At 37.2% G+C, this 72,089-nt stretch overlaps 2 protein-coding genes and 2 pseudogenes across 2 annotated transcripts; 1 reads left to right on the top strand and 3 right to left on the bottom strand.

The window, feature by feature from the left end:
• Positions 1-24,954: 24,954 nt before the first annotated feature.
• Positions 24,955-25,905, bottom strand: LOC101114185 (olfactory receptor 6C3-like). The gene has a single exon (XM_027965959.1). It carries the CDS (start codon positions 25,903-25,905, stop codon positions 24,955-24,957), a length of 951 nt encoding a protein of 316 aa, XP_027821760.1.
• A 10,287-nt stretch (positions 25,906-36,192) lies between these two features.
• LOC114113788 (olfactory receptor 6C1-like) lies at positions 36,193-46,026 on the top strand (annotated as a pseudogene).
• Positions 46,027-53,429: 7,403 nt separating this feature from the next.
• Positions 53,430-54,386, bottom strand: LOC114113787 (olfactory receptor 6C3-like). The gene has a single exon (XM_027965958.1). The coding sequence runs from the start codon at positions 54,384-54,386 to the stop codon at positions 53,430-53,432; it is 957 nt and encodes a 318-aa protein (XP_027821759.1).
• A 16,522-nt stretch (positions 54,387-70,908) lies between these two features.
• Positions 70,909-71,861, bottom strand: LOC105613935 (olfactory receptor 6C6-like; annotated as a pseudogene).
• Between the last annotated feature and the right edge of the window lie 228 nt (positions 71,862-72,089).

The raw sequence follows: 72,089 nt of genomic DNA, 5'->3' as shown, positions 1-72,089 counted from the left end.
CAATATATATATATATATATATATATATATATATATATGTATCCTAAAATTATGTGGAATTCATATAGATCTAATATGCCCTGATAAAAATGTGGTCAATTATAATTCTAGTTATCATATTAGTGTTGCATATCACAGCAGTGGCCAGGCTACTTTGTCAATTGCAATTTAATCAGATTTTTAACATGCCTTCTATGATTTCACTGTGATGCCTTTGCAAGAATACTGCTATTTCAAGATTTATTGAAAAGACTTTTCTAAGATTAACCAATAAAAACTTTTGTTTGTTTTGTTATCTAATAAACTGGTAACAGGCTGGAATTTAGCTTATTCTCTATGCTAAGAGAACAAAGATTTCTTAGAATGAAGCTTTCAATAACAGATTATGAATTTCTTTACCTTTAAGTATTTTCTTTGTTTTTAAAATCTTTTGTTACTTTGGTAAAGTAAATAAGAATTATTAAAGATTATGGTACCTGTAAAAGCTCATTCTGCTTCTACAAAAAATAACCCTTCATTGTTAGACTTTTGCTATTCTGATATCCTTAAAACATGGCAATATTCTACTCCTAAATCAGAGAATTAAAAATGGGTTGATGATAGCTGTATATCAAAGAGTCAGGGCTATGGGAAATCCAAGACGGCTGCTTGGATTTTTCAGACTCCCTGACAAACCTCATTTTTATTTGATAGGTTAAAGCCTTCCCTGGCTACAGGTTTAATGCCCTCACAATGACAAAAACATTATATTTCACTTAATATTAAGTTATAGTTTTGTTGATTAAGGTCTGTGTTTACTATGACTCACTTCTGAGATAGTTCCTTGCTGTTATGTTATCATGCTAAAAGGTTTAATTAAGTTATTTAAAAGGACACTCTAAGTTTGTTTCTAAAACTTATCTCAATAACCAACCTTTCGAAGTACAACCAGGAGAGTCACACCTGTCTATAGTCATTTAACCAAGTCAGATGACGTGGGGAATGCTGGGCTATACCTAATGAAAGTTCTTGACTTAAATTCTTGCTGGTGACCTTATTAACATCTGCTAGCTGTACTATTTTCTATGCCTCTTGTTTCAGAATATTGCTTCTTATGTTAATAAATGTGTGACTGAGCCTGTGATAAAATGCTGAAAAAAAGTTCCATGATATCAATGATTGTAATAATGTAACTCTAGATATGGGAAGAAGCAACAAGAGGGAATATTTTCCTGGACCAAGAGGCTAGTAAGACAGGTATGGTCCAGAGACTTTTGCTGCTCACAAGGCCTGGTCCAATAACAGCACACTGAGTGGCCTATCAATAGAATCTTCTCTGGAACTGGAATGAGCCTTCCCGGCACTGCAGAGCACAATGGGCATGAAACATACCCAAAGCATGGTCAAATATGTGGACCCTGCTGACTGGGAGTTGGCACTTGCCAGCTGCCTCTACAAAGATTACATCATGACCACTGCAAGCTGCTCACCTTCAACATCCCTGAAAGGAGCTCAGGATGGAGATCAGAAACAAGGCACTCTGTGCTCTGGGAAAAGCCCAGAAGAACTGGCCTTCAGATAGTCAGAGGCTTTCAGGTAAAGATTTTATGAGCCCAAATTCTTGCATCTTCTTGTACCTCGAGAAACACTAATGTCATGAACCAATGTCTGGCCCTGGCTCTCCTGGCTAGCCCCTGAGCAGCTTTTCTACTTCTTTTAATCTTTGGGCCATGTACCTTTAACTTTTTGTTAAGTTTGTTTCTTCTAGAATACAACAAATCTCCAAGTGGTAGTACAACAAGAATACCTTCTGACCAAGCCAAAGACAATGCTGAAAGAAATCACCTTATCATTCCATGGACTCTCATCTCCCTCCATAAATGCACTCTGACAAAGAAGCAGGCAAAGGGAACCCAGGGCCCCATGACACCCCTGTACAGTCTGAAGAAGCCAGAATGGACATCGCTCCTCTTGTCCTGAGACTGGGTTCCCAAATGCCTAAGAAGGGAAATAGGTAGATAGTTAGACATGAACAGGGTATCAACAGGGGCCAAAGAATTGGCCCTAAAAATAAAGGAAGGGAGGAATGTGGTGACCCAAGGACTAAAAAGCAGGTAAAACCAAGGAGGGTCTTGTGATGCAGGAATGGAAAAACCAGACACATATGGTCCTTCCCTCCCCAATGTTGTAACTTTTAATGGATTTCAGGTCCTCCTGAGCAAAATAACCTGTCTCCCCTCCTACCCCACACAGGGAAGGTATTTGCCTTACTGTTCCCCACCCAGTATACGTGCCTCATCCAATCAGCAAATGACCTGCAATACACCTATCCCATTCCTTGTACTCGTACCCTGGGTATAAAACTGGACTAAAGACTGTTTAATGTCACTCCCTTGAGCTGGCCCACTGTTCTAACAGCGTCTTCCATTCTTTTTTTTTTTTTTTTAATCTTTCATTGAAGAGTAATCGCTTTATAGAATTTTGCTGTTTCTGTCAAAGCTCAGCATGAATCAGCCATGCTGCTGCTGCTAAGTCTCTTCAGTCATGTCCGACTCTGTGCTACCCCACAGACAGCAGCCCACCAGGCTCCACCATCCTTGACATTCTCCAGGCAAGAACACTGGAGTGGGTTGCCATTTCCTTCTCCAATGCATGAAAGTGAAAAGTCAAAGTGAATCAGCCATAGGTATACATATATCCTCTCCCTTTTGAACCTCCCTCCCATCTCCTTTCCAATCCCACCCCTGTTGATGCAGAGCCCCTGTTTGAGTTTCCTAAGCCATTCAGCAAATTCCCATTGACTATCTATTTTACATATGGTAATGTAAGTTTCCATGTTACTCTTTCCATACATCTCACCCTCTCCTCCCCTCTCCCCATGTGACTAAGTCTGTTGCTTCTCAGCCTTTTGGCTAAGATCAAGTAGTATCTCTTATTATCAGCATCTCCCACTCTAATAAACTTTATTTCCCTCTCATTCTATATGTCTGGAAATTCTTTTCCAACATGTGCATGGACCACGACAGTATCTTCTATATTTGTGTTTGGAAATTCCTTGGTAGGCTGCTTAAAGTTTGGGTCATACCTATTTTGATCCTGTAGTGTCCCTAGTGCTCCTATAGTACCTAAAGATAGAAGAATCTCAATAAATATTTGTTGAATGAATAACAGTGATTGAGTCAGTAGATGAAATTTATTTAATTTTCTGTCCTTTCTAAAATTAAATTAAAAGGAATTTGAGTTGTAAATTCTTGTAAAATTCCTAGATTTTACACTTTCAGTAATTCCTGAAACACAGACCATCAATCAGATGAAAACAGGACCTCTGGTAGATCTTTCTCAACAATTAGTACAATTATTATGGGAAAATAACCTGAAAAGCTTTTTTTGGAAGAGTTTGAACAGGGACATCCCTGGTTGCTCAGAGGTTAAAGCGTCTGCCTGCAATGTGGGAGACCTGGGTTTGATCCCTGGGTCGGGAAGACCCCTTGGAGAAGGAAATGGCAACCCATTCCAGTATTCTTGCCTGGAGAATCCCATGGATGGAGGAGCCTGGTGGGCTACAGTCCACAGGGTTGCAAAGAGTCAGACACGACTGAGCAACTTAACTAACTAACTAATCTTAAATATCTCATAACTTTCATGGGAATTCACTGAGTATGATATTTTGTCTCATTCTTCTTTTTATTGTGCTCTATTTTATTTTTTAATTTTTTGTATATTTAATAGCACAGAGAGCAACTTTAGAGAGACATTTTATCACATGAGAAAGGAAAATGTAATGTGTACACATAAGATTCATTCATCACAGTATTTTAGTCAGCAAGGGGAAAAAGGTCTATTCTTCAGAGAAATGATGATTCAGGATATTCAGGAGATCTCTTCCAAAATCCTGTACATTTAGATATCTTCACATAGATAGTAAGCAAAATAATCCATATGCTTCTGCCCTAGTTCTCATGCTTTTCTATCTGTTTGGATGTTATCTGCCAAGTTTTCTGTTTCAGTAGTGGTATAAATGTTGATAACATGTTTATAATCCTTAGTGTAGTTTCCTCTTGGCCCTGTTGTCACATTTGATTCACTGGAGTATTCCTCATGAGTCTTGGCCATATGGTGGATAAAGCAACATTTGCCTCATGCAGGTTAAAATTCATATAGAAATCACATCCAGAAAGGACCACAGTAACTCCGTATCTTGCTTCCCTTCATTCACTGTGTTTGCTCCCATGGCTTCCATGTAAAATGTATCAAGGAAATTTATCTATAGAAATAAGGTAATTCCAAATGTGTTGAGATAGAGTATTCTTAGAAATGCTCGATATCTTATCCTAAAATTGAAACAGTTACCAAGTTTTTAAAGTAGCTTCAGTCACTTGAAGTGATGCTTTTGTACAAAAAGAGGTAAGACTGTAAAGTAAAAGCCAATGACAACTTTTTCTTAGCATTGATTTATACATTCTTAGCTTAACTTTTCATTACATTGAGATGAATAACTTGGAGTTGCCTTTCCTTTCTGTAAATATCAAGGGTTATGAAGAATGAGCACATTAATACTTTCTGTTTGTCTTACTAATTATTTATTCATTGTTAGAAAATTACTCTTTGAGTTTGGTCCTCCTCGTTGAATATACGTTTGATAAATAACACATGCTTCAGTTCAAGCAGAAAGAATTTAGAATACCAATTTGACCATTTACCAGCTATATGATTTTGTTTAATATTTAGCTCTCATTGTTAGCTTATTCAAACATTACACAACACTATTGTAATGAGTCTGTTAGATAACTACATAAATCTTAGCATTGTCTCTCAAATGAGTTTCCTCAAAAATGGTTATTGTTTTCTATATTGAGATCATCTTCCTCAAAGGTAATAATTGATTTTATTTTTAGGAATAATGATAAAAGTAGTATTTACTCTGGGAATACATGCTTTAAAGTTTTTATATAATTTCACTTTTCTTTTAATTAAATTAGCCTTCATAATAATTCCATGAAATATTATAGTCATGTTCATAGTGGAAAAGAAACCTATAACTCAGAGAGTTAAGTTTTAATAATTTCCCTTGGAATGCAAATCTCTAATAGTCTCACATATTTTTAACTAAAATTAAGTCTTGATGCCATATTTTTATAAGAATTTATTTCCTCTTTAAGTTAAAAATTATCTTCAGACATAGATAATAGTTAAAGCTGAGACAATTAGGAGAGAAGCAACATTTCTAGGAAAATATACAGATTTTGAGAGTGAGTTAGGTCTTTACAGTTTTTCCTTCATTATTCCTACTCATACTTATTGATGCTTTGATTTGATTTCCTTTTCCGTTAAGAAAGAAACAAGGACTTTTTTTTAATTAGAAAACTGAGAGAAACGGGATTCTGAATTAATTGTAGGACTAGTCAAAGGCAGTCATAAAGTAATAATCTGAAAATAATCTAAATCGACTCATAAGTTTTGTTTTGTTTTTCCATACAGTCATGATGATGTTCTTCTATGGTATTAGATGTCAGCAAACACAATCAGGAGTGGAACAAATCATTCTAAAAAAGATTAAGGTTGTTATGCTGTTGCTGCTGCTGCTAAGTCGCTTCAGTCTGTGCGACCCCATGGACGGCAGGCTTCCCCATCCCTGGGTTTCTCCAGACAAGAACATTGGAGTGGGTTGCCATTTCCTTCTCCCATGCAGGAAAGTGAAAGTGAAATTGAAGTCGCTCAGTCGTGTCCGACTTGTAGCGACCCGATAGACAGCAGCCCACTAGGCTCCTCCTCTGTCCATGGGATTTTCCAGGCAAGAGTACTGGAGTGGGGTGCCATTACCTTTTCCAAGGGTTGTTATAAAACACAGTATTACCCAAGATATCAAATTTAATAAATATTCTGTTCTCTTCTGTGACAAATTATTCTAGCTTATAAACCTAACCCCAAGATAAAGATCCTCAAGTGAAAGGAAAAGATAAGGAAGTGGAATACTGTGTAGTATGCAAAGGGTGCCTACTGCCTTGAGAATATATGTATTCATAGAGTTACTTATGATTTCCTTAGGAGTCTTAAAGTTATGAAAAGAAAATTTAGTACACATAGAGAATGTCAGAAGCTAATTTGTTTACAATTATATTGTGGAATTTAGAGAGCTTCCCACTCGTGTCTCACAATTTACATAAAATAAGGGATGCAATTTTTAATAGATATTTAAATATTGTCACTTTTTTAAATTGGCGAATTTGGGGAATGCTAGTGATCTTTTCTCAAAGAAGCCATGCTTACAATTTACAATGGAATAGCATACATATGTGTCCTGAAAATCACTTCCAGTTATCTTATTTAACACAATGGCCAGCATTTGTTTGTCATATAGGTTAATTTTCACTTTCAATGAGCCACATGCCTGTTTCGACAATGAGATCCAAGACACCGCTGCTAAGTCACTTGTCGTGTATTGACTCTTTGAGACCCCTATGGACTGTAGCCTGCCAGACTCCTTTGTACATGGGAATTCTCCAGACAGGAATACTGGAGTGGATTGCCATGCCCTCCTCCAGGGGATCTTCCCAACCTAGAGATGGACCCCATATCTCTTATGTCTCCTGAACTGGCAGGCATGTAGTTTACCACAAATGCCACCTGGGAAGCCCTTATCCAAGACACTGCTGCTGCTGCTGCTAAGTGGCTGCAGTCGTGTCCGACTCTTCGGGACCCCATAGATGGCAGCCCACTAGGCTCCCCCGTCCCTGGGATTCTCTAGGCAAGAACACTCGAGTGGGTTGCTATTTCCTTCTCCAATCCAAGACACTATAATTAATTAAGAAGAAAGGGACAGAAAGGAATATGTAAGTTATCCTAAGACCCATGGGACTAAGGGAAAAAAGTATGAATGAGTTGTAAGGAAAAAGAAGTCTGAAATGATGTTTTAGAAATTTGGATATATTCTTCACTACTTTACCAAAAACATCCCAGGAATGGTTAACACCTCACGTTCCAGAAGTGGTTTACAGATCAGAGTCATACACAGTTGTTAATTACAGACGATTGTTGTTAACTGAGAACAATGACTTATATTTGTGAATATGTATCGAATTCTGGGTTGCCTGAATTTATTGAGGGAACTCAGCTTCTTTTTAACGTAAATACATTATTATTACTGTTAATTGGAATGACAAAATAAAGGTTTTCATTGCTATTTCATGTTTATACTAATACTTGGACAAAATAGAGATTCTATTAAGGGAATATTAATGTAGAATCTTCTCAGGTGGCATAGTTGGGAAATAATCTGTTTGCCAATGCAAGATTTGCAAGCGACTTGGGTTCAATACTTGGATGCGGAAGATCCCCTGAAGTAGAAAATGGTACCCCTACTTCAGTATTCTTGCCTGGAAAATTCTATGGGCAGAGGAGCCTGGTGGGCTACAGTCAATGGGGCTGCAAAGTGTTGGACAAGGCTGAGAAACAGAAATGGAGGGAGAATACTAATAGCATTTAGATGGCAGAAATTTTGAAGAAAAAATATTCTCTGGAAAGTAATATTTGTTTTCAGATATTTATACACTTTGGTTGAGAGCTTAGCTGAGGAGCCAATGGATCAAAGCTACCATCTGTGGGATTATGACTGAACACCTCTAAGTCAGAATCCTGCCCATGCAGAATGACACAGCAGCATCATAGGAGCCTTGATTGGCCTTGGATAGCTGGTCCACCAACACCCTTGCTGGCAGGCCTCCACTGGGGTCCCTAAGGGAGCACCTCCCTGTGCTTTGGGACCAGGGTCAGGTGCAGAGAGCCCTTCTTCCTGGGACACTGGGTACAGCCAGAAAGGTAGTCACCCCTTCAACCATCATGGCACCCCAATGTGTAGGGAACCTGGTGCTAAACCATTCATAGATGACCTAATTCTGGTTTGGGATTTCCTATGTAGCAGAGCAGCTCCGTTGCTGTTATCTACTGAAAGCTTCAATAATTTGCCGGTTGATGCCAATAGCTGACTCATTGGGAAAGACTATGATGCTGGGAAAGATTGAGGGCAGAAAGAGAAGAGGATGTCAGAGGCATGGCATCACCATGGCATCGCCATGGCATGATGACATGGATGGCATGGGTGGCACCACCAATGCAATATACATGAACTTGAGCAAACTCTGGGAGATGGTGAGGGTCAGGGAAGCTTGGTGTGCTGCAGTCCACGGGGTCACAATGAGTCAGACACGACTTGGTGACTGAACAACAGCACATTTTGGTTTCCTCAACTCAATACAGATCCAATCTACTAAACGTCCACTCTGCCTACTCTCTTGACTGTCTAATATATGAGAAGACTGCTAAAGCAAACCCATTGTCTGGATTCCTTTATTCCATTATCTGGGGCTTAAGAAGAGGAGTATGAGGTTGGGAGGTTAATATGAGTCTGAGTGGAAACTTAGAAATCTGTCACTTTGTTAAAGATTTCATTCCAATGACTTTTATTTTGGAGACATATCCACTGGGTGACTTTTTCCTGACACATTTAGGTTTTCTATATTACAGTAGAGAATAGCAATTCAAGGAACCAGCTGACACAAACTAGGATAGGATGATTTTATGGGGCTTGAAAAAAGACAAAAAGTCTTTCCCAACAGGAGGAAATTCTCTAAGAGTGGGGGACTGGGGCATTTTACAAGTCAACAGGTAGAAGTTATTTTACTGTATTTCCTAGGTTTTAGAAAGATCTTGGTTATAATCCCTGCTTTTTCAATTCAGGTATGTTATTTGGATAAGATTTTTAAAAATTATTTCTACTCTGATTCCAACCTGTAAATTAGGGATTTTATAAAGATATATTCTATGTGAAACACACATGCTGGCATATGGTAAAACTTCCTTTAAAGTAAGTTGCCAGTGTTTTATAGTTTTCTACATATAGGTCTTTAGTTTCTTTGAAAGTGAAAGTGAAGTTGCTCTGTCACTCAGTCGTGCCTGACTCTTTGCGACCCCGTGGACTGTAGCCTACCAGGCTCCTCCGTCTGTGGGATTCTCCAGGCAAGTGTACTGTAGTGGGTTGCCATTTTCTTCTCCAGGAGATCTTCCCAACCCAGGGATCGAACCCGGGTCTCCCGCATTGCAGGCAGATGCTTTACCATTTGAGCCACCAGGGAAGCCTCTTAGTTTCTTTAGGTAGATATATTCCTAAGTATTTTATCCTTTTCGTTGCAGTGGTGAATGGAATTCTTTCCTTAATTTCTTTTTCTATTTTCTCATTATTACTGTATAGGAATGCAAGGGATTTCTGTGTGTTGATTTTATATCCTGCAACTTTACTATATTCATTGATTAGGTCTAGTAATTTTCTGGTGGAGTCTTTAGGGTTTTCTATGTAGAGGATCATGTCATCTGCAAACAGTGAGAGTTTTACTTCTTCTTTCCAATTTGGATTCCTTTTATGTCTTTGTCTGCTCTGATTGCTGTGGGCAAAAGTTCCAGAACTATGTTGAATAGTAGTAGTGAAAGCGGGCACAATTGTTTTGTTCCTGACTTTAGGGGAAATGCTTTCAATTTTTCACCATTGAGGATAATGTTTGCTGTGGGTTTGTCATATATAGCTTTTTATTATGTTGAGGTATGTTCCTTCTATTCCTGCTTTCTGGAGAGTTTTTATCATAAATGGATGTTGAATTTTGTCAACGGCTTTCTCTGCATCTGTTGAGATAATGATATGGCTTTTATTTTTCAATTTGTTAATGTGGTGAATTACATTGATTGATTTGTGGATATTGAAAAATCCTTGCATCCCCAGATAAAGCCCACATGGTCATGATGTATGATCTTTTTAGTATGTTTTTGAATTCTGATTGCTGGAATTTTCTTAAAGATTTTTGCATCCATGTTCATCAGTGATATTGGCCTGGAGTTTTCTTTTTTGTGGCATCTTTTTCAGGTTTTGGTATTAGGGTGATGGTGGCCTCATAGAATGAGTTTGGAAGTTTCCCTTCCTCTGCAATTTTCTGGAAGAGTTTGAGTAGGATAGGTGTTAGCTCTTCTCCAAACTTTTGGTAGAATTAAGCTGTGAAGCCATCTGGACCTGGGCTTTTTTTTTTTTTTTAATTATTGTCTTTTGTCTTTTTTTTCTTTTAATTTTACTTTACAATACTGTATTGGTTTTGCCATACATAAGCATGAATCCACCATTGCCGGAGAAGGTGTGGAGAAAAGGGAACCCTCTTACAATGTTGGACCTAGGCTTTTGTTTGGTGGAAGATTTCTGGTTACATTTCAATTTCTGTGCTTGTGATGGGTCTGTGAAGATTTTCTATTTCTTGGTTCAGTTTTGGAAAGTTGTACTTTTCTAAGAATTTGTTCATTTCATACACGTTGTCCATTTTATTGGCATATAATTGCTGATAGTAGTGTCTTATGATCCTTTGTATTTCTGTGCTGTCTGTTGTGATATCTACATTTTAATTTCTAATTTTATTGATTTGATTTTTCTCCCTTTGTTTCTTGATGAGTCTGGCTAATGGTTTGTCAATTTTATTTATTCTTTCAAAGAACCAGCTTTTGGCTTTGTTGATTTTTGCTATGGTCTCTTTTGTTTCTTTTGCATTTATTTCTGCCCTAATTTTTAAGATTTCTTTCCTTCTACTAACCCTGGGGTTCTCCATTTCTTCCTTTTCTAGTTGCTTTAGGTGTAGAGTTAGGTTATTGATTTGACCTTTTTCTTGTTTCTTGAGGTATGCCTGTATTGCTGTGAACTTTCCCCTTAGCACTGTTTTTACAGTGTCCCACAGGTTTTGGGTTGTTGTGTTTTCATTTTCAATCGTTTCTAAGCATATTTTGATGTCTTTTTTTATTTCTTCTGAGATTTGTTGGTTATTCACTGGTGAAAGAAATCAAAGAGGACACTAATAGATGGAGAAATATACCATGATCATGGATCAGAAGAATCAATAGAGTGAAAATGAGTATACTACCAAAAGCAATCTACAAATTCAATGCAATCCCTATCAAGCTACCAGCGATATTTTTCACAGAGCTAGAACAAATAATTTCACAATTTGTATGGAAATACAAAACACCTCGAATAGCCAAAGCAATCTTGAGAAAGAAGAATGGAACTGGAGGACTCACCCTGCCTGACTTCAAGCTCTACTACAAAGCCACAGTCATCAAGACAGTATGGTACTGGCACAAAGACAGAAATACAGATCAATGGAACAAAATAGAAAGCCCAGAGATAAACCCACACACCTATGGACACCTTATCTTCGAGAAAGGAGGCAAGAATATACAATGGATTAAAGACAATTTCTTTAACAAGTGGTGCTGGGAAAACTGGTCAACCACTTGTAAAAGAATGAAACTAGAACGCTTTCTAACACCATACACAAAAATAAACTCGAAATGGATTAAGGATCTAAACGTAAGACCAGAAAGTTAAAACTCCTAGAGAAGAACATAGGCAAGACACTCTCTGACATACATCACAGCAGGATCTTCTATGATCCACCTCCCAGAATACTAGAATAAAAGCAAAAATAAACAAATGTGATCTAATTAAAATTAAAAGCTTCTGCACAACAAAGGAAACTATAAGCAAGATGAAAAGACAGCCTTCGGAATGGGAGAAAATAATAGCAAATGAAGCAACTGACAAACAACTAATCTCAAAAATATACAAGCAAGTTCTGCAGCTCAATTCCAGAAAAATATACAACTCGATCAAAAAATAGGCCAAAGAACTAAATAGACATTTCTCCAAAGAACACATACAGATGGCTAATAAACACATGAAAAGATGCTCAGCATCACTCATTATCAGAGAAATGCAAATCAAAACCACAATGAGTACCATTTCACACGAGTCAGAATAGCTGCAATCCAAAAGCCTACAAGAAATAAATGCTGGAGAGGGTGTGGAGAAAACGGAACCCTCTTACACTGTTGGTGGGAATGCAAACTAGTACAGCTACTATGGAGAACAGTGTGGAGAGTCCTTAAAAAACTGGAAATTGTACTGCCTTATGACCCAGCAATCCCACCGCTGGGCATACACACCGAGGAAACCAGAATTGAAAGAGACACATTACCCCCTATGTTCATTGCAGCACTGTTTATAATAGCCAGGACATGGAAGCAACCTAGATGTCCATCAGCAGATGAATGGATAAGAAAGCTGTGGTACATATACACAATGGAGTATTGCTCAGCCATTAAAAAGAGTACATTTGAATCAGTTCTAATGAGGTGGATGAAACTGGAGCCGATTATACAGAGTGAAGTAAGCCAGAAAGAAAAACACCAATATAGTATACTAATGCATATATATGGGCTTTAGAAAGATGGTAATGATAACTCTGTATGCGAGACAGCAAAAGAGACACAGATGTATAGAACAGTCTTTTGGACTCTGTGGGAGAGCAAGAGGGTGGGATAATTATGGAAATGGCATTGAAACATGTATAATATCATACATGAACCGAGTCACCAGTTCAGGTTCAATGCATGATACTGGATGCTGGAGGCTGGTGCCCTGAAATGACCCAGAGGGATGGTATGGGGAGGGAGGATGGAGGGGTGTTCAGGATGGGGAACATGTGTATACCTGTGGCGAATTCATGTTGGTGTATGGCAAAACCAATACAATATTGTAAATAATTAATCTTCAATTAAAATTAATAAATAAATTAAAAAAAATAAAAATTAAAATAAATTGTTTTTCTTATGTTTAATCAAATGATGGATCTAAGACTCTCAATTGAGTAATGTATGTGAATATGAGGAAAAAATTGCCTCTGAGTTAATGGTTACAGTCTTTCTATAATAATGGTTTAAAAATGAGGGATGAGTTTGTGTACCTTTCATCATAATATAAATTTTTGAATTCATGGAAAACAGAAAAAAAAATTGTTCAGGGCCAGAATTCCATGATCTTGCATGATTATTCATATAAATTCTAATCAGTACATTTTGCAATATGATAATTCTTAAAATAAGCATTTTTTACAAAAACCCTCAAGTTTATATATGGTAAAACTTTGCCCTTTTTATCTTCTTTACTTCTATTGATTAGGCATATCACTTAAAGAGGCAATTAAATGAATTGTATGTATAAGTTATTATCTCAGAATAGTCACAAATATGAGAAAGTTATAACACCCCTTAGCTACTGATTATCAAAAGATCAGCTTAACATCAAGCTTTTATTTAAATATGCAACTGACCACAGTAAATGCAGTCATATTTGGTATCCAGTAATATTTATTTTGTCTGCTACAAATAGGCACTTGCCATGAGTGCTTGCCATCAGCCTCTACAAGGATTAAATCATGTGCTGTGCAGCTGCTGATATTCAACACCGCCTGAAGGAGTTCAGTGTGGAGAGCAGGAGTGAGGCACTTTGTGCTCTGGGAAAACTGGCAGGACAGATCTTCAGACAGTTAAATAGTCTGTATAATAGGTTCCTGTATAATAGGTTCCAGTTTCATCCACCTCATTAGAATTGATTCAAATGTATTCTTTTTACTGGCTGAGTAATACTCCATTGTGTATACGTACCACAGCTTTCTTATCCATTCATCTGCTGATGGACATCTAGGTTGCTTCTATGTCCTGGCTATTATAAACAGTGCTGTGATGAACATTGGGGTACACGTGTCTCTTTCAATTCTGGTTTCCTTGGTGTGTATGCCCCACAGTGGGATTGCTGGGTCATAAGGCATTTCAATTTCCAGTTTGTTTTTTTTTTAATTTTATTTTTTTTTATTTTAATGATCATGTGATATTTATTTATTTATTTATTTATTTATTTATTTTTAATTTATTTTATTTTTTTTTAGTTTTTATTTTTTAAATTTTAAAATCTTTAATTCTTACATGCATTCCCAAACATGAACCCCCCTCCCACCTCCCTCCCCATAACATCTTTCTGGGTCATCCCCATGCACCAGCCCCAAGCATGCTGCATCCTGCGTCAGACATAGACTGGCGATTCAATTCACATGATAGTATACATGTTAGAATGTCATTCTCCCAAATCATCCCACCCTCTCCCTCTCCCTCTGTGTCCAAAAGTCCGTTATACACATCTGTGTCTCTTTCCCTGTCTTGCATACAGGGTCGTCATTGCCATCTTCCTAAATTCCATATATATGTGTTAGTATACTGTATTGGTGTTTTTCTTTCTGGCTTACTTCACTCTGTATAATCGGCTCCAGTTTCATCCATCTCATCAGAACTGATTCAAATGAATTCTTTTTAACGGCTGAGTAATACTCCATTGTGTATATGTACCACAGCTTTCTTATCCATTCATCTGCTGATGGACATCTAGGTTGTTTCCATGTCCTGGCTATTATAAACAGTGCTGCAATGAACATTGGGGTACATGTATCTCTTTCAATTCTGGTTTCCTCGGTGTGTATGCCCAGCAGTGGGATTCCTGGGTCATAAGGTAGTTCTATTTGCAATTTTTAAGGAATCTCCACACTGTTCTCCATAGTGGCTGTACTAGTTTGCATTCCCACCAACAGTGTAGGAGGGTTCCCTTTTCTCCACACCCTCTCCAGCATTTATTGCTTGCAGATTTTTGGATCGCAGCCATTCTGACTGGTGTGAAGTGGTACCTCATTGTGGTTTTGATTTGCATTTCTCTAATAATGAGTGATGTTGAGCATCTTTTCATGTGTTTGTTAGCCATCCGTATGTCTTCTTTGGAGAAATGTCTATTTAGTTCTTTGGCCCATTTTTTGATTGGGTCGTTTATTTTTCTGGAGTTGAGCTGCAGAAGATGCTTGTATATTTTTGAGATTAGTTGTTTGTCAGTTGCTTCATTTGCTATTATTTTCTCCCATTCAGATGGCTGTCTTTTCACCTTGCTTATATTTTCCTTTGTTGTGCAGAAGCTTTTAATTTTAATTAGATCCCATTTGTTTATTTTTGCTTTTATTTCCAGCATTCTGGGAGGTGGATCATAGAGGATCCTGCTATGCTTTATGTCTGAGAGTGTTTTGCCTATGTTCTCCTCTAGGAGTTTTATAGTTTCTGATCTTACATTTAGATCTTTAATCCATTTTGAGTTTATTTTTGTGTGCGGTGTTAGAAAGTGATCTAGTTTCATTCTTTTACAAGTGGTTGACCAGTTTTCCCAGCACCACTTGTTAAAGAGATTGTCTTTACTCCATTGTATATTCTTGCCTCCTTTGTCAAAGATAAGGTGTCCATATGTGTGTGGATTTATCTCTGGGCTTTCTATTTTGTTCCATTGATCTATATGTCTGTCTTTGTGCCAGTAACATACTGTCTTGATGACTGTGGCTTTGTAGTAGAGTCTGAAGTCAGGCAAGTTGATTCCTCCAGTTCCATTCTTCTTTCTCAAGATTGCTTTGGCTATTCGAGGTTTTTGTATTTCCATACAAAGCTTGAAATTATTTGTTCTAGTTCTGTGAAAATGTGGCTGGTAGCTTGATAGGGATTGCATTGAATTTGTAAATTGCTTTGGGTAGTATACTCATTTTCACTATATTGATTCTTCCAATCCATGAACATGGTATATTTCTCCATCTATTAGTGTCCTCTTTGATTTCTTTCATCAGTGTTTTATAGTTTTCTATATATAGGTCTTTAGTTTCTTTAGGTAGATATATTCCTAAGTATTTTATTCTTTTCGTTGCAATGGTGAATGGAATTGTTTCCTTAATTTCTTTTCTACTTTCTCATTATTCGTGTATAGGAATGCAAGGGATTTCTGTGTGTTGATTTTATATCCTGCAACTTTACTATATTCATTGATGAGCTCTAGTAATTTTCTGGTGGAGTCTTTAGGGTTTTCCATGTAGAGGATCATGTCATCTGCAAACAGTGAGAGTTTTACTTCTTCTTTTCCAATTTGGATTCCTTTTATTTCTTTTTCTGCTCTGATTGCTGTGGCCAAAACTTCCAGAACTATGTTGAATAGTAGCGGTGAAAGTGGGCACCCTTGTCTTGTTCCTGACTTTAGGGAAATGCTTTCAATTTTTCACCATTGAGGATAATGTTCGCTGTGGGTTTGTCATAGATAGCTTTTATTATGTTGAGGTATGTTCCTTCTATTCCTGCTTTCTGGAGAGTTTTTATCATAAATGGATGTTGAATTTTGTCAAAGGCCTTCTCTGCATCTATTGAGATAATCATATGGTTTTTATTTTTCAATTTGTTAATGTGGTGAATTACATTGATTGATTTGCGGATATTGAAGAATCCTTGCATCCCTGGGATAAAGCCCACTTGGTCATGGTGTATGATCTTTTTAATGTGTTGTTGGATTCTGATTGCTAGAATTTTGTTGAGGATTTTTGCATCTATGTTCATCAGAGATATTGGCCTGTAGTTTTCTTTTTTGTGACATCTTTGTCAGGTTTTGGTATTAGGGTGATGGTGGCCTCATAGAATGAGTTTGGAAGTTTACCTTCCTCTGCAATTTTCTGGAAGAGTTTGAGGAGGATAGGTGTTAGCTCTTCTCGAAATTTTTGGTAGAATTCAGCTGTGAAGCCATCTGGACCTGGGCTTTTGTTTGCTGGAAGACTTCTGATTACATTATCAATTTCCGTGCTTGTGATGGGTCTGTTAAGATTTTCTATTTCTTCCTGGTTCAGTTTTGGAAAATTGTACTTTTCTAAGAATTTGTCCATTTCTTCCACGTTGTCCATTTTATTGGCATACAACTGCTGATAGTAGTCTCTTATGATCCTTTGTATTTCTGTGTTGTCTGTTGTGATCTCTCCATTTTCATTTCTAATTTTATTGATTTGATTTTTCTCTCTTTGCTTCTTGATGAGTCTGGCTAATGGTTTGTCAATTTTATTTATCCTTTCAAAGAACCAGCTTTTGGCTTTGTTGATTTTTGCTATGGTCTCTTTTGTTTCTTTTGCATTTATTTCTGCCCTAATTTTTAAGATTTCTTTCCTTCTACTAACTCTGGGGTTCTCCAACTCTTCCTTTTCTAGTTGCTTTAGTTGTAGAGTTAGGTTGTTTATTTGACTTTTTCTTGTTTCTTGAGGTATGCCTGTATTGCTATGAACTTTCCTCTTAGCACTGCTTTTATAGTGTCCCACAGGTTTTGGGTTGTTGTGTTTTCATTTCATTCGTTTCTATGCCTATTTTGATTTCTTTTTGATTTCTTCTGTGATTTGTTGGTTATTCAGAAGTGTGTTGTTCAACCTCCATATGTTGGCATTTTTAATAGTTTTTCTCCTGTAATTGAGATCTAATCTTAATGCATTATGGTCAGAAAAGATGCTTGGAATGATTTCGATTTTTTGAATTCATCAAGTTTAGATTTATGGCCCAGGATGTGATCTATCCTGGAGAAGGTTCCATGAGCACTTGAAAAAAGGTGAAATTCGTTGTTTTGGGGTGAAATGTCCTATAGATATCAATTAGGTCTAACTGATCTAATGTATCATTTAAAGTTTGCGTTTCTTTGTTAATTTTCTGTTTAGTTGATCTGTCCATAGGTGTGAGTGGGGTATTAAAGTCTCCCACTATTATTGTGTTATTGTTGATTTCCCCTTTCATACTTGTTAGCATTTGTCTTACATATTGTGGTGCTCCTATATTGGGTGCATATATATTTATAATTGTTATATCTTCTTCTTGGATTGTTCCTTTGATCATTATGTAGTGGCCTTCTTTGTCTCTTTTCACAGCCTTTGTTTTAAAGTCTATTTTATCGGATATGAGTATTGCCACTCCTGCTTTCTTTTGGTCTCTATTCGCGTGGTATATCTTTTTCCAGCCCTTCACTTTCAGTCTGTATGTGTCCCTTGTTTTGAGGTGGGTCTCTTGTAAGCAGCATATAGAGGGGTCTTGTTTTTGTATCCATTCGGCCAGTCTTTGTCTTTTGGTTGGGGCGTTCAACCCATTTACGTTTAAGGTAATTATTGATAAGTATGATCCTGTTGCCATTTACTTTATTGTTTTGGGTTCGGGTTTATACACCCTTTCGTGTTTCCTGTCTAGAGGATATCCTTTAGAATTTGTTGGAGAGCTGGTTTGGTGGTGCTGAATTCTCTCAGCTTTTGCTTGTCTGTAAAGCTTTTGATTTCTCCTTCGTATTTGAATGAGATCCTTGCTGGGTACAGTAATCTGGGCTGTAGGTTATTGTCTTTCATCACTTTAAGTATGTCTTGCCATTCCCTCCTGGCCTGAAGAGTTTCTATTGACAGATCAGCTGTTATCCTTATGGGAATCCCCTTGTGTGTTATTTGTTGTTTTTCCCTTGCTGCTTTTAATATTTGTTCTTTGTGTTTGATCTTTGTTAATTTGATTAATATGTGTCTTGGGGTGTTTCGCCTTGGGTTTATCCTATTTGGGACTCTCTGTGTTTCTTGGACTTGGGTGATTATTTCCTTCCCCATTTTAGGGAAGTTTTCAACTATTATCTCCTCAAGGATTTTCTCATGCTCTTTCTTTCTGTCTTCTTCTTCTGGGACTCCTATAATTCGAATGTTGGAGCGTTTCATATTGTCCTGGAGGTCTCTGAGATTGTCCTCGTTTCTTTTAATTCGTTTTTCTTGTTTCCTCTCTGATTCATTTATTTCTACCATTCTATCTTCTATTTCACTAATCCTATCTTCTGCCTCCGTTATTCTACTATTTGTTGCCTCCAGAGTGTTTCTGATCTCATTTATTGTGTTATTCATTATATTTTGACTCTTTTTTATTTCTTCTAGGTCCTTGTTAAACCTTTCTTGCATCTTCTCAATCCTTGTCTCTAGGCTATTTATCTGTGTTTCCATTTTGATTTCAAGATTTTGGATCATTTTCACTATCAATATTCGGAATTCCTTCTCCGGTAGATTCCCTACTTCTTCCTCTTTTGTTTGGTTTGGTGGGCAACTCTCCTGTTCCTTTACCTGCTGAGTATTCCTCTGTCTCTTCATCTTGGTTATATTGCTGTGTTTGGGGTGGCCTTTTATATTCTGATAATTTGTGGAGTTCTCTTTATTATGGAGCTTCCTCACTTTGGGTGGGGTTCTATCAGTGGCTTGTCAAGGTTTCCTGGTTAGGGAGGCTTGTGTTGGAGTTTTGGTGGGTGGAGCTGGGTTTCTTCTCTCTGGAGTGCAGTGGAGTGACCCGTAATGGGTTATGAGACATCAAAGGTTTTGGGATAATTTTGAGCTGCCTGTATATTGAGGCTTAGGGGAGTGTTCCTGTGTTGCTGGAGAATTTGCGTAGTATGTCTTGTTTTGGAACTTGTTGGCCCTTGGGTGGAGCTTGGTTTCAGTGTAGGTATGAAGGCATTTGATGAGCTCCTATTGCTTAATGTTCCCTGAATTCAAGAGTTCTCTAATGTTTTCAGGCTTTGGGTTTAAGCTTCCTGCTTCTGGTTTTCAGTTTTATTTTCACAGTAGCCTCTAGACTTCTCCATCTATACAGCACTGATGATAAAACATCTAGGTTAAAGATGAAAAGTTTCTCCACCTTGAGGGACACTCAGAGAGGTTCACTGAGTTACAAGGAGAAGAGAAGATGGAGGGGGTAGTTAGAGGTAACTGGAATGAGATGCGGTGAGATCAAGAGAGGAGAGAGCAAGCTAGCCAGTAGTCACTTCCTTATGTGCGCTCTATAGTCTGGACCGCTCAAAGGTATTTACAGAGTTATACGGGGAAGAGGAGAGGGAGGAAGTAGACAGAGGTGACCAGGAGGATAAGAGAGAGGAATGAGAAGGAGAGAGACAAATCCTGCCAGTAACCAGTTCCTTAGGTGTTCTCTACCGTCTGGAACACACAGAGATTCACAGAGTTGGATAGAGAAGAGATGGGGGAGAAAAGAGACAGAGGCCACCTGGTGGAGAAAAAGGAGAGGCCAGAGGAGGAGAGAGTGGACAAGCCAGTAATCTCGCTCTCAGGTAAACTTGGGTAGTGAAGTTTGGGTTTTTAAATGTACAAAATTGACAACAAAGATTAAAAATCTGGAGTAGAGGTTGGATTTTCAAAGATACAATATTAAAGAAAAGCAGAAGGAAAAAGGAAGAAAGGAAAAAAAAAGAATTATTAAAAAACAAACAAAAACAAAACAAAACAAAACAAAACACCAACAACCATCCAAAGAGTATATATGGTGTTTGCCTTAAAAAAAAAAAAAAAAAAGTCTTTTTTTTAAAAAAATAGTAATACTATGTTATAGAAATAAAAATTAGAGGAGAAATAGAAGACTTAACAATTAAAAAAAAGCTCGGAAAAAAAAAGAAAAAAAAGCAAAAGGCAAAAAAAAAAAAAAAGAATGATTTTAAAAAATATTAAAAAATTAAAAATATATCTGACTCTTCTCTGATGTTATGGGCCATGTGGGCTCACTTCCAAGGTGGTTCCCTCTGTTTAACTTCTTCTGTTTGCTGGTTTTTAGGCTCACTAGTTCAGTCGCGCTGTGGGGAGGAGGGATGCTGCAAACAAATAGCACTGTCGTGTGTACACAGTATCTCTGCCCCGCTTGACCTGTCCTTTCTCGCGGCGCACAAACCACTCCGGCTCTACGATGCTCAGCCGGGAACCGTCTGGGGCCGGCCCTAGGCTGCGTGCACTTCCCCGGTCCAAGCCGCTCAGGTTCGGCCCTCAGGCAGCCCTCAGAGGCACAAATGCGGCTGGGACTGCGCTTTGTGCCCTTCCCAGGTCCGAGAAGCTCAGGAGTTTGGTGAGCGCGGTCGCCGCGGCTTGTCACCTTTTCTGCCGCTGCTGCTCAGCTTTCTGGGTGGACCGCTGGCGCACCCCGTGAGGCAGACTGTGACTGTCCAGCACCCCCAGAAGTCTTAGCAAAGGAGCCTGCTTGCAGTTAGGTAAGTAAAGTCTCTCCGGGTCTGCAATTGCCCCTTTCCAGTCCTTACGGCTCTGGCTGCCTGTCCCCGGCGGGGAATGGTCTGCAGCCGGCTTTTTCCGTTCCGTCCTTTGTTCTGTGCTCGGTCCTGGCGGTGTCTTATGTTCGAGCTTTTCGCGTGGTAGCTATCCCACAGTCTGGTTTGCTAGCCCAAGTTAGATCGTTCTGGTTGCGCGTGGGGGCGTTCCTGCCCGATTCTTACAAAGCTCTGCAGCCCGCGCCTCCCGCGCGTCCCTGCCCTGCCCCCACTTCCCAATGGCGGATGCAGGCGTCTGTGCTGCTTTTCCGCTGGGGGAGTTACTGGTGGGCTTGTAATCTCTTGGTTTTAATTATTTATCTATTTTTCCTTCCTGTTATGTTGCCCTCTGTGTTTCCAAGGCTCGCCACAGACTCGGCAGGGAGAGTGTTTCCTGGTGTTTGGAAACCTCTCTTCTTAAAATTCCCTTCCCGGGACGGGCTTCCCTTCCCGGGACGGAGCTCCCTCCCCACCTCCTTTGTCTCCTTTTTCGTCTTTTGTATTTTTTCCTACCTGTTTTTGAAGACAATGGTCTGCTTTTCTGGTTGCCTGATGTCCTCTGCCAGCCTACAGAAGTTGTTTTGTGGAGTTTGCTCGGCGTTGAAATGTTCTTTTGAGGAATTTGTGAGGGAGAACGTGATCTTCCAGTCCTATTCCTCCGCCATCTTTCCCTCCCTCTCAATTTCCAGTTTTTTAAGGACTCTCCACACTGATCTCCATAGTGGCTGTACTAGTTTGCATTCCCACCAACAGTGTAAGAAGGTACCTCAACATAATAAAAGCTATATATGACAAACCCACAGCAAACATTGTTCTCAATGGTGAAAAATTGAAAGCATTTCCCCTAAAGTCAGGAACAAAACAATTGTGCCCGCTTTCACCACTACTATTCAACATAGTTTGGGAAGTTTTGGCCTTAGCAATCAGAGCAGACAAAGACATAAAAGGAATCCAAATTGGAAAAGAAGAAGTAAAACTCTCACTGTTTGCAGATGACATGATCCTCTACATAGAAAACCCTAAAGACTCCACCAGAAAATTACTAGACCTAATCAATGAATATAGTAAAGTTGCAGGATATAAAATCAACACACAGAAATCCCTTGCATTCCTATACAGTAATAATGAGAAAATAGAAAAAGAAATTAAGGAAAGAATTCCATTCACCATTGCAACGAAAAGGATAAAATACTTAGGAATATATCTACCTAAAGAAACCAAAGACCTATATATAGAAAAGTATAAGACACTGATGAAATAAATCAAAGAGGGCACTAATAGATGGAGAAATATACCATGTTCATGGACCAGAAGAATCAATATAGTGAAAATGAGTATACTATCCAAAGCAATCTATAGATTCAATGCAATCCCTATCAGGCTACCAACGGTATTTTTCACAGAGCTAGAACAAATAACTTCACAATTTGTATGGAAATACAAAACACCTCGAATAGCCAAAGCAATCTTGAGAAAGAAGAATGGAACTGGAGGACTCACCCTGCCTGACTTCAAGCTCTACTACAAAGCCACAGTCATCAAGACAGTATGGTACTGGCACAAAGACAAAAATACAGATCAATGGAACAAAATAGAAAGCCCAGAGATAAACCCACACACCTATGGACACCTTATCTTCGAGAAAGGAGGCAAGAATATACAATGGATTAAAGACAATTTCTTTAACAAGTGGTGCTGGGAAACTGGTCAACCACTTGTAAAAGAATGAAACTAGAACACTTTCTAACACCATACACAAAAATAAACTTGAAATTGGTTAAGGATCTAAATATAAGACCAGAAACTGTAAAACTCCTAAAAGAGAACATAGGCAAGACACTCTCTGACATACATCACAGCAGGATCCTCTATGACCCACCTCCCAGAATATTGGAAATAAAAGCAAGAATAAACAAATGGGACCTTATTAAACTTAAAAGCTTCCGTACAACAAAGAAAACTATAAGCAAGGTGAAAAGACAGCCTTCTGAATGGGAGAAAATAATAGCAAATGAAGCAACTGACAAACAACTAATCTCAAAAATATACAAGCAAGTTCTGCAGCTCAATTCCAGAAAAATAAATGACCCAATCAAAACATGGGCCAAAGAACTAAATAGACATTTCTCCAAAGAAGACATACAGGTGGCTAACAAACACATAAAATGATGCTCAACATCACTCATTATCAGAGAAATGCAAATCAAAACCACAATGAGGTACCATTTCACACCAGACAGAATGGCTGTGATTCAAAAGTCTACAAGTAATAAATGCTGGAGAGGGTGTGAAGAAAAATAGTTTATAAAAAAATACTGAAAAAAATACTGATATTTCCACTTTGTAGGGAAGTCATGGCATTACTTTCTCCTTCCCTCATACTGAAACATTCATAATTTCTAAGCTTGTTTGGAAGCATGTGAAAATACTGAATTTTAGACTTGATTGAGGATTGTGAGTTCTTATTCACTCAATAAAAATATACCATAAACAGTAGATAGTTTAGTTCTGGGAATTAAAAGAACTTTAAAATTTTTACAAAAGATATGAAGGAGTCTTCACTGATATTATCAGATAATCAGCTCTCTACATCATTCTATACAAACTCTTTAGTGGTTAGTTTAAATGTTTGCTATCAGTATAATTATTTTGATTATCAATAGCAGGGGTCAACAGACACTTTTTCTGTAAAAGGGTCATATATTAATAATTTAGAATTTGCAGGCATAGTGTCCCTGATGCAATTACTCAGTTCTTCCTGTCTTTATTTTGGATGCAGCTATGAACAACATGTAAATGAAAGGGCTTAGGTGTGTTCCATAAAACTTTCAACAAAAATAGGTGGTGGGCCAAAGACCTCCTGTCTTAAAATTTTCCTAAATATTGACCCATATATTATTTCTTATTTAAAATAAGGTAGTATGACTAATAGGTCCATCTAGTCAAACCTATTGTTTTTCCAGTAGTCATGTATGGATGTGAGATTTGGACTATAAAGAAAGCTGAGTGCTGAAGAATTGATGCGTTTGAACTGTTGTGTTGGAGAAGACTCTTGAGAGTTCCTTGGATAGCAAAGAGATCCAAACAGTCCATCCTAAAGGAAATCAGTCCTGAATCTTCATTGGAAGGGCTGATGTTGAAGCTAAACTCCAATAGTTCGGCCACCCGATGTGAAGAACTGACTCGTTTGAAGAAACCCTGATGTTGGGAAGGAAGGTGGGAGGAGAAGGGGACGATAGAGGATGAGATGGTTGGGTGGCATTAACAAATCACAGGACATGAGTTTGACTGAACTCCGGGAGTTGGTGATGGATAGGGAGGCCTGGCATGCTGTAGTCCATGGTGTTGCAGAGTCGGACACAACTGAGTGACTGAACTGTTTATGACTAAAATGAGAAAATTCCTGGCAGAGGTAAGATTTTAAAATTTGATTCCAACATTTTTTAGATGCATACGAATGATGATAATCTTATAAGATATTTCCAGAGGAAAAGATAAAGTAATATTTCCACAAGAGAAAAACAATTACAGGTACCTCAGAATGTTGTTGGCAGGATTCAGTGAGCCAACGGGAGCAAATTACTCTCTTCTAGAAAATCATTCTCTAGAATAAGTCTGGAATATAGTAATTGCTAAACAAAATTATCTCTACCCTCTTCTTTCTTGTCCATCTCTTCATTATTATCAAAATTATTAATAGTATTATAAAGAGTTTGAATATGTATATGTTTATAGTCTTTCAAAAATATTTAAGTAAATATTTATATCTTATTTCCAACCTGCTAATGTATATGGTTATTTGATTTTATAAAAATGCCAAATAGAATCAAAATTCTCTAATAATATTCACTTCTGTTATCTTGTAAGAGTGAACATTTCAGAAATCCACATTATTCCTGAGATTTCCCTTCTCGAACAAAATGGCTTATGTTGTAACACTTTATACTTCATCAAATACATATGAATAAAAAACAATTTACAGAAAATTCTGAAGCAATATTCAGCTTTATCAAATTTCTTTGGTTCAACGTGTGGGGAAGTTTAGAATAAGAATGAATAAAAAGAAATCATATAACTGTAGTGAAATAGTTTTGAGAGAATATGAATAAAGAAATCATTGACCGGAACTTTATTTCTTAATGCTACAGATATATGCATTTACTTGAGAAAAAGATAACCTTTTGGATGGTATCCTTGAAGGCTTGCCTCACTTGCTGGTTCCTCAGTGTATATATAAACGGATTCATCATAGGAGCGACAGAAGTATTCAGAATTGCTACTCCTTTCGTCAAGGATGCCTTTTCTTTTGCTGAAGGGTTGGCATACATGAATATACAGCTTCCATAAGAGATGGAAATGACAATCATGTGAGAGGAACATGTAGAAAATGCCTTTTTTCTCTGACTGGCAGAAGGCAGTCTCAGAATTGTCTTGATGATAAACACGTAGGACAGAATTATTAATGCTAAAGTAAAAAGCAGAATCACTATTGCAGAGTAAAAACCAATCACTTCAAGGAGCCATGTGTCTGAGCAGGATAGTTGCAAGAGGGGGAAATAGTCACAAGCAAAGTGATCGACGATATTAGAATCACAGTAATCTAACTGGAGAAAAAGAATAACAGGTGGGAAGATGTTTAAGAACCCTGCAAGCCAAGCACAAAAGACAAGCAATACACAGACTCTGTTGTTCATGATGGTTGTATAATGCAGGGGTTTGCAGATAGCTACATAGCGATCATAAGACATGGCAGTTAGAAGATAAAACTCAGTGATACCCAAGAAAATGAAGAAAAACAACTGAGCTGTACAATTGTTGTATGAAATTGCTTTGTTCCTGGTGATAATTGTGCCCAGAAATCTAGGAATAGAGACAGTCGTAAAGGAGATTTCTAATATAGAGAAGTTCCTGAGGAAAAAATACATAGGTGTCTGTAGATGGGAGTCCACCAAGGTGAGAATGATGATGGTCAAATTTCCAGTGACACTTAATATATATGTGATGATTAAAAAGAGAAAAGTCACAGTCTGAAGCTCTGGGTCATCTGATAGCCCCAGAAGAATGAATTCTGTGGGTCTTGTGTGGTTTTTCATTTCTGATTCTTTTCTCCCTCATTAGAATAGAAAATATATGCTCTCCCTATTGGACACAAAAAATGTTAAAAGATATTTGAGGATAGAATACAAAAGTTTTAAAGCTTCCATCATGAAGATAGTGTTTGAAATTTAAAACCTCTGTTCCCATACAGTAACTTTCTCCAGTTTCCATTCAACCTTTCATTCAAGTAATGAATATTATCTGAAGTTAAATATTGAACTCTCATCTTCAAAAATACACTCTCACAGGCCATGGATGAAATAAAAGTTACTTGTTAACATTTAAACTGGGACATTTCTTCTACTGTTTTCTTTATTAAGACTTCAAATTATTCTTTAAAATATTTAGCTTCTTTGGTAATAATATGATAATATTTAATTTATTCTTCTCCTTTCCTTAGTATTATAAAAACCAGTATGCTTTGTAGATAATATAAATACAGAGTTTATAAGCTTACAGAGGCTATGTAGCCCTCTTCCACATTTATATTTTGCAAAACTGAGGCCCACTTTATTTAGGAAACTTTCACGAGTTTAAATGACTAGTCAACATAGTAAATATCTCACTTTAGTGTATGTGTTTATCCATGGGAATTTTTTTTTTTTTGGTATTCTCTGCTTTCTTATGGGTTTGGTTGATGCAACCCTTTCCCCCATCATTGTTTTCTTTTTCTGATAAAAGGCCAGAAGGACAAGAGAGTGTAACTTCTGCTACTAAAATAAATATTGCTTAGAAATAGTTTAGTTCATGCAATGAACACATCAATTTTCTTTTGTTTTACAATATTGCTTTAGAAAGTATCCAAGTAGATGGTCAAACTTTTACTGGGAAGCAGATATTCCTTTACATAGGGAATGTCATTTTATATCTATAACGGAAAACCATTTAACTTAAGAAAAGTTAATGAAAAACCCAAGACTTATCACTGTGCTGGTTCTTTAGGACTCTGAATAATCTTCTTGTTAGTAAATAATCACATTTTAATAAAAAAAGGTTTGAATTCACAAATCCATAGACAAATACTCTTTTAAAACATTTTCATGAGATGGAATCATATTATTATACTGGAAAATAACAAAGATACTTACTCCCTGGTTCTTCTTGACGATTTAGTCTCAAATTTTAAAGTCTGATTACTTCTGTACTTTTGCAAATTCAGAGTTGGTGAATTGAGTTAGCAATTTATTTGGTTTCTTTTGTACTTTCAAATCAAGTATGGTGATTTAACTTTGTCATGGCTCTCAAGGTTTACAGTTCTCATTATGGTTAGACTGGTAATATTTGACCCACAATATCCTTCATTCCTGCTACTGCAACATTTGACGAATATTTTCATTATAATGCAATGCATAGTTGCTCTTTGTCTCTTACTCAAGCTCTATGTATAAACTTAGTTACACCTGGGTAGACTCATAATGTACTTCTTACACTTGCTCCTTTTCATATAATATGAAACACTACTTACTAAGACATTTTATTTGTATTAATGCAAAGATTTTAAATGAATATTTTGTAATTCTATGATAATCTATCTATACAATTTAAGTAACATTTTTCTTAGGCTTCAGAGCCTAACATTTTCTGCAAATTCTGCTTTGGAAAACAGAAAATAGGAATGTTCTTTTCTATGTATGTCATACACATAGGACTGGATTTATTTTATCTGTCTCCTGTTAGCCCAGGGGAATCTAAGTAAAGAGAGGGCCAATGAGGCATCATTTAAAGATACAGGTGAATCAGTTTTGTAAATATGGATAAAAAATATAAAAAGGCAAAATAACTGAGATACATGAGTCAACTTCAGAAACAGCATGTGATATTGAGTGCATGAAAATTTAATTTAGATTTGGCTCTTGTATGATTATGTTTAAGGAATCTACTTTTTTCTCCCAGAAATTCTGGACTTAAGAGAGTTAGTGTGCTTATATCCCTTGAATTTTGAGTTTACATCATAGAAACAGAAAGTCTCTACAAATAGATTTGTATTTATGCAACTCCACAGAGGCAGTTGTTAAACATTTACCAGAAGTCGTTAATCTTTCTCATTTAGAACATCTGTCAGCCATGCAGTGGATACTCAAAAAATATTTTAAAATAAATAAACATATTTAAATAATTTATGTGCAGAGTCAATCCCTGTTAATCAACAGAACCTTAACAACTGATTGCAACATGTATTATTGTTAATGAATTTGAGAAAGAAAATATGAAAAGAACCACTAGTTGGATACACAAATAAAGGTGAAGTCTCACCATGGCAGATTTCAAGCCATCAGTGTATCCTTCCTGAACTCAGAGGTGAGAAGAGACTTGCAGCTGTTGGCTCCCAGGATATGGTCCAGGCAAACTCCAGCATACCACTGCTGGAAGTGTATCAGTTCATCTACGAAGTGGATAAAGATCCCTGCTTTCATGGGGTAAAGGATGTAAGAGAATATAGACAATAAACCTGAACATAATTGACCAGTAAACTATGTATATGGTCTTTCATATTTTAATGAGTAGTTTGTAAAAGAAGAGAAAACTGAAAAATCGTGGAAGTGGGGGGATACTGTAATATTAAAAAATGTCATTGGGGTGGATGTTTGTCATTGAGGTGACATTTGAACAGAGACCTAAAGGAGTGGAGGGTGCTAAACATGCAAATATCTGAGAAAGGAGACTTTCCAGTAAAAGAAATATTTAGTGTAAAACTCTAAGGCCCTAGGAAGAAACGTGTTATTTGCAATGAATGGCATGCTTTTTTTCCTCCTTTCCAATATTTTTATATATATTTATTTTTCTTATGATAGTTTCATGGATAGAACTTCCAGCAGAGTACTAAATTAAAGGAGTTATGGTGATAGTTCTCATTTTATAACTGATTTTATCAAGACTTGGCTACTGTTTCAAACATTAAAATTGTTTGCTATCATTCTTATGAATATTATCAAATATACATTAAGAGAAATGGAGAAATAAGTTTCATTTACAGATCAAGCAGACTCAATAAATATGAGGACTTTTAAAATATTTGCATTAACTGTCTTTTTAAAACGTTAAAAGAATTTTATTGATATATTTTAAACCAGAACCAAAATATAGTATTTTATCATCCCTGTATATTTTCAGTATGAATTCCTAAAATACATCTTTGATTTTTGCTTAACCATGATGCAATTTTCAAGCTAGTAAAATTAACAAAAAATCTTTGGTATTATTTATCATCTTGCAATACTCAGAGGTACCCAGTTGTCCCAAAATATCATTTTTGTTAACTTGTTCAAATTGAGTTAAACAAGGAATATATAGCATATTTAGTTGTGATGATCTTGTCAGGTTATTTATGCTACTGAGAAAAAAGATATTCTGTTGTATTTTACTAAAAGACTATTAAAATTCATGACTGGTCATTGCATTTTGTTCAAGGATATGTGATTTTCTCTTTTCAAACTTTGATTTTCATCTTTAATCCTTTAATGTAACTGATTCCACAAATAAGCTTTCTAAAGATAAATTACTTTTGGGATAAAATCATATGTAACATGGAATACTAATTTTGATACTTTTAGTACTTTATTTTTTTAATATAGGGCTTAAATTGCTGATGATATTTAATTTCTTACATTATGTTTTGATATCAAGAATAAAATCTCCAAAACTGAGTTAGAAATGTTTGCCTCATCTTTTCCTCTGGAAACACTTCATAAGATTCTGCTAATTTACCTTCATAATAAAAAGAGCTGGAGTTAAATTTAAAACTTACATCTATTATCAAACTTTCACATTTCAATCAAATTAGCCCATATTAAGTAAAGAAAATAGCATATGAGTTAATGTCTATGGCAAAAGTCTAAAACAGGGGTGGGTGAACTAAGGTTTATGGGCCAAATTTGACCCGGTTCCTATTTTTGTGAAGGGAAGCTGTAGTACATATACACAATGGAGTATTACTCAGCCATTAAAAGGAATACTTTTGAATCAGTTCTAGTGAGGTGGATGAAACTGGAGCCTATTATACAGAGTGAAGCAAGCCAGAAAGAAAAACACCAATACAGTATACTACACATATATATGGAATTTAGAAAGATGGTAACAATAACCCTGTATGCAAGACAGCAAAAGAGACACAGATATATAGAACAGTCTTTTGGACTCTGAGGGAGGGGAAGAGGGTGGGATGGTTTGGGAGAATGGCATTGAAACATGTATATTATCATATGTGAAACGAATCACCTGTCCAGATTCAATGCATGATACAGGGTGCTCAGGGCTGGTGCACTGGGATGACCCAGATGGAAGGGATGGGGAGGGAGGTGGGAGGGGGGTTCAGGATGGGGAACACATATACACCCATGGCTGATCCATGCAATGTATGGCAAAACCAATACAATATTGTAAAGTAAAAATAACAATAATAATAATAATGTAACATAGTATTACAAAGGAAAAAAAAAACTTTTATTGGACATGCCTGAGCCCTTCCATTCACACAATGCTCATAGCAGCATTTGTATTACAAAAATGGAGAGTTGAATGGTTTCAACAGGGACACTGTGGTCTGCAAATTCTAAATCATTGATATAATGCCCTTTTACAGAAAAATTGTGTTTACCTCTGATATTGATAATCATTGTTTACATGCAGATTGTAAACATTTATACTAATCACTAAAGAGTTTGTACAGAGTTATGTGGAGAGCTACATTATCTGATATCAGCATAAACTCCTCTTTTGTAATTCATTTACAGTTCTTTTAATTTCCAGACTACAGTTTATGGTATCAAGAACTCACAATCATCAATCAAGTCTAAACTTCAGTATCTTTGTACAGAGTTATGTAGAGAGCTACGTTATCTGATAATATCAGCATAAACTCCCCTTTTGTAATTCCTTTACAGTTGTTTTAATTCCCAGACTACAGTTTATGGTGTCAAGAACTCACAATCATCAATCAAGCCTAAACTTTAGTATCTTCAAATATTTCCAATTAAGATAGGAAATAATAAATGTTTCAGCATGAGGGAAGGAAATAGTAATTCCACAACTTTCTTACAAAGTGGAAATCTCCTCAGTATTTTTTAATAAGTTGTTTTATTTGTTTTTCAGTAAATTTTGGACTTGTGTCTCTCAATTGATAATACTACATGAATATCAGGAAGAATTTGGCTCAGTGAAGTACAGTTATACTCTTTCTGGATAAATGTTTTAAAAATGTAGGATGAGTTTGAGTATCCCTCGTTATTATTTCAAGTTTTGACTTCACGGAAAACATTAAAAAATAAAATAAAATTTCAGTGTCAGAATAGCATAATCTTGTATGAACATTTTATAAATTTTAATCAATACTATTTCCAAAGCAATGCAATCTTCTAGTGCTTAAAATACAGTGAACTTACAATTTTTTTTAACCTCAATTAACTTTGCCAATGTGAGCTTTTTTATCCCTACTAATTATGTTTGTCATTTAAGCAGACTATTGAATGAATTGTATCTGTAAGATATTACCTCAAAATAGCCACAAATATGAGAAAGTTACAACAACTCTTAGCTGTTGATTATGGAAAAGATCAGCGTAACATCAATCATTTATTTAAATATACCACTGGCCACACACACAAAAAATGTAGTCATATATGGTATCTGGTAATATTCATTCTTCAGCCTTTCTTTAAGAATTGTTGAGCTGCAGAAGTTGCTTGTATATTTTTGAGATTAGTTGTTTGTCAGTTGCTTCATTTGCTATTATTTTCTCCCATTCAGAAGGCTGTCTTTTCACCTTGCTTATATTTTCCTTTGTTGTGCAGAAGCTTTTAATTTTAATTAGATCCCATTTGTTTATTTTTGCTTTTATTTCCAGCATTCTGGGAGGTGGATCATAGAGGATCCTGCTGTGATTTATGTCTGAGAGTGTTTTGCCTATGTTCTCCTCTAGGAGTTTTATAGTTTCTGATCTTACATTTAGATCTTTAATCCATTTTGAGTTTATTTTTGTGTGCGGTGTTAGAAAGTGATCTAGTTTCATTCTTTTACAAGTGGTTGACCAGTTTTCCCAGCACCACTTGTTAAAGAGATTGTCTTTACTCCATTGTATATTCTTGCCTCCTTTGTCAAAGATAAGGTGTCCATATGTGTGTGGATTTATCTCTGGGCTTTCTATTTTGTTCCATTGATCTATATGTCTGTCTTTGTGCCAGTACCATACTGTCTTGATGACTGTGGCTTTGTAGTAGAGCCTGAAGTCAGGCAAGTTGATTCCTCCCGTTCCATTCTTCTTTCTCAAGATTGCTTTGGCTATTCGAGGTTTTTTGTATTTCCATACAAATCTTGAAATTATTTGTTCTAGTTCTGTGAAAAATGTGGCTGGTAGCTTGATAGGGATTGCATTGAATTTGTAAATTGCTTTGGGTAGTTTACTCATTTTCACTATATTGATTCTTCCAATCCATGAACATGGTATATTTCTCCATCTATTAGTGTCCTCTTTGATTTCTTTCATCAGTGTTTTATAGTTTTCTATGTATAGGTCTTTAGTTTCTTTAGGTAGATATATTCCTAAGTATTTTATTCTTTTCGTTGCAATGGTGAATGGAATTGTTTCCTTAATTTCTTTTTCTACTTTCTCATTATTCGTGTATAGGAATGCAAGGGATTTCTGTGTGTTGATTTTATATCCTGCAACTTTACTATATTCATTGATGAGCTCTAGTAATTTTCTGGTGGAGTCTTTAGGGTTTTCCATGTAGAGGATCATGTCATCTGCAAACAGTGAGAGTTTTACTTCTTCTTTTCCAATTTGGATTCCTTTTATTTCTTTTTCTTCTCTGATTGCTGTGGCCAAAACTTCCAGAACTATGTTGAATAGTAGCGGTGAAAATCGACATTTCTCCAAAGAAGACATACGGATGGCTAACAAACACATGAAAAGATGCTCAACATCACTCATTATTAGAGAAATGCAAATCAAAACCACAATGAGGTACCACTTCACACCAGTCAGAATGGCTGCAATCCAAAAATCTGCAAGCAATAAATGTTGGAGAGGGTGTGGAGAAAAGGGAACCCTCCTACACTGTTGGTGGGAATGCAAACTAGTACAGCCACTATGGAGAACAGTGTGGAGATTCCTTAAAAAATTGCAAATAGAACTACCTTATGACCCAGCAATCCCACTTCTGGGCATACACACCGAGGAAACCAGAATTGAAAGAGACACATGTACCCCAATGTTCATCGCAGCACTGTTTATAATAGCCAGGACATGGAAACAACCTAGATGTCCATCAGCAGATGAATGGATAAGAAAGCTTTGGTACATATACACAATGGAGTATTACTCAGCAGTTAAAAAGAATTCATTTGAATCAGTTCTGATGAGATGGATGAAACTGGAGCCGATTATACAGAGTGAAGTAAGCCAGAAAGAAAAACACCAATACAGTATACTAACACATATATATGGAATTTAGGAAGATGGCAATGACGACCCTGTATGCAAGACAGGGAAAGAGACACAGATGTGTATAACGGACTTTTGGACTCAGAGGGAGAGGGAGAGGGTGGGATGATTTGGGAGAATGACATTCTAACATGTATACTATCATGTAAGAATTGAATCGCCAGTCTATGTCTGACGCAGGATGCAGCATGCTTGGGGCTGGTGCATGGGGATGACCCAGAAAGATGTTATGGGGAGGGAGGTGGGAGGGGGGTTCATGTTTGGGAATGCATGTAAGAATTAAAGATTTTAAAATTTAAAAAATTTAAAAAAAAAAAAAAGAATTGTTAACAGCATGTATGTTAATCAAATATTTCCAAAAAGGGGGGTGTTTCACAGTTTTCCTAAATGTGTATATTCATATTAATAAATTATATGGCACAAAAGATTTAAGCTGAGTAATGAGCAAAGTTTTTTGAGTTCTTAGAAAATATAATCATATTATGTTCTTAGTTGTATTGTTTTCATGTAACTACTAGGTAGGCCACAATATGCAGAGGAGAGTATATGTAATAGTCTAATGAGATGAACATATTATGCATATGGACATTTTAGAGTAAATTAAAAATAGTGCTTTACATAATTTAATATTTCCTGAAATTCTAGAAAGAGTTTTCTGGTGAAATCATAAAACACAGGTCTCTCTTGAGTGCTCTTGCTCTGCCTCTTCTGTCTTTAATTTTTTAAGAAATATTGTCCAAAAACATGGAATTAAAAACATTTCAGAGAATAATTATGAGGTCAGTTCACTGTTATAGAGTGGAAGGACTAGCCTGAAGGAAGGGAAGTGTATGAGAGAAGGATGGGAATTTGAATGGGGAAAAAAATGTATCTAATATCCTTGGCAAGAGCTGGCAATAAAAGTATGAGAAATGAAAAACAACTCTAGAGATACTATGTGAAAATAATTAGATTTATCAGTAATTTATAATAATTACTCAACAATAGTGTATGGCTTCCCCAATGGCCCAGTAGAGAAAGAATCTGCCTGCAGTCCAGAGACACAGAAGACACAGATTCAATCCCTGGGTCAGGAAGATTGCCTGGAGGAGGAAATGGCCACCCACTCCTGTATTTCTTGCCTGAAAAATCTCATGGACAGAGGAGCCTAGCAGGCTACAGTCTAAAGGACCACAAAGAGTTGGATGAGACTGAGATGAGCAATAATGAACAATGATCAATAGTGTATATATGCCAGACCCAATCATCCCCTCTTCCTCTGACAAGCAGTAGTTTATTGGATAGGTTTATTTTCACTCTAAATGAACCACAAGCCTGATTCAACATGAAGACATTAGAATTCTTAAGGGAGAGAAAGGAATATGAAGGTTGTTATCCTAAATTTCATGGGAATAGCAGGAAAAATGTGGATATGTCCTAAGGAAGGATTAGTCTGAAATGAGGTCTTAAAGACTTGGGTATATTCTTCATTGCTTTATCAAAAACATCCCAGGAATGGTTGACACTTCACATTCCAAAATGGTTTAAGGATCAGAGTTATGTACAGCTGTTAATGAGATAACATTGTTATTAATTGAGAACAATGACTTTTACACTTGCATTAGTAAATATCAAATAGTGAGTTGCCATGAATTTGTCTACAGACAATGTAAAGCCTGTTGTTTTTGTAAGTTTCAAGATATTGCTTTCCTCTGATCTTTGAGGATTAGCAAAGGATATGCTCATTTTCTCCTAAACATCACATGATTTCCCAGTAGAATTGGCCACCATTCATCTCAGTCGGAATTTTCCCTAAATGGACAGTAGCTATACTTTTCTTATACAGTAAAGTTAATGAAAAGGCTCAGGCTTGTAGAAGAAAAAAACACTGAGAATTTTCACAATATGATGATGCATTACATACAAAAAAAGGCTTCCCTGGTGACTCAAATGGTAAAGAATCTGCTGGCAATGCAGGAGACCCAGTTAGATCCCTTGGTCAGGAAGATCCCTTGGTCAGGAAGATCCCCTGGGGAAGGGAATGGCTACTCACTCCAGTATTCTTGCCTGGAGAATCTCATGAATAGAGGAGCCTGATGGGATATAGTCCATAGATTTGCAAAGAGCTGGACAGAACTGAGCAACTAAGCATGCACATACAACAAATCAATCAACCTATATATTGAAATTAAATATTCTATTGCAGAAAGGTCTCTCCTGATACCGAAATGTAAATTTTACCATTCAAAGAGAATTCACAGAATGAATGATCTTGAAAATAACTGGGTTAATTTATTGACCTTTTACAATAAATGCATTGTTATTTTTGTTACTGTTAAACAGCCAGACAAAGTAAGACTCTTTCATTGCTATTTAAGAATGGTACCAAAATACTGACAAAATAGAGATTTTACTAAGTGCATATCAATGTAGAAAAAAGGAAAATATAAAAATACAACATAGGATAGAAAGCAGAATATTCACACACATATAGAGAGAATAATAATATTTAGATGGCAGAGATTTTGAAGAAAAAATGTACTCTGAAAGATAATGTTTTATGTTTGATTTTAGATATTCATACAATTTAGATTCCTTAGCCAATGACACAGATCCAGTCTATGAAAAATCTACTCTGCCTCCTCTGTACTCTGGACTCTCTACACAAGTTCCCCAACTTTTTGTACCAGGGATCAGTTTAGTGGATGACAACTTTTCCAAGGACCTGGGTGGAGGCTAGTTACAGGATGGTTCAAGCTCATTTTGTGTATTGTGCAATTTATTTCTATTATTATTATATCTTTGTCACATCAAATCATCAGGCATTAGATTTCAGAGTTCAGAAACCCTGGCTCCAATACTCTCGATGGTCACAATAGTGAATTCATTAGGTGTGATTCAGATAAGGAGTCAGAAGTTAGGAAGGTGTATGGGTCAGAGTGAGAGCTTAGAAGTCTTTCATATTGTTGAAGATTTAAGTCCAATGACTTTCATTTGGGAGATGGACCTATTTGAGTGACCTTTTCCCTGACATATTTGGATTTTCTAAATTAACTAGCAAAATAATAATATAAGAAATCAGATAAAAGATTAGGAAATAATGCAATCTAACTGAATTTGAAGAAAAGATGAGGAGTTTCCCATTGGGAAAGAATTACTTTAGGAAAGGATTGAAAAGATCAACAGATAGCATTTCTAGTCCAGTATTTCAAATACATAGAAAAGCCTAGGTTAAAATTCTTGCTCTTCGCATTTAGAGTATGTGATATATAGATGGCGGAGGAATAGGATGGGGAGACCACTTTCTCCATCACAAATTCATCAAAAGAACATTTCAACGCTGAGTAAATTCCACAAAACAACTTCTGAATGCTGGCAGAGGACATCAGGCACCCAGAAAAGCAGATCATTGTCTTCAAAAACAGGTAGTAAAAAATATAAAAGATGGAAAAAGAGACAAAAGAGGTAGGGAGGGAGCTCCATCCTTGGAAGGGAGTCTTCAAAACAGAGAAGTTTCCAAACACCAGGAAACACTCTCGCTGCCAAGTCTGTGGTGAGCCTTGGAAGCACAGAGGGCAACATAATAGGGAGGAAAAATAAATAAATAATTAAAACCAACAGATTATGAGCCAAACGGTAACTCCCCCAGCAGAGAAGTAGCACAGATGCCTGCATCCACCACTAGCAAGTGGGGGCTGGACAGGGAGGTGCGGGCTGCAGTGCTTTTTAAGAATCAGGCCGGAATGCACTGAGTGTAATCAGAGCGAACTAACTTGGTCTAGCAAACCAGAATGTGGGATAGCAACCACGCAAAAAGCTCTAACATAAGACACCACCAGGACCGTGCACAGAACAAAGGACGGAAGAGAATTAGCCAGCTGCAGACCATCCCCCTCCGGTTGCAGGCAGCCAGAGCCAGAAGGGCCAGAAGGGGGGCAATTGCAGCCCCAGATAGACATTGTCTACCAAACTGCAAGCAGGCTCCTTTGCTAACTAAGACTTCTTGGGGTTCTGGACAGTCATCATCCGCCTGAGAAGGTGCGCCAGTTGTACACCCAGAAAAGTGAGCAGCAGGGGCGGGAAAGGCGATAAGTTGCAGCGACCACGCTCGCCAAACACCTGAGCTACTCGGACCTGGGAAGGGCACAAAATGCAGGCCCAACAGAGTCTGTGCCTCTGAGGACTACCTGAGTCCCTGAGCCTGAGTAGCTTAGACTGGGGAGGTGTATGCAGCCCAGGGCTGGCCTCAGATGATTCCTGGCGGAGCAACCTAGAGCCTGAGCGGTGTGTGCCTTGAACGGGAGCAGGCCCAGCGTGGCTGAGATACTGCGAGCTCATGCCAGTGTTATTTGTTTGCAGTGTCCCTCCCTCCCCACAGCACGACTGAACAAGTGAGCCTAAAGAAAGTGTCCACCACCTCCCCTCTTGTGTCAGGGCAGAAATCAGACACTGAAGAGACCAGCAAACAGAAGAAGCTAAAACAGAGGGAACCGCCTTGGAAGTGACAAGTGCAATAGATTAAAACACTGTCATTAGCACCGACTACATGGGAAGGGGCCTATAGATCTTGAGAAATATAAGCCGGACCAAGGAACTATCCGAAAATGAACTGACCCCACACTGCCCACAGCAACACCAGAGAAAGTCCCAGATATACCTTTATTATTTTTATGATCCTTCTTTTCGTTTGTTTGTTTGTTTTTCTTCTTTTTATAACATTTTAAAAATTTTTAAGTTCTCTATTTCTCCTTTTATTTTTATTTATATATATATTTATATATATATATTTGTGGTTGTTGTTGTGGTGTTGTGGTGTTGTTGTTGTGGTTGTTGTTTTTTAATAATTCTTGTGACTTTTTTTCTTGTTCTTCTTATTTTCTATGATATTGTATTTTTGAAAATCCAACCTCTACTCTCGATTTGTTATCTTTGCTTTTTGGTATTTGTTATCAATTTTGTACCTTTAAAAACCCAATCTTCAGTACCCATTTTCACTTGAGAGCGAAATTACTGCCTTGACTGCTCTCTCCTCCTTTGGACTCTCCTTTTTCTCCACGAGGTTGCCTCTGTCTCCCTCCCCCTTCTCTTCTCTACCCAACTCTGTGAATCTCTGTGTGTTCCAGATGGTGGAAAACACTTAGGGAACTGGTTACGGGCTGGATCTGTCTCTCTCCTTTTCATTTCCCTGTTTGATCCTCCTGGCCACCTCTGTCTCCTTTCTCCCTCTCCTCTTCTCTGTGTAACTCCATGAACATCTCTGAGCAGTCCAGACTGTGGAGCATGCATAAGGAAGCTCTCTCCTCTTTTGATCCCACCTCATCTCATTTCACTCACCTCAACTCCCCACTCCCTCTTCTCTTCTCCATGTAACTCAGTGATCCTCTCTGGGTGTCCCTAAATGTGGAAAAACTTTTCATCTTTAACCTAGATGTTTTATCATCAGTGCAATATAGATGGAGAAGTCTTGAGGCTACTGTAAAAATAAAACTGAAAACCAGAAGCAGGAGGCTTAAGTCCAAATCCTGAGAACATTAGAGAACTCCTGACTCCAGGGAACATTAATTGATAGGAACTTATCAAACACCTCCATACCTACACTGAAACCAAGCACCACCCAAGGGCCAACAACTTCCAGAGCAAGACATACCACACAAATTCTCTAGCAACACAGGAACACACCCCTGAGCTTCAATATACAGACAGCTCAAAGTTACTCCAAAACCATTGACATCTCATAACTCATTACTGGACACTTCATTGCACTCCAGAGAGAAGAAATCCAGGTCCACCCACCAGAACACTGACACAAGCTTCCCTAACCAAGAAACCTTTACAAGCCACTGATACAATCCCACCCGCAGCAAGCAAACTCCATAATAAAGAGAAGTCCACAAACTACCAGAATACAGAAAGGCCACCCCAAATGCAGCAATATAACTGAGATGAAGAGACAGAGGAATACTCAGCAGGTAAAGGAACAGGATAAATGCCCACCAAACCAAACAAAAGGGGGAAGAGATAGGAAATCTACTTGATAAAGAATTCCAAATAATGATAGTGAAAATGATCCAAAATCTTGAATTCAAAATGGAATCACAGATAAATAGCCTAGAGACAAGGATTGAGAAGATGCAAGAAAGGTTTGACAAGGACCTAGAAGAAATAAAAAAGAGTCAATATATAATGAATAATGCAATAAATGAGGTCAGAAACACTCTGGAGGCAACAAATAGTAGAATAACAGAGGCAGAAGATAGGATTAGTGAAATAGAAGATAGAATGTTAGAAATAAATGAATCAGAGAGGAAAAAAGAAAAACAAATTAAAAGAAATGGGGACAATCTCAGAAACCTCCAGGACAACATGAAACACTCCAACATTCGAATTATAGGATTCCCAGAAGAAGAAGACAAAAAGAAAGAGCATGAGAAAATCCTTGAGGAGATAATAGTTATAAACTTCCCTAAAATGGGGAAGGAAATAATCACCCAAGTCCAAGAAATCCAGAGAGTCCCAAACAGGATAAACCCAAGGTGAAGCACCCCAAGGCACATATTAATCAAATTAACAAAGATCAAACACAAAGAACAAATATTAAAAGCAGCAAGGGAAAAACAACAAATAACACACAAGGGGATTCCTATAAGGATAACAGCTGATCTTTCAATAGAAACTCTTCAGGCCAGGAGGGAATGGCAAGACATACTTAAAGTGATGAAAGACAATAACCTACAGCCCAGATTACTGTACCCAGCAAGGATCTCATTCAAATATGAGGGAAAAATCAAAAGCTTTACAGACAAGCAAAAGCTGAGAGAATTCAGCACCATCAAACCAGCTCTCCAACAAATGCTAAAAGATATTCTCTAGATAGGAAACACAAAAAGGCTATATAAACTTGAACCCAAACAATAAAGTAGATGGCAATGGGATCATACTTACCAATAATTACCTTAAACGTAAATGGGTTGAATGCCCCAACCAAAAGACGAAGATTGGCTAAATGGACACAAAAACAAGACCCCTATATATGTTGTCTAAAAGAGACCCACCTCAAAACAAGGGACACATACAGACTGAAAGTGAATGGCTGGAAAAAGATATTCCACACAAATAGAGACCAAAAGCAGGAGTAGCAATACTCATATCAGATAAACTAGACTTTAAAACAAAGGCAGTGAAAAGAGACAAAGAAGGCCACTACATAATGATCAAATGATCAATCCAAGAAGAAGATATAACAATTATACATATATATGCACCCAACAGAGGAATACCACAATATGTAAGACAAATGCTAACAAGCATGAAAGGAGAAATTAACAATAACACAAGAATAGTGGGAGACTTTAATACCCCACTCACACCTATGGACAGATCAACTAAACAGAAAATTAACAAAGAAACACAACTTTAAATGATACAATAGACCAGTTAGACATAATTGATATCTATAGGACATTACACCTCAAAACAATGAATTTCACCTTTTTCTCAAGTACTCACGGAACCTTCTCCAGGATAGATCACATCCTGGGCCATAAATCTAGCCTTGATAAATTCAAAAAATAGGAAATCATTCCAAGCATCTTTTCTGACCATAATGCATTAAGATTTGATCTCAATTACAGGAGAAAAACTATTAAAAATTACAACATATAGAGGCTGAACAACGCACTTCTGAATAACCAACAAATCACAGACGAAATCAAAAAAGAAATAAAAATATGCTTAGAAAGGAATGAAAATGAAAACACAACAACCCAAAACCTGTTGGACACTGTAAAAGCAGTGCTAAGGGAAAAGTTCATAGCAACACAGGCATACCTCAAGAAACAAGAAAAAAGTCAAATCAATAACCTAACTCTACACCTAAAGCAACTAGAAAAGGAAGAAATGGAGAACCCCAGGGTTAGTAGAAGGAAAGAAATCTTAAAAAATTAAGGCAGAAATAAATGCAAAAGAAACAAAAGAGACCATAACAAAAATCAACAAAGCCAAAAGCTTTGAAAGGATAAATAAAATTGACAAACCATTAGCCAGACACATCAAGAAACAAAAGGAGAAAAATCAAATCAATAAAATTAGAAATGAAAATGGAGAGATCACAACAGGCAACACAGAAATACAAAGGATCATAAGAGACTACTATCAGCAATTATATGCCAATGAAATGGACAACGTGAACGAAATGAACAAATTCTTAGAAAAGTACAAGTTTCCAAAACTAAACCAGAAAGAAACAGAAAATTTTTTTTTTTTTAAATTTTAAAATCTTTAATTCTTACATGCGTTCCCAAACATGAACCTCCCTCCCACCTCCCTCCCCATAACGTCTCTCTGGGTCATCCCCATGCACCAGCCCCAAGCATGCTGTATCCTGCGTCAGACATAGACTGGCGATTCAATTCTTACATGATAGTATACATGTTAGAATGCCATTCTCCCAAATCATCCCACCCTCTCCCTCTCCCTCTGAGTCCAAAAGTCCGTTATACACATCTGTGTCTTTTTTTCCTGTCTTGCATACAGGGTCGTCATTGCCATCTTCCTAAATTCCATATATATTGTTAGTATACTGTATTTGTGTTTTTCTTTCTGGCTTACTTCACTCTGTATAGTCGGCTCCAGTTTCATCCATCTCATCAGAACTGATTCAAATGAATTCTTTTTTACGGCTGAGTAATACTCCATTGTGTATATGTACCACAGCAGAAACAGAAAATTTTAACAGACCCTTCACAAGCATGGAAATTGAAATGTAATCGAAATCTTCCAGCAAACAAAAGCCCAGGTCCAGACGGCTTCACAGCTGAATTCTACCAAAAGTTTAGAGAGGAGCTAACACCTATCCTCCTCAAACTCTTCCAGAAAATTGCAGAGGAAGGTAAACTTCCAAACTCATTCTATGAGGCCACCATCACCCTAATACCAAAACCTGAAAAAGATGCCACAAAAAAAGAAAACTAGAGGCCATATCACTGATGAACATGGATGCAAAAATCCTTAAGAAAATTCCAGCAATCAGAATCCAACAACACATTAAAAAGATCATACACCATGACCAAGTGGGCTTTACCCTGGGGATGCAAGGATTCTTCAATATCTGCAAATCAATCAATGTAATTCACCACATTAACAAATTGAAAAATAAAAGCCATATGATTACCTCAATAGATGCAGAGAAAGCCGATGACAGCATCCATTTATGATAAAAACTCTCCAGAAAGCAGGAATATAAGGAACATACCTCAACATAATAAAAAGTTATATATAATAACCCCACAGCAAGTATTATCCTCAATGGTGAAACATTGAAAGCATCTCCCCTAAAGTCAGAAACAAGACAATTGTGCCCACGTTCACCACTACTATTCAACATAGTTCTGGAAGTTTTTCCCACAGCAAACAGAGCAGACAAAGACATAAAAGGAATCCAAATTGGAAAAGAAGAAGTAAAACTCTCACTGTTTGCAGATGACATGATCCTCTACATAGAAAACCCTAAAGACTCCACCAGAAAATTACTAGACCTAATCAATGAATATAGTAAAGTTGCAGGATATAAAGTCAACACACAGAAATCCCTTGCATTCCTATACACTAATAATGAGAAAGTAGAAAAAGAAATTAAGGAAACAATTCCATTCACCATTGCAACGAAAAGAATAAAATACTTAGGAATATATCTACCTAAAGAAACCAAAGACATATATATAGAAAACTATAAAACACTGATGAAAGAAATCAAAGAGGACACTAATAGATGGAGAAATACACCATGTTCATGGATCAGAAGAATCAATATAGTGAAAATGAGTATACTACCCAAAGCAATCTACAGATTCAATGCTATCCCTATCAAGCTACCAGCAGTATTTTTCACAGAGCTAGAACAAATAATTTCACAATTTGTATGGAAATTAAAAAAAAAAAAAACAAAACTCCAATAGCCAAAGCAATCTTGAGAAAGAAGAATGGAACTGGAAGAATCAACCTGCCTGACTTCAGGCTCTACTACAAAGCCACAGTCATCAAGACAGTATGGTACTGGCACAAAGACAGAAATACAGATCAATGGAACAAAATAGAAAGCCCAGAGATAAATCCACACACCCATGGACACCTTATCTTCAAGAAAGGAGGCTAGAATATACAATGGATTAAAGACAATTTCTTTAACAAGTGGTGCTGGGAAAATTGGTCAACCACTTGTAAAAGAATGAAACTAAAACACTTTCTAACACCATACGTAAAAATAAACTCAAAATGAATTAAGGATCTAAACATAACACCAGAAACTATAAAACTCCTAGAGGAGAACATAGGCAAAACACTCTCCAACATACATCACAGCAGGATCCTCTATGATCCACCTCCCAGAATGCTGGAAATAAAAGCAAAAATAAACAAATGTGATCTAATTAAAATTAAAAGCTTCTGCACAACAAAGGAAACTATAAGCAAGGTGAAAAGACAACCTATGGAATGGGAGAAAATAATAGCAAATGAAGCAACTGACAAACAACTAATCTTAAAAATATACAAGCAACTCCTGCAGCTCAATTCCAGAAAAATAAACGATCCAAGCAAAAATGGGCCAAAGAATGAAATAGACATTTCTCCAAAGAAGACATAAGGATGGCTAACAAACACTTGAAAAACACTCATTATCAGAGAAATGCAAATCAAAACCACAATGAGGTACCATTTCACACCAGTCAGAATGGCTGTGATCCAAAAGTCTACAAGCAATAAATGCTGGAGAGGGTGTGGAGAAAAGGGAACCCTCTTACACTATTGGTGGGAATGCAAACTAGTACAGCCACTATGGAGAACAGTGTGGAGATTTGTTAAAATACTGGAAATAGAACTGCCTTATGACCCAGCAATCCCACCGCTGGGCATACACACCAAGGAAACCAGAATTGAAAGAGACACATGTACCCCAATGTTCATTGCAGCACTGTTTATAATAGCCAGGATGTGGAAGCAACCTAGATGTCCATCAGTGGATGGATGGATAAGGAAGCTGTGGTACATATACACAATGGAGTATTACTCAGCCATTAAAAAAAATACATTTGAATCAGTTCTAATGAGGTGGATGAAACTGGAGCCGATTATACAGAGTGAAGTAAGCCAGAAAGAAAAACACCAATACGGTATACTAACACATATATATGGAATTTAAAAAGATGGTAATGATAACCCTGTATGCGAGAGAGCAAAAGAGACACAGATATATAGAACAGAATTTTGGACTCTGAGGGAGAGGGAGAGGGTGGGATGATTTGGGAGAATGGCATTGAAACATGTATAATATCATGTAAGAAACGAATCGCCAGTCTAGGTTCAATACAGGATACAGGATGTTTGGGGCTGGTGACTGGGATGACCCAGCGAGATGATATGGGGAGGGAGGTGTGAGGGGGGTTCAGGATTTGGAACTCATGTACACCCGTGGCGGATTCATGTCAATGTATGGCAAAACCAATATAGTATTGTAAAGTAAAATAAAGTAAAATTTAAAAAAAAGAAAAAAAAAAGAGTATGTGATATGGATAAAAATTTTAAGCATATTTTTAACCCCATTTCAATCAGTGAAATAGTTATTTTAAAAGAAATATTCTATGAAAAACACACACTGGCATACGGTAAAAAAAAAAAAAATCTTTAAAGATAAGTTGTTTCAAAGATTTCCCAAGTTAAATTAGTATGGCATAGCCCTTCCAGAAATAAATTCCAGTGCTATCTGTAAATAGTTTCCTTTTCTTTAAGCTTCTTTGTGTTTTACCCTGAAGGATACTCAAAAGAATAAGAAAAGGAGAAACTACATAGAAATAAGAGAGTTTATCCTTCTGGGACTGTCAGATGACCCATAACTTCACGTTGTGAGCTGTGTCTTTCTACTCACCACCTGCATGCTCAGAATCATTGGAAACCTGACCATTATCACCCTAACCCTGCTGGATGCCCACCTACAGACCCTCATGTATTTCTTCCTCAGAAATTTCTCCATATGAAATGTGTCATCCACAAATGTCACTATACCCAAGTTCCTTATCACCATTATTACAGGAGATAAAACCTTTTCTTTTACTGATTGTATGACTCATTTTTCTTTCTTTTCATTCTCTTGGGAGTCATTGAGTTTTGTCTACTGGCTGCCAAGTCTTCCAACCATTACACTGCCATCTGCAAATAGCTGCATTACATGAGCATCATGAATCATAGAGTCTGCACACTCCTTGTCTTGGCTTCTTGCCTGCTTCATCCTTAATCATTTTCTCATCACTCATGCTGTTCAGACAACTTGATTATGCTATTGATAATTTTAATTGTGATTATTTCCCCTTTCACATATTGCTTGTTCAGACACCAAATTGCTATAGATGATGGGCTTTTCTGCTGTGTTTACCCTAATGTTCACTTTGGTATTAATAATTATGTCCTATCCATATATCATCAGAACAATTTTGAGGATCACTTCCACCTCTCAGAGGACGAGGGCCTTTTCCACGTGTTCTTCCCACAAATTGTCATCTCCATCTCTTATGGCAGCTACATTTTCATGTACATGAATCCATCAGCAAAGGACAAGGTGTCTTTGAGCAGGGGAGTGGCTGTGCTAAACATCTCAGTAATTCCCATGCTGAACCCCTTTATTTGTATCCTAAGGTATCTGAAAGTCAAGTGAGCCTTCATGGACATAGCCAAGAAGACTGTACTCTTCTCAAGGAAATGAAAAAATAAAAGCCTTGTTTTATAAATCAGAGGCATAAAAATGAGCAATCAAATAAAAAACAGGGCTTTCAAAGTCTATTAATTTTCACATAGTCTCCCTGGAAGTATTTTTCAGTGCTCATACTTTTGTTGCCAGCATTATACCAAATATGAGTGCAATTGTCCAGTAGTTTGAACATTCTTTGCCATTGCCTTTCTTTGGGATTGGAATGAAAACTGAGATATTGAGTGCAACATTTTAACAGCATCATCTTTTAGGAATTGAAAGAATTCAACTGGATTTCCATCACCTCCACTAGTTTTGTTCATAGTGATGCATCCTAAGGCTAACCTGACTTCAGACTCCACGATGTCTGGCTCTAGGTGAGTGATCACACCATCATGGTTATCTGGGTCATTAAGATCTTTTTTGTATAGTTCTTCTGTGTATTCTTGCCAGCTCTTCTTAATATCTTCTGCTTCTATTAGGTCCATTCCATTTCTGTACTTTATTGTGACCATCTTTGCATGATATGCTCCTTTGGCATCTCTAATTTTCTTGAAGAGATGTCTAGTCTTTCCCATTCTATTGTTTTCCTCAGTTTCCTTGCATTGTTCATTGAAGAAGGCTTTCTTACCCCTGCTTGCTATTCTTGGGAACTTTGCATTCAAATGGATATATCTTTCCTTTTCTCCTTTGCTTCACTTCTCTACTTTTCTCAGCCATTCGTAAGACCTCCTCAGACAATCATTTTGGCTTTTTCCATTTCTTTTCCTTGAGGATGATCTTGGTCACTGCCTCCTGTAGAATGTCACGAACCTCCGTCCATAGTTTTTCAGGCACTCTATCAGATCTATTCCCTTGAATCTACTTTGTCATTTCTACTGCATAATAATATAGGATTTGATTTAGGTCATACCTGAATGGTCTAGTGGTTTTCCCTACTTTCTTCAATTTAAGTCTGAATTTGGCAGTAAGGAGCTCATGATCCAAGCCATAGTCAGCTCCCAGTCTTGTTTTTGCTGACTGCATAGATCTTCCCCATCTTCAGCTGCAAAGAATATAATCAATCTGATTTCGGTATTGACCATCTGGAGATGTTCATGTGTAGAGTCTTCTCTTGTGTTGTTGGAAGAGGGTGTTTGCTATGACCAGTATGTTCTCTTGGCATAACTCGATTAGTCTTTGCCCTGCTTCATTCTGTATTCCAAATCTTCCTATTATTCCAGGTGTTTCTTGACTTCCTACTTTTGCATTCCAGTCCCCTATGATGAAAAGGACATCTTTTTGGGGTGTCAATTCTAAAAGGCCTTATAGGTCTTCATAGAGCAGTTCAACTTCAGGTTCTTCAGCACTACTGGTCAGGGCATAGACTTGGATTACTTTGATATTGAATGGTTTGCCTTGGAAACAAACTATTCATTCTGTCATTTTTAAGATTTCACCCAAGTACTGCATTTCGGACTCCTTTGTTAACTATGAGGACTACTCCATTTCTTCTACTTCTTACCCTCAGTAGTAGATATAAAAGTCCTCTGAGTTAAATTTGCCCATTCCAGTCCATTTTAGTCCCCTGATTCTAAAATGTTGATGTTCAGTCTTGCCATCTCCTATTTGACCACTTCTGATTTACCTTTTCATGTGGTCGCAAAGAGTCAGACATGACTGAGCGACTGAACTGAACTGAACTGATTTACTTTATTTCATGGACCTAACATTCCAGGTTCCTATGCAATATTGTTCTTTACAGCAACAGACTTTCCTTACATCCAAACTGGGCATTGTTTTCACTTTGGCTCCATGTATTCATTCTTTCTGGAGTTATTTCTCCACTCTTGTCCAGTAGCATATTGGGTACCTACCGACCAGGGGAGTTCATCTTTTAGTGTCATATCTTTTTGCATTTTCATACTGTTCCTGGGATTCTCATGGCAAGAGTACTGAAGTGGTTCCATTCCCTTCTCCAGTGGACCACGTTTTGTCTGAACTCTCCACCATGAAGGATGTCCAAACTACTGCACAATTACACTAATCTCACACTCTAACAAAATAATGGTCAAATTCTCTGAGTGAGGCTTCAATGGTATGCTACCCGAGAACTTCCAAATGTTGCAACTGGATTTAGAAAAGTTGAAGGAAGCAGAGATCAAATTGCCAACATCTGTTGGGCCATAGAAAATTCAACAAAGTTCCAGAAAAACAATAAGGTTCTGCTTTATTGACTATCCAAAGCCTTTGACTGTGTGGATCACAACAAACTGTTGAAAATTCTTAAAGAGATGGGGATACCAGATCACCTTACCTACATCCTGAGAAATCTGTATGCCATTCCAGAAGCAGCAGCTAGAAGTGGGCATGGAATAACGGACTGTTACCAAATCGGGAATGGAGTACGCTAAGGCTGTATATTGTCACTCTGCTCATTTAACTTATATGCAGCATACATCATGCGAAATGCCATGCAGGATGAAGCACAAGCTGGAATCAAGTTTGCTGAGAGAAATATCAATAATCTAGATAAGCAGATGACACAATCCTTTGGGAGGAATTTAAGAGGAACTAAAAGGCCTCTTGATGAAAGTGAAAGAAGAGAGTGAAAAAGCTGGCTTGAACCTCAGCATTTAAAAAACTAAGAGCATGGCATCTGGTTCCATCACTTCATGGCATATACATGGAGAAACAATGGAAACAGTGACAAACTTTAATTTCCTGGGCTCCAAACTCATTGCATATGGTGACTGCAGGCATGAAATTAATGGACACTTGCATCTTGGAAGAAAAGTTATGACCAAACTAGACAGCATATTAAAAATCAGACATTACTTTGTCAACAAAGATGCATCTAGTTAAAGCTATGGTTTTTTCAGTTGTCATGTATGGATGCAAGAGTTGGACCATAAAGAATATTGAGTACCAAAGAACTGATGCTCTTGAACTCTGGTGTTGGAGGAGACTCTTGAGAGTTCCTTGGGCTGCAATGAGATCAAACCAGTCAATCCCAAAGAAAATCAATCCTGAATATTCATTGGAAGGGCTAATGCTGAAGCTGAAGCTCCAATACTTTGGCCACTTAATGCAAAGAACTGACTAACTGGAAAAGACCCTTTGCTGGGAAGAGTGAAGGCAGGAGGAGAAGCGGATGGTAGAGGATGAGATGGTTGGATGGCATCACCGACTCAATGTACATGAGTTTGAGCAAGCTCCAGGAGTTGGTGTTAGCCCGGGAAGCCTGGCATGTTGCAGTCCATGGGGTCGCAAAGAGTTGAACATGAGTAAATGACTGAACTGAACTACCAAATACAGTATATACATTTTTGCCATTCAAAATTCTCATCATTCTCTCATGTACTTCCCTTCCTTTGGGCTCATCATTCCACTCAACCTTGGAACTGACCTCATTCCCCTCTTTGAAATGTTTTTTTAATTCCATGTTTTCGAAATATTTCTTAGAAAATTAACAACAGAAAGAAAAAGGCAGAGCAGCAGCACCTGAGAGAGACCTGTGTTTTGATTTTGACAGGGAACACTCTTTCTAGAAATTCAGGAAATATTGAATCATGTTGAGTACTATTTTTCAATGTGTTTTTAATTGTTGGATAATTGCTTTACAATGTTGTGTTGATTTCTGCCGTATGTTAACATGAGTCTGTCATAAGTATACATATATTCCCTCCTTTTTGAACTTCACTCCCCCCTCCTACCTCAGCCCATCTCTCTAGGTTGTCATAGAGGCCTGGGTTAAGCTCACCGTGCTGTACAGCAACTTCTCATTGGCTATCAGGTTCACATATTTTAATGTGTGAGTTTCAATGCTTGTCTCTCAATTTGCCCCACTCTCTCCCAACACTCACCCCACTATGTTCCAGGTCTGTTCTCTATGTCTGTGTCTCTAATTGCTGCCCTGAAAGTAGGTTCATCGGTACCATTTTTCTAGTTTCCATATATATGTGTTAATACACAATATTTGATTTTCTCTTTCTGATTTACTTCACTCTGTATAACAGGCTCTAGGTTTATCAACCTCACTATATTTGATTCCAGTTTGTTCCTTTATGTGGATGCTTGGCTTGTTATGAACCAGTTTATAACCCAGCATTTGGTTGTGCATGTGTGCTCAGTCACAGCCTACTCTCTGTGACGCTATGGACTATAGCCTGACAGTCTCCTCTGTCTATGTGCTTACCACAACTTCTTTATCCATTCATCTGTGGATGGACATCAAAGTTGCTCCCATGTCCTGGCTCTTGTGAATAGTGCTGCAATGAACATTGGGGTACCTGTGTCTTTTAGAATTGTGATTTTCTGAATATATGCCCGGTAGTGAGACTGCTGAGTCATATGGAAGTTTTATTCTTATTTTTTAAAGAAATCACCATACTATTCTTCATAGTGGCTCTATAAATTCACATTCTCACCAACTGTGCAAGAGGATTCCCATTTCTTCACATCTTCTCCAGCATTTGTTTGATGATGGCCATCTTGACCAATGTGAGGTTTTACCTCGATGTAGTTTTGACAAGTGAAGCTGGGTATTTTTTCATGTGTTTATTAGCCATCTTTAACTCTTCTTTGGAGAAATAGCCATCTATTTAGGTCTTCTGCCTATTGTGTCAATGACTTGTTCTTTTGTTATTGAACTACATGAGTTGCTTGTATATTTTAGAGATTAATCGTTTGTCAGTTACTTCATTTGCAAATATTTTCTCCCATTCTGAGGGTTGTCTTGTCATCTTGTTTATGATTTCCTTTGCTGTGCAAAAGCTTATGTTTAATTAGGTCCCATTTGTTTTTATTTCCAACAAAAGGAGGTGGAGGTCTTTAATCCTTTTTGAGTTTATCTTTATGAATGGTTTTAGGAAGTGTTCTAATTTTATTCTTTTACACATAGATGTCCAGTTTTCCCTGCACTGCTTATTGAAGAGGATGTCTTTCCTCTGTTGCATATTCTTGTCTCCTTTGTCGAAGATAAGGTGCCCAAAAGTGCTTGGGTTTATCTCTGGGCTTTCTATTTCATTACTTTGATTTTTCCAGTTCAAGAATTGGTATGTCTCTCCATCTGTTTATGTCATCTTTGACGTCTTTCATCAATGTCTTATAGTTTTCTTTATACAGCTCTTTTGTGCATTTATTCCTAGATAGTTTATTCTTATTGTTGCCTTGGTGAATGGAGTTGATTCTTTATTTTTTCTTTCAGATTTTTGTTACTAATGTGTTGGAATTCAATGGATTTCTGTGTATTGATTTTGTATCCTGCAACCTTACTAAATTAACTGATTCAGTTCAGTTCAGTTCAGTTCAGTTCAGTTCAGTTGCTCAGTTGTGTCCGACCTTTGTGACCCCATGAATCACCTCACGCCAGGCCTCCCTGTCCATCATCAACTCCCAGAGTTCACTCAGACTCGCGTCCATCGAGTCAGTGATGCCATCCAGCCATCTCCTCCTCTGTCATTCCCTTCTCCTCCTGCCCATAATCCCTCCCAGCATCAGAGTCTTTTCCAATGAGTCAACTCTTCGCATGAGGTGGCCAAAGTACTGGAGTTTCAGCTTTAGCATCATTCCTTCCAAAGAAATCCCAGGGTTGATCTCCTTCAGAATGGCCTGGTTGGATCTCCTTGTAGTCCAAGGGACTCTAAAGAGTCTTCTCCAACACCACAGTTCAAACACATCAATTATTTGGTGTTCAACCTTCTTCACAGTCCAACTCTCACATCCATACATGACTACTGGAAAAATTTAGTCATTTTCTGATGGTATTTTTAGGGTTTTCTTGGTATAGTATCATGCTGTCTCCAGTGAAAGTTTTACTTCTTCTTTTCCAATCTGGATCCCTTTTATTTCTTGTTCTTCTTTACTGACAATTAAAATTAACTCCAATTTTAGCTTTTTATCATGGCTGTGATTTAAGAACAGTCATATAAAACATTTCCAGAGGAAAAGATAAGGTAAAATATTCTTCAAGAGAAAATCAATAACAGTTACCTCAGAAAGTTAAGAAAAGCTATGATGAACCTAGACAGTGTATTAAAAAGCAGAAACATCACTGCTAAAAATGATCCATATAGTCAAAACTATGGGTTTTTCAGTAGTCATGTAGCGATGTGAGAGTTGGACAATAAAGAAGGCTGAGCACACAAGAATTGATGCTTTTAGACTATGCTGCTAGAGAATACTCTGGAGAGTCCTTTGGATTGTGAGATCAAACCAGTCAATCCTGCAGGAAATCAACTCTGATTATTCATTGGAAGACTGATGCTGAAGCTGAAGCGCCAATATATTGGCCACCTGATGTGAAGAGCACACTCACTGGAAAAGTCCCTGATGCTGGGAAAAATTGAGGGCAGGAAGGGAAGTGGGCAACAGAGGATGAGATGGTTGGATGGCATTACTAGATCATGGAAATGAGTTTGAGCAAACTCAGGGAGCTATTGAAGGACAGGGGAGCCTCATGTGCTGCAGTCCATGAGAGCACAAAGAGTTGGATACGAATGAGTGACTGAACATGAAATAAAGTTGTTCACAAGATTCAATGACCCAATATGAAGAAAATAATTAGAATAGGCCTGGAATATAGTAATTGCTGAAAAAATATTATCTCTACCTTCCTCTTTCTTCTCTCTCCTCATTATTATAAAAGTATTATAATTGTAAAAAGAGTTCAAATATACTTCAGTTTCTAAACTTTAAAAATACTTAAGTAGATATTTATATTTTATTTCCAACACTCTAGTGATTGTCATTGTTGCATTTCATGAAAATTCCAAATAGAATAAAAATTTCCTCATAATGTCATTTCTATTATCTGGTAAAATGAAAATTTCAGAAATCCACATCAATTCTCACATTCTTTTCATCAAACTAAATGGCCTGTAAAACTGTAACACCAACCCGTTTTCTTTGCTGCTGCTACTGCTGCTAAGTCGCTTCAGTCGTGTCCGACTCTGTGCGACCCCATAGACGGCAGCCCACCAGGCTCCCTCGTCCCTGGGATTCTCCAGGCAAGAACCCTGGAGTGGGTTGCCATTTCCTTCTCCAATGCATGAAAGTGAAAAGTGAAAGTGAAGTCGCTCAGTCGTGTCTGACTCTTAGCGACCCCATGGACTGCAGCCTACCAGGCTCCTCCATCCATGGGATTTTCCAGGCAAGAGTACGGGAGTGGGTTGCCGTTGCCCTCTCTGCCATTTCCTTACTTCATCCAAATACATTTGAATAAAAAATTTATAGAAAATTCTGAAGCAACATTCAACTTTATACAGTTAATTAGGTTAGTGTGGGGAATTTTTTAACATGGGAACAGATGAAAAGCACTCATACAACTGTACTGAAAGAGTTTGGGCAGATTATGAGTAATAGAAAGCATTGACAAGAACTTTATTATTTTAATGATATAATCTCTTGCATTTCCTGGAGAAAAAGATAACCTTTTGGATGGTCTCTTTGAAGGCTTGTTTCACTTGCTGGTTCCTCAGTGAATATATAAATGGATTCATCATAGGAGGGACAGAAGCATTCAGAATGGATGCTCCTTTGTTCAAGGATGCCTTTTCCTTTGCTGATGGGTTGGCATACATGAATATACAGCTTCCATAAGAGATGAAAATGACAATCATGTGAGAGGAGCATGTAGAAAATGCCTTTTTTCTCTGACTGGCAGATGGCAGCCTCAGAATTGTCTTGATGATAAACATGTAGGATAGAATTATTAATGCCAAAGTAAAAAGCAGAATCTCTAATGCGGAGTAAAAACCAATCACTTCAAGTAGCCACGTATCTGAGCAAGATAGTTTCAAGAGGGGGAAATAGTCACAAGCAAAGTGATCAATGATATTGGAACCACAGTAATCTAACTGGAGAAAAAGAATAACAGGTGGGAAGATGTTTAAGAACCCTGCCAGCCAAGCACAAAAAACAAGCAATACACAGACTCTGTTGTTCATGATGGTTGTGTAATGCAGGGGTTTGCAGATAGCTACATAGCGATCATAGGACATAGCAGTTAGAAGATAAAATTCAGTGATACCCAAGAAAATGAAGAAAAACAGCTGAGCTGTACAATCATTGTATGAAATCGTTTTGTCCCTGGTGATAATTGTGCCCAGAAATCTAGGAATACCAACAGTTGTAAAGGAAATTTCTAATATAGAGAAGTTCCTGAGGAAAAAATACATAGGTGTCTGTAGATGGGAGTCCACAAAGGTCAGAATGATGATGGTCAAATTTCCAGTGACACTTAATATATATGTGATGATTAAAAAGAGAAAAATCACAGTCTGAAGCTCTGGGTCATCTGATAGCCCCAGAAGAATGAATTCTGTGGGTCTTGTGTGGTTTTTCATTGCTGATCCTTTCCCCCCATTCAAACAGAAAATGAATGTGTCTCCTATAAGAAATAAATGATCAAAATACATGTGAGGATAGAATACAAAGCTTTTAAAGTACTCTTCATGATGATAATGAAATTTAAAAATCTACAAAACTCTCTCAAATTTCCATTCAACTTTTCATTCTAATAAGGAATATTATCAGAAGTTCAAAATCATTATTTCTTCTTCAAAAATACATTACCATAGACTATGGATAAAATAAAATTCTTATGATAACACTTAAATAGGGCTATTTTTTCTAATAATTTTTAATTGGTTCAAGGTATTCTTTAATATATTTAGCTTCCTTTGTAAAATGTACAGGAATATTTTAATTGATTATCCTCCTTTCCTCAGTATTATAAAAACCATTTTATTTTGCAGATAATCTAAATAGAGTTTGAAAGCATATAGAGTTTATGTATGCCTACTTCCACATTTTATATTTTGAATAACTGAGGCCCACTTTGCTTAGGTGACTTTCACTAGTTTCAATGACTAGTGAACATAGTAAAACTGTGGGAAATTCGTAAAGAGATGGGAATAACAGACAATCTAAGCTGTCTCCTGTGAAACCTATATGCAGGACAAAAAGCAGCAGTTAGGACTGGACACAGAATAATGGACTGTTTCAATTGGAAAAGGAGTACTTCAAGGCTGTATATTATCAACCTGCATGTTTGTGTGTGTGTGTATTAGTTACTCAGTCATGTCCAACTTTTTAAAACCCCACGGACTGTAGCCACAGTCCATGTGGATCACAACAAACTGTGGAAAATTCTGAAAGAGATGGGAATACCAGACCACCTGACCTGCTTCCTGAGAAATCTGTATGCAGGTCAAGAAGCAACAGTTAAAACTGTACATGGAACAAAAGAATGGTTCTAAATCGGGGAAGGAGTACCTCAAGGCTGCATATTGTCACCCTGCTTACTTAACTTAAATGAAGAGTACATCACGAGAAATGCAGGGCTGGATGAACCACAAGCTGGAATCAAGATTGTGGGCAGAAATATCAATAACCTCAGATATGCAGATGACACCACCCTTATGGCAGAAAGTGAAGACAAACTAAAGAGCCTCTTGATGAAAGTGAAAGAGGAGGAGAGTGAAAAAGTTTGCTGAAAATGCAACATTCAGAAAACTAAGATCATGGCAACCAGTCCCATCACTTCATGGGAAATAGATGGGGAAACAGCGGAAACAGTGACAAACTTTATTTTGGGGGGCTCTAAAATAACTGCAGATGGTGACTGTAGCCATGAAATTAAAAGATGGTCTGCTTCTTGGAAGAAAAGCTATGACCAACCTCGACAGCATTTTAAAATGCAGAGACATTATTTTGCCAACAAAAGTCCATCTAGTCAACGCTTTGGTTTTTCTAGTAGTAATGTGTGGATGTGAGAGTTGGACTATAAAGAAAGTTGAGCACCAAAAAATTGATGCCTTTGAACTGTGGTGTTGGAGAAGACTCCTGAGAGCCTCTTGGACTGCGAGAAGATCAAATCAGTCAATCCTAAATGAAATAGGCCTGAATATTCATTGGAAGAGCTGACTCCCTGGAAAAGACCCTGATGCTGGGAAGGACTGAGGGCTGAGGTGAAGGGGACAAAAGAAGATGAGACGCTTTCTTGGCATCATAGATTCAGTGGACGTGAGTTTGAGCAAACTCCGAGAAATAGTGAGGGACAGGGAGACTGGCATGCTGCAGTTCATGGGGCTGGAAAGAGGCAGACACAACTAACCGCCTGAGCAACAACAACACAGCATAGTAATATATCACTTTAGAATATGGCTATTTACCCACGGGAATATTCTGGTGGCACTCTCCTAATTTACTTCCATAAAGCTTTGGTTGATGCAATGCCTTAATTTATTCCTTTTCTGATAAAAGACCAAAACCAAAAAAAAAGTGCAACTTCTGCTACCAAATTAAATAATTACCTCCACTCAGTTTAGTTCATACAATGCACACTGATTTTCTTTTGTTTTACAATTTTGCCTTAGCAAATGAATAAGTAGATGGGCAAAACCTTTACTGGGAAGCAGATATTCCTTTAAATAAGGAATGTCATTTTAATAGTTTTATTTCTAGCTTTATTTCTATTAACGAAAACCATATAACTTAGGAAAAATTAATGAACAACTCAATATTTATTGCTATGCTGCTTCTTTCAGTTCAGTTCAGTTCAGTCGCTCAGTCGTGTCCGACTCTATGACCCCATGAACTGCAGCACACCAGGCCTCCCTGTCCATCACCAACTCCCGGAGTTCACTCAGACTCGTGTCCATCAAGTCAGTGATGCCATCCAGCCATCTCATCCTCTGTCTTCCCCTTCTCCTCCTGCCCCCAATCCCTCCCAGCATCAGAGTCTTTTCCAATGAGTCAACTCTTTGTATGAGGTGGCCAAAGTACTGGAGTTTCAGCTTTAGCATCATTCCTTCCAACGAAATCCGAGGGTTGATCTCCTTCAGAATGGCCTGGTTGGATCTCCTTGTAGTCCAAGGGACTCTCAAGAGTCTTCTCCAACACCACAGTTCAAAAGCATCAATTCTTTGGTGCTCAGCCTTCTTCACAGTCCAACTCTCAAATCCATACATGACCACAGGAAAAACCATAGCCTTGACTAGATGTACCTTAGTCGGCAAAGTAATGTCTCAACTTATGAATATGCTATCTAAGTTGGTCATAACTTTTCTTCCAAGGAGTAAGCGTCTTTTAATGTCATGGCTGCAATCACCATCTGAAGTGATTTTTGAGCCCCCCAAAATAAAGTCTGACACTGTTTCTACTGTTTCCCCATCCATTTCCCATGAAGGACTCCATGAATAGCATTCTTGTTAGTATACCACCATTTACTCTTTTATAACAAAAGTTTCCTAAATTCACAAACCCATATGCAAATTCTACTTTAAAATACATGAATGAGATGTAATAATATGCATTAACCTGAATAATAACAAAATTTTCTTGCTTCCTGGTTTTTCTTGATGAGTTAGTCTCAAATTTTATGGTCTGATCACTTCAATGATTATATAATTTCAGAGTTGGTGAGCTGAGTTAGCAGTTTATTTGGTTTCAATTGTACTCTCAAAACGAATATGGTGACTTAACCGTGTCATTGCTCTCAAGGATTATATTCTCATTGTGGTTTGACTGGTAATATTTGACCCACAGTAACTTTCATTCCTGATATTGCACAATTGGGGCACATTTCATTATACTGTGACTCATAATTGATTCTTGTCTCTTATCCAAGCTCTGTGTACAAACTCAGTTGCACTTGGGAGGACTAGTCAAATATTTCTTACACCTTTTCACATAATAAAAGTACTACTTATTAAAACATATTTCTTTATATTAATGCACAGATTTTAAATGATGATTTTGTAATTCTATGATTATTTACCCATGCAATTTAAGTAATATTTTCCTTAGGCTTCAGAGACTGTTATATTTTCCTACAAATGCTGCTTTGAGAAAAAGAGATTTAGAAATTTCTTCTCCATGTATGTCATACACAGGAAATTGGATTTACCGTGTCTTTCTTGTTTTCTCAGGGTAATTTGTTAAGTAAACAGAGGGCTGAGGAGGCATTTTTAAAAGACACAGGTGAATCAGTTTTGTGAATGTTAATAAGAAAGTGCTTATGCTTCCCTAGTAGCTCAGTGGTAAAGAATCCACTAGTTAATGCTAGAGATGTAGCTGTGATCCCTGAAGCGGGAAGATTCCTCAAGCCATGGAGCAACTAAGACACTTCGCGGCAAAATCTGAGCCTATGCGCTAGAGCCCGGGAATGGCAATTACGAGTCAACACGCTGCAACTACTGAAGCCCTTACCACCTACGGCCATGCTCCACATGAAGAGAAGCCACCGCAATGAGAAGCTCATACACCATAAGTAGAGAGTAGCCCCCAACTGTCTCAGCTAGAGAAAGCCGGTGCAGCCAAAAATAAAAAAATAAATAAAATTATTTTAAAAAAGAAAGTGTCAAAAACTAAAATGACTGAGCTAAATGAGGTAACTTCATAAACAACACGTCATATTGAGTGTGCAAAAATTTGACTTAGATTTAGAAATTGACAAACTCAACAAATCAGCCCCTCACCTTCACATCTGAGAGAGAGTTGTTAAACATTTACTATTTTCTCATTTAGAACATCTGTGAGTCATGTGGTGGATACTCAATAAATATTTCTAAATAAATAAATATTTGAAATAATTTTGGTGTATAATCAATCTCCAGTACTCAATAAAATCTTAAAAACCAATTGTTAAAGAATTTGAGAAACAAAATATGGAAAGAATCACTATATGGATAAAAAATTGTTAGTTGCTCAGTTCTGTCTGACTCTTTGTGACCCCATGGACTGTAGCCCACCAGGCTCCTCTGTCCATGGAATACTCCAGGCAAGAATCCTGGAGGGGGTTGCCATTCCCTTCAAATATAAAGGCAAAGTCTCTTTACCGGTGAAGATTCAAGAACCTGTGCACAATTGGTCCCATGATGTGGTCCAGACAGGCTCCAGTACACCCCTGCTGGGAGTGGACCAATTCATCTACAAAGTGGACAAAGATCCCTGCTTTCATGGGGTGAGGGATGAGAGAGAATGTAGACAGTAAGCATGAATGTAACAATAATAAGTGTTTTGCAAAGGAAGAGAAAACTGAAATGCCTTGGAAGTGGGGAGCTAGTATAATTTTAAATAGTGTCAATGGGGTAGATTTTATTGAGGTGATATTTGGACAGAGATCTGAAGGAGGGATGGGTGCTAACCATGTGATTATTTGGGAGAGGGAGACTTTCCAGTTTAAGAAACATTTAGTGTAAATACAGTAAGATCCTAGAAGGAAAATCATGCTGATTGCAAAGAATGATTTTTGGTTGTTTATTTTGTCTTCTCATTTCTGATATTTTTCAATTTTTGTTGAACTAGTTTCCTGGATAGAATCTCCAGCAGAGTATTGAATAAAGCAGTTATAGTGGTCCTTCACATCTTATAACTGATTTTACCAAGACTATGGCTACTATTTAAACCATTAAAAATAATGTTTGCTATAAACTTTAAATTATGAATATTTTCAAGTATACACTAGGATAGAGAACTAGAGAAACAGTTTTAAGTACAGATCAAGCAAAGTCAATAGATATGAAGGCTATTTTATATTGCTTTACCCGTTTTTTTAAAAGCTTTGAAACATTTTGTTGTATTTTAAACTAGAACTTATATAGCAAACTTTTTCTTACCTGTATATTATATATATATAATATATATATATATATATATATTGTTTAATCCTGATGCAGTTTCCAAGTTAGCTAAATTAACAAAATGTCTTTGGTATCATTTATCACCTTGCATACACTTGCACATGTTCATGCTCACTTGCTCAGTTGTGTCTGATTCTTTGTGACCCCATGGACTCTAGCCCACCAGGCTCCTCTGCTTATGGGATTTCCTAGGCAAGAACACAGGAGGAGGTTGCTATTTCCTCCTCTAGGAGATCTTTCTGACCCAAGGACTGCACCTATATCTCCTGAGTCTTCTGCATTGGCAGGAGGATTCTTTGCAACTGAGCCACTGGGAATGTACTCCTAGATGCCCAATTGTCTCAAAACATCATTTTTTGTTGAATTGTTCAAACTGGAGCCAGATAAGGAGCATGTAGCAAATCTAGTTGTAATGATCTAGTCAGGTTACTTATGCTACTGAAATAATATTCTATTCTGTTTTACTAAGAGGCTTTAAAAAGTCATGAATGGTCACTGCATTTTATCATCGCAGATATGATTTTCATTTCAACATTTGTTTTTCATTTTTAGTCTTTTGATGAGGCAAATTCCACAAGTAAATTCTCTAATGATATTATCTTTGGGATAAGGCCACCTGTAATATGAAATACTAGTTTTGACCATTTCTTTTAGTACATTCTCTCTTTATTTATGAGTCAAATTGCTGGTGACTTTCTCACTTACTCTTTTGATATCAAAGCCAATATAAATAATATAAATCCCCCAAAATGAGGTAGAAATGTTTGCCTCATCTTTTGTTCTATAAGTATTATATAAGTTGTCCTCATTCACCTTCGTAACAATAAATAAATAAATGACATTTGCACTTAAAATTGAAAATCTTACATCTTTTATTGAATTTTCAAATTTTAGTCGAATTAACTTATATTAAATAAGAAATAATATACTAGCCAATGTTTATGGAAAAGCTGTTGTCCATGGGTTACAGTTGGCCCACCACATATTTGTGTTAAAAGTTTAATTGGGCACACCTGAGCCCTTTCATTCACATATGGTTTATAGCCGCATTTGTATGACATAGGAAGAGAACTGAGTAATTTCATCAGGGATGCTATGGTCTGCAAAGTCTAAATTATTAATATAGTGCCCTTTAGGCACAAATTGTGTTGACTTCCAATACTGATAATTAAAATGTTTACATTGATTGAAACCTTTATAATAACCACTAAAGAGTTTGTGTAGAGTTGGAAAGCCACAATATTTGATATCAACATATATTCCTCCATATCTTTTGTAATAAAATTTACAGTTCTTTTAATTCCTGGAAATATAACTCACTAGTTTATGGTATATTTTTATTCAGGTATAAAGAACCCACATCATCAATCAATTCTAAACTTCAGTATTTTCAAATATTTCCAATTAACTGTAGAAATTATTGATTCAACAAAAAGGTAGGAGATAGTAGCTCCATGACTCTTTTCAAACTGGAAAACTCTTTAGTAATGTTTAAAGTTGTTTTCTTTGTTTTTCAGCAAGTATGGATCTCAACTTTCAACTGAGTACAGTGTATGCATATCAGGAATAATTTAACTCAATGAATTAGGATTACAGTCATAATGGAAAAAAGGTTAGAAAATGTAAGATGAGTCTGGGTAACATTCAATATTATTTAAAATTTTGGCTTCATGGAAAAGCAAAAAAAGAAAAAAACAGTGCCAATGTTGCATGATCTTGCATAATCATCTTCTGAATTCTAATCATTATAATGCTTAGAGCAGAGTGAACATACAAATTTTTAACAAAAGAAAATTTCAAATTTATATACAGTAAAATTTTGCCAATGTCAGCATCGGTATTCCTATTAATTAAGTTTGTCATTTAATTAGGTAATTGAGTGCATTATATGTGTATGATATTAACTCAAAATAACCACTCATATAATAAACTTGTAAGAACTGCCAGCTGTTGATTAATTAAATAAAAAAACAGATTAACTTCAAGCATTAATTTAAATAAAAAACTGATTATAACAAATGTAGTCATATATGGTTTCCAATAATTTTTAATTCTTCAGGCTTTTATTAGAAATTGTTATGTGTTTCTTAAAGTATGGGACAATTTCACAGTTTTCTTGAAAGTATATATTCATAATTGTTCTCAAATTGAAAAATTACATGGCAGAGAAGATTTTAAATTGGGTAATAAAAGATTTTTTATTTCTCAGTTCAGTTCAGTTCAGTTGCTCAGTCTTGTCAGACTCTTTGTGACCCCATGAATCGCAGCACGCCAGGCCTCCCTGTCCATCAGCAACTCCCGGAGTTCACTCAGATTCATGTCCATCGAGTCAGTGATGCCATCCAGCCATCTCATCCTCTGTTGTCCCCTTCTCCTCCTGCCCTCAATCCCTCCCAGCATCAGAGTCTTTTCCAATGAGTCAACTCTTTGCATGAGGTGGCCAAAGTACTGGAGCTTCAGCTTTAGCATCATTCCTTCCGAAGAAATCCCAGGGTTGATCTCCTTCAGAATGGACTGGTTGGATCTCCTTGCAGTCCAAGGGACTCTTAAGAGTCTTCTCCAACACCACAGTTCAAAAGCATCAGTTCTTCAGTGCTCAGCCTTCTTCACAGTCCAACTCTCACATCCATACATGATCACAGGAAAAATCATAGCCTTGACTAGACTGACCTTTGTTGGCAAACTAATGTCTCTGCTTTTCAATATGCAGAAACTATAATTCTATTAATTTTTTAGTTGTGCTGCTTTCCAGATAATTACAAAGTAGGCCATTTTATGGAGAGAATAATATATGTAATACTCTAATAAGATGGTCAGATTATGCTCATGGTCTTTTACAGTAAATTAAAAATAGTGTTTAGCATGATTTACTGTTTCCTGAATTTCTAGAAAGAAATCTCTCTTGTGCATTCTTGCTCTGCCTCTTTCTTTCTGAATTCAATTTCCAAAGAAATACTGTGGAAGAAATGGAATTTTAAAAGTTTCAAAGAAGGAAATGGCAGTTTCATAGTTACAGAGTGGAATACATGTGTGCAGCTACACAGTCATGACAGGTCTTTGTGAAGCATGGGCTGTAGCCCATCAGGATCCTCTGTTCATAGAATTTTCCATGCAAGAATACTGGAGTGTGCTGCCATTTCCCACTCCAAAGTATCTTCCCCACCCAGGGATCAAACCTGTGTCTCTTGAGTCTCCTGCATTGGCAGGCGGACTCTCTACCCCTGGCACCAACCCGGAAGCACAGAATGAAAAGCTGAGTCCAAAGGAAGGTAAGTGAATGAGAGAAGGATGGGAATTTGAATAGAAAAATAAAATGTATACAATATGCTTGTGAAGCTGCTGTCAATGAGTTTATGAGTAATGAAAAATAACTCCGGAGATAATATGAAAATCAATAGATTTTGAAAAGTTCTGAGTTTTATTTAATTGCATTTCATTATGCCACTAATTAATGAAATAGGCCTTTTATTTTTTCATTTCCTTGAGAAAAGTACATTCTTCCTTACCATGTTTATGAAGGCTCTCTTGACTTGTTGATTCCTAGGGTATAGATGAATGGGTCTAGCATGGGGGCATTTGATATTTTGCACAGCTACTACCTTGCTCAAAAGAACCCTGTCCTTTGCTGATGGATTCATGTACATGAAAATGCAACTGGCATAAGAGATGGAGATGGCAATCATGTGGGAAGGACATGTGGAAAGGCCTGTGTCCTCTGATCCTCAAAATTGTTCTGATGATATATGTATCAGTTCAGTTGCTCAATCGAGTCCGGCTCTTTGTGATCCCATGAACTGCAGCACTCCAGACCTCCCTGTCTATCACCAACTCCCGGAATTCACCCAAACTCATGTCCATCAGTCAGTGATGCCATCCAACCATCTCATCCTCTGCCATCCTTTTCTCTTCCTGCCCTCAACCTTTCCCAGCATCAGGGTCTTTTCAAATGAGTCAGCTTTTCACATCAGGTGGCGAAAGTATTGGAGTTTCAGCTTCACATCCATCCTTCCAACGAACACCCAGGACTGATCTCCTTTAGGATGGACTGGTTGGATCTCCTTGCAGTCCAAGGGACTCTCAAGAGTCTTCTCCAACACCACAGCTCAAAAGCATCAATTCTTCTGTGCTCAGCTTTCCTTATAGTGCAACTCACACATCCATATATGACCACTGGAAAAATCATAGCCTTGACTAGACAGACCTTTGTTGGCAAAATAATGTCTCTGCTTTTCAATATGCTATCTAGGTTGGTCATAACTTTCCTTCCAAGGAGTAAGCATCTTTTAATTCCATGGCTGCAATCGCCATCTGTAGTGATTTTGGAGCCCAGAAAAATAAAGTCTGACACTGTTTCCACTGTTTCCCCATCTATTTGCCATGATGTGATGGGGCCAGATGCCATGATCTTCGTTTTCTCAATGTTGAGCTTTAAGCCAACTTTTTCAGTCTCCCCTTTCATGTTCTTCAAGAGGTTCTTTAGTTCTTCGTCACTTTCTGCCATAAGGGTGATATCATCTGCATATCTGAGGTTATTGGTATTTCTCCTGGCAATCTTGATTCCAGCTTGTGCTTCTTCCAGCCCAGCGTTTCTCATGATGTACTCTGCATAGAAGTTAAATAAGCAGGGTGACAGTATACAGGCTTGATGTACTCCTTTTCCTATTTGGAACCAGTCTGTTGTTCCAAGTCCAGTTCTAACTGTTGCTTCCTGATCTGCATACAGATTTCTCAAGAGGCAGGTTAGGTGGTCTGGTATTCCCATCTCTTTCAGAATTTTCCACAGTTTGATTGTGATCCACACAGTCAAAGGCTTTGGCATAGTCAATAAAGGAAAAATAGATGTTTTCCTGGAACTCTCTTGCTTTTTTGATGATCCAGCAGATATTGGCAATTTGACCTCTGATTCTTCTATCTTTTCTGAAACCAACTTGAGCATCTGGAGTTTCATGGTTTATGTATTGCTTCACCCTGGCTTGGAGAATTTTGAGCATTACTTTACTAGCGTGTGAGATGAATGCAATTGTGCATGAACATTCTTTGGCATTGGCTTTCTTTGGGATTGGAATGAAAACTGACCTTTTCCAGTCCTGTGGCCACTGCTGAGTTTTCCAAATGTGCTGGCATATTGAGTGCAGCACTTTCACAGCATCATCTTTCAGGATTTGAAATAGCTCAACTGGAATTCCATCACCTCCACTAGCTTTGCTCATAGTGATGCTTTCTAAGGCCCACTTGACTTCACATTCCAGGATGTCTGGCTCTAGGTGAGTGATCACACCATCATGATTATCTCTGTCATGAACATCTATTTTTGTACAGTTCTTCTGTGTATTCTTGCCACCTCTTCTTAATATCTTCTGTTTCTGTTAGGTCCATACCGTTTCTGTCCTTTATTGAGCCCATCTTTGCATGAAATGTTCCCTTGGTATCTCTAATTTTCTTGAAGAGATGTCTAGTCTTTCCCATTCTGTTGTTTTCCTCTATTTCTTTGTATTGATCACTGAGGAAGGCTTTTTTTTTAAATCTCTCCTTGCTGTTCTTTGGAACTCTGTATTCAAATGGGAATATCTTTCCTTTTTTTCCTTTGCTCCTTGCTTCTCTTCTTTCCAGAGCTATTTGTAAGGCCTCCTCAGACAGCCATTTCGCTTTTTTGCATTTCTTTTCCATGTGGTTGGTCTAGATCCCTGTCTCCTGTACAATGTCATGAACCTCCATCCATAGTTCTTCAGACACTCTGTCTATCAGATCTAGTCCCTTAAATCTATCTCTCACTTCCACTGTATCATAAGGGATTTGATATAGATCAGACCTGAATGGTCTAGTAGTTTTCCCTACTTTCTTCAATTCAAGTCTGAATTTGGCAATAAGGAGTTCATGATCTGAGCCACAGTCCACTCCTTGTCTTGTTTTTGCCGAGAGGAGCTACCCCATGCCTGAAGTCGGGGTGGCAGCTGAGACAAGTTACCCCAAGTCCAAGGAGCAGTGGCTGCATGGCCGCAGGAGGGCCAAGAGGAGCTACTTCATGTTCAAAGTCAGAAGGGGCGACCTTGTCCAACGTAAGGAGCAGTGGCTGCACTTTGCTGGAGCAGATGTGAACAGATATCCCATGTCCAAGGTAAGAGAAACCCAAGTAAGAGGTAGGTGTTGTGAGAGGGCATCAGAGGGCAGACACACTGAAACCATAATCACAGAAAACTAGCCAATCTGATCACATGGACCACAGCCTTGTCTAACTCAATGAAACTAAGCCATGCCATGTGGGGCCACCCAAGACAGACGGGTCATGGTGGACAGGTCTGATAGAATGTGGTCCACTGGAGAAGGGAATGGCAAACCACTTCAGTATTCTTGCCTTGAGAAGCCCATGAACAGTATGAAAAGGCAAAATGAAAAGATACTGAAAGAGGAACTCCCTAGGTCAGTAGGTGCTCAATATGCTACTGGAGATCAGTGGAGAAATAACTCCAGAAAGAATGAAAGGATGGAGCCAAAGCAAAAACAATACTCAGTTGTGGATGTGACTGGTGATAGAAGCAAGGTCCGATGCTGTAAAGAGCAATATTGCATAGGGACCTGGAATGGCAGGTCCATGAATCAAGGCAAATTGGTAGTGGTCAAACAGGACATGGCAAGATTGAATGTTAACATTCTAGGAATCAGCAAACTAAAATGGACTGGAATGGATGAATTTAACTCAGATGACCATTATATCTACTACTGTAGGCAGGAATCCCTTAGAAGAAATGGAGTAGCCATCATGATCAACAAAAGAGTCCAAAATGCAGTACTTGGATGCAATCTTCAAAAACGACAGAATGATCTCTGGAGTAACAGGCAAATTTGGCCTTGGAGTATGGAATGAAGCAGGGCAAAGATGAATAGAATTTTGCCAAGAGAATGTACTGGTCATAGCAAACACCCTCTTCCAACAACACAAGGTTATATATTAGAGCCCCATAATTTTTCATCTTATACCTAGAGTTTTATCTCATCTGGAAAAACCTAATTTCACCACACATTAGTCACTGGCAGTTTTCAGTGGGTATGTTTGATTCTGAATCTTCAAAATAAACTTTTCATGTATCTATCTGTACCTTATGTAGTATGGTAAAAGAGTTGAATATAAAGTGAGAATATAATGCTGTCTATAAAACAATTTTTTTTCTTTTTTAATGATACATTAAAAACTGGAAAAATATATAGACATTTCTGTATGTCAGTAAGAAATTTAAATTTGTTTTATACATACACTTGAATATTTTAGAAATGTAGTAATGTTAATGATGAAGAAGTCGATGATAGTAATAAAAATGAAAGTAAGTTTGTTGTGCTGGTAATGGAAGTCTTATATCACAAATTGTCTGCATGGTCTGAGGAAAGTACTCTGAGATCAATGGGGTGACTTTTTCAGAGATAAAGCAAATCCATATATATGATAAAATATTTATATAATAAAGAACAAGAGAAGCTTTATTTATACATATAAAGATACATTGAAGGCCTTCAGAAAAAAGGTCTGTATAAGGAAGTCTGTATAAGGATGAAGTTGATAAAGAAATTCTCAGAAAAATAGAATTTCATCTGGCTAAAATCTAATCTCTCTCTCTCCAGTCCAATCTGTCTCTCTCTCTCTCTCTCTTTTTTTTTTTTTTTTCTGTCTCAATCTCTGTTTTTGTGGGTCTTTTTCACCTTTTCTTTCTCTATGCTCTTTTGCCTCAGGGGCATAATCATCACAGTATAACAAAATTAATATTGGAGGGTCAATTTTTCTTCTGTAAAGAAATGAGAGAATTATCGTAACTAAAAACTGAAAATATTTATACCGAAATACAATGAATTTACAAATATTATATTACTCCATTGTATACAGAATGATAATTTAGTTTTTACAAATTATACTCCTTTAAAAGATGTTGCAAGATAGCTATAAAACCCTCTGCTGTACAAAATATCCTTGCTGCCTATGTATTTTATGCATACTAGTTTGTATCTCTTAATATCCATAACATAATCATATCTTGCCTCTACCCTCTTCCTGCCCCCTACTGATAACCAGTAGTTTGTTTTCTATATCTGTGTTTTGCTATGTACTTTGTATAATTTAATTTTTAGATTCCCCACATAAGTGATATCATACAAGTTTATCTTTCTCTGACGTATTTCACTAAGTATAATAATCTCTAGTCCATTCAATGTTGCTACAAATGATGTATTATGCAACCATGAAAAAAATAGTGAAATTCTGCCATTTGCAGCAACATGGATGGATCTAGAGAATATGTGGAAAATCTTTTTCTATGTCTATTGAGATGAAAATTAGATTTTTATTCTTCAGCTTGTAATGTGGTATATCTCACTTTAATGGTAATCTTAATTGTCTATTTCTTTTTTATTCTGTCTGAAAAGCTAAGTTTAATTCTCAAAACTGCTGTAACTGTAGAGTGATATGATCATGTCAAAGCTATGATTGATCTGATATCTCACACTTCAACTTTCCTATGTGAAACATACTCGTAAGAGGTCTGGTGAAAAATGTAAAGTAAGGAGTCGACTTCAGGATGAAATGACAATGTAGTTTGCTGATATGATTTAACTAAGAAAGACTCTTTGATTGGGTTATTGGTAACATGGGTGGAGGAAATTCTGGGGCATTAGATATGAGAATGTCAACTTTCCCTTGTTTCATTTGCAACAGCGAAGGTTCTGTCTTTTGGAGAGAAACTTCCAGTATCTGGGGATAAGACAGCTCCTTTTCTCAGCACAATGTTAAGAAGCAATAGAGTATAACAGTTATAATTTAGCTTCTGGTTAAAACTATGGCAGTACTCCCAAACAGATAAAATAAAATACTCTTTTCCTTGCTTTGGCTTTTTGAGAGGAAAATTTACTGACAGGTCACACACACATACACACACACACTAAAATAAAACCACATAAAACCGTAACTTCTGAGGGGAGTAGTGGCTTGTTAGAAAAAGGAGTTGTGGGTGATGGAAAACATGGTAATATATCATTTCCTTACATTATAATTGGATGCCTTAATTAACTATTAACAATATTTTTAACAATTAGACCAAAGGCAAGCTCCATCTCTACTTAGGGAGGAACATAGAAAACAGGAATTATTACAGTAAAACATCTAAAATATCTTCCAGTTATTTCATCTTCATTCAATCGGGAAACCTGAGCCTTCATGGATAAATATGCCTTTTTTTCATAATTTCTGTGTGATTAAAACTTTATGAGATGATTACAAAATGCTTCCTTAAATTTATTCACTATATATTGTCTGAGTGTGGAAATGGGGAATGAACCCTTGTTTATATTCCCCCTGCACCATTACCCCCCAAATATTAAGTCTAATAAAATTTCTCATTGTTTTTTCCTAAGTATCTCTGATTGTGTTGTAGAGCCACTGTCATATTTATATGCTAAACTTCAAAACTTTTCTAGCATTTAGAGAAATATTTCCCTCACTTGCTCCTTTTATCTTAGTATTAGTCATATACAACATCATTTTCAAGAGTAACTTCCCCAGAGCAAGAAATTTCAATATTAAAGTTTACATCTTACATGTAATTTCAATGATTATTTTTTTGGGGGGGGAAATATCAGTTAATGAAAAGCACCTCAAAATGTCCTGAGTGTATATTAATTGAGGTTGTATGGATGGTTTCCTAGGCATAATGACTTGAACTCACTGGGAATAAAAACTTGAAATTATATTATGAGACTGCCTAAGTGGTTCTTATATACAACCATTTAAAATTAATTGTTGTGGACTGAGACAACCCAGAGGGATGGTATGGGGAGGGAGGGGTGTTCAGGATGGGGAACACGTGTATACCTGTGGCAGATTCATGTTGATGTATGGCAAACCAGTACAATATTATAAAGTAATTAACCTCCAATTAAAATAAATAAATTTATATTTAAAAAAATAAAAAATAAAATTAATTGTTATATCAACTTTCAGTCCAGAATACTATTCCAGCACACAAGACCCTTCATGTTGTTACTATCAGTTTTTAAAACATACATCAAATAATAGCTTAAACAGTTTCATTACATTTATTTTTAATTGGAGGATGATTGCTTTACAATATTTTTTTAATTGTTTAAGAAAAATCCTTTTCTTTTACTGAGTGCTAGATATTTCTAATAGTATATATTTACTGAACCATGAGATGTTGATTACATTACTACTACCTTACAAGTAGAGAATTAGAGGCATAAAAATACTCTGTGCAGTGTTCCATGTGGTGTATGTGCTGAAGCCTTTATTGAACAGGGTGAATATCTCAAAATGCTGGTCTAAGCATTGCATGTACTAATTCTGTAAATGCATGTGGTTCTCTAACTCTTCTCTGTTATTTGCATATACTTCTGTCTCAGTATACTGTCCTTCTATATATGTTTAGTGACAGCATAATTAGCATAATTTTCACTGTCTCCTGAAATCCCTTCCTAAACTCCAAGATTACTCAGAAGTCACCCAGCATGTCCCTTAATACTTTTGTCAATATTTGTTGCAACACTAGTTATATACTGGATAGCAATACAGAGCCGTTTTGTTTTGTTTTGTTTTGTTTTGTTTTATATAATGCAAGCTTCTTAAAGTAAGGATTGAGCCCCTCACAATATTGAGAATAAGACAGATACATGATAAATATATCTTTAATTAATAAATTACACACAGCAAGATACACTTAAACAGAAAAAAAAAAAAAGGTGGGTGGGGGGTTAGTGTTAGTCGCTCAGTGGTGTCTGACTCTTTGTGACCACAAGGACTATAGCCTGCCAGGCTCCTCTGTCCATGGGATTTCCCAGGCAAGAAAGCCTGAATGGGCAGTCTTTCCTTCTCCAGGGGATCTTACCAACCCAGGGATAGAACCTGCATCTCCTGCATTGCAGGCAGGTTCTTTACCATCTGAGTCACTCTCAGAGCCTCATGCTTACACAAAGCATATTTTATTCAGTCATGATTTTTAGACACTGGTAAGCCATAAAGAGATGATATTTAAAACTTGAAAATTACAGACTTGAGAGAGTAAATAATTATAGCAGGATGGAATATTTTCACTAGAAAGAATAAAGTATAAGGGTGAAGCTGAGCTATAAGATTCTTGAAGAGAATGTCCTCTATGAAATAAGTTTTGAAGTAGGAAAATGTGACCTGAACAAATGCATGAAACATATTTTTGTTGTTGTTGTGATAATATTATGACTTGTGGCCTTTAAATAACTGTTTTGTTGAGAAAGACAGGATCTTTTGTAACCTGTCCCGGAAGAATTCTTTCACATATTGGTTCCTTAGGGTGTAAATGAAGGGATTTAGTAAAGGGGTAACTGAAGTGTACAACAAAGCTACACCTTTGGATATAGTTAGCTGTTCTCTTGTAGATGGTTGAGCATACATAAAGAATCAGCTTCCATATGTTAGGGAGACAACAGTCATGTGGGAAGTACAGGTGGAAAAAGCTTTGGCTCTTGGCTGTGCTGAGGGGAATTTCAGAATGGTCTTAATTATGTAAATATAAGAAACAGTCACTGATACCAATGTGACCCCAAATGTTACTATAGCTAAGATAAAAGACATCAATTCCAGAACACGTGTATCTGTGCAGGATATCTGCAGGATAGGAGAAATTTCACACATAAATTGATCAATTATTTTGGAAGCACAGAAATCCAGCTTGAGTCCCATGATAAATGGAGGAAAGATAATTAGGAATCCAGTTACCCAAGATCTGAGTACAAGCTGATAACAAACTTTGCTGTTCATGATGGCTGGGTAATGTAGTGGTTTGCAGATGGCAACACAGCAGTCATAGGACATGGCAGCAAGAAAGTAATTCTCTGTAATTCACAATAAAAAGAAGAACAATTGAACTGCACAATCATTAAATGAAATGGTTTTTTCTTTAGTCACCATGATAACCAGGTATCTGGGAATATATACTGTTGTGAATATGATTTCTAAAAATGAGAAACTACAGAGAAGGAAATCCATTGGAGTTTTGAGGTGAATATCCAGCAAGGTGAGGAGGATAATGATTATATTCCCCATCAGGCTCAATGTGTAACTGAAAAAGAGAAACAGAAAAATCACAATTTGTAATTGTGGGTCAATCCCAAGAGAATGAATTCTATTTCCCTTGACTGGTTCCTCATTACTCTTCTGTGAGAAGTGGGAGTTGCTCAGTCGTGTCTGAGGTCACTCTTTGTGACCCTATAGACTATACAGTCCATGGAATTCTCCAGGCCAGAATGCTGGGGTTGGTAGCCTTTCCTTTCTCCGGGGAATCTTCCCAACCCAGCAATCGAAACCAAGTCTCCCACATTGCTAGCAGATTCTTTACCAGCTGAGCCACGAGGGAAGCCCTTACTCTCTGTGAGCCT

The sequence above is a fragment of the Ovis aries genome, chromosome 3, assembly GCF_016772045.2.
Source record: "Ovis aries strain OAR_USU_Benz2616 breed Rambouillet chromosome 3, ARS-UI_Ramb_v3.0, whole genome shotgun sequence".
NCBI lineage: Eukaryota > Metazoa > Chordata > Mammalia > Artiodactyla > Bovidae > Ovis > Ovis aries.
This window is presented reverse-complemented; position numbering and strand designations above follow the sequence as displayed.

Coding starts and splice junctions, on each gene's coding strand:
- LOC101114185 (XM_027965959.1), bottom strand. CDS start 25,905: ATGAAAAACCACACAAGACCCACAGAATTCATTCTTCTGGGGCTATCA.
- LOC114113787 (XM_027965958.1), bottom strand. CDS start 54,386: ATGAAAAACCACACAAGACCCACAGAATTCATTCTTCTGGGGCTATCA.